At 42.4% G+C, this 72,089-nt stretch overlaps 1 long non-coding RNA gene across 1 annotated transcript; it reads left to right on the top strand.

Annotated features, from left to right (window-relative positions):
- Positions 1-9,772: 9,772 nt before the first annotated feature.
- LOC140712889 (uncharacterized) lies at positions 9,773-40,239 on the top strand. The gene is made up of 3 exons (XR_012094698.1): positions 9,773-9,881; positions 38,691-38,890; positions 40,047-40,239. It is a non-coding gene; the product is annotated as an uncharacterized lncRNA (long non-coding RNA).
- The last annotated feature ends 31,850 nt before the right edge of the window (positions 40,240-72,089 follow it).

Genomic DNA, 72,089 nt, shown 5'->3' on the forward strand with positions numbered 1-72,089 from the left:
TTCTTGCTGCTATAGAACTGAGAGTTCCAGCTATGGAACTGGCTGTTAGCTGGAGGCTTCCCTAAGCTTTCAGAGGCCACTTGCAATTCCTAGAAGCTGCTGAAAGTTCCTTGACATCGGAATCTTCCCACCATGTCTGCTTACTTCATTGAGCCAGAAAGAAGAATCTCTAGAGCAAGTCTGCTAACAAGAAGTATCTTACACAATGCAATGTCATCAGGGGAGAGATATGCCATCACCTTTGTCATATTCTATTGGTTAGAAGAAAGGTACGGGTCCCACCTACACCCAAGAGGAGAAGGTTACACAAAGATGTGAACACCAAGAGTCAGGATTACCTTAAAGAGGCTGTCCACAGCTGGAGGAGAGAAATGTGAGACAAGCATGAAAATGTAACCAGAGATAGATGAAATGATCAGTAGATAACTATAACATTACTCTAAAGATGACTTATCCTTAAGATAAAATATTGCTGGAAAAATATAAGGAATGGTTGATATACAACACTTTATAAACTAATGTTTCATGCTTAATTTGAAACAATAAATGAGACAAAGGAACTAAAAGCAAATTTGACATCTAATTCTGTGGGTTGAGTATTTAAAAATAATTTCTTTTCATTTTCATAAACAAAGAAAGATCAGCCTGAATGACAACAGCAACAGGTTGCACGGAAACTTTTGAGAGAAAAGTTATAAGCCATTGATTTGGTCCTCTTTTACAACTTTTCATGACATTATCAATTCTAAGACCACCTCACAAATCCTTTAAAGGAATTTTTCATAATAAGCGTGTCCTTGAAACCTCTGTGACAACTGGGTATTAGGACCTTAAATACTATTCACTCATTATCTTGCAGGCCAATTGAATAAGTCACTCCGCTCATGAATGGGCAGTGAAGCCTATCATTCATTCTCCACCTACCTGTTGGTACTATCAATCTCTTTATCCTTCTCTGTCCTTCTTTGTGCCCCTTAAACTTAAATTGTGCATCTAAGTCACTAGGAGAACATATTTTTTAAAAAATACAAATTCCAAGCCCACTTTTTAATAACATCTGTTGTAGTTTTCCTGGTGTGCTGCCCAGAAATCTTCATTTCCCCAAGCACTCCCTTCCCAGATGATAGTGATGCAACTGGAGAGCTGATGCTGTCTCTGAAACATTGGTCTAAGACAGCACCCTCCAACAGAAACTTCTGCAATGACAGAAAAGTTCTATATCTGTGCTGTTCAACACAGTAGCCACACTGCCATTTGTGGCTAGACTACTTAAAATGGGGCTAGTGGAGCTGAGAAACTGAATTTTTAATTAGCTCTAATTCTACTTAATCTAAATTTTAACAGCCACATAGGGCTAATGGTATTGGACAGCATAGCACTCCCATTTATAAGATTCAGGCCAGGAACTCCTAGTTCAAGAAAGTGTTGACTTTGTTTCTAGATCTTTGTGTGCTTGATTCTTCATTCTCCCCTATAATTCAGTCAGTCTGGAGGTGTATATTTGGAGGGAGATACGTAGATATAGATAGATACACTTTTTTCCTAAAAGTGGAGCTTACTGGTAATTATCATTTAGTTCCATGCTCATCAAAGGATCTCTTGCTCAATATTTACCATCCTCACAAAACTAGCCAGATCCAGCTCTTGGTTTACAATAGTCAGCAAAGGCGAGACACGGACGCCACAAAAAAAAAAAAAACTCTCCCCTCAAAGGAAAACCCAGTTTTCCTATCCTTGCTCCTTGTGCTTCCAGTAATTTGTGTGCAAGACTCTCTCACAGACTCTAGCTGCCCCGAGCTCACTGAGGTCACTGGAAATGAGTTTAGAGAAGGAGAAGACAATGGTCAGCAGGGTGAGAAGAATTGTTTACTGTGTGACCTGGAGTGAGACCCTCTCAACCAGCGGCCTCAGTCTCCCCATCTGTAAAATGGAGGTGCCTGAACTAAATGAGCTCGAGGACTCTTTCAGTTTTAAAATGCTTATTTAAAATAACAAAATTTTAGATCAGGAAGCTGAGCTTTCTAAAAAATAAATAAAAATAATAACATCATTTATCTGTACTGGGCTGACCATATTTTATATACTTGTTAAGTTAATAAAACAAGTCCCCCATTTTTGGAAAATATATACATATATATATACACACACACACTATATATATGTGCATATATATACACACAGCAGATACTAATATAGAAAGATACACACACAAAGAAAAGATTTGAAAGTGTACACACCAAAGTTTGACAAAGGTAACAACCTCTGAGTAGTACTAATCAACATCTATTAGTCTTGACAACGTAGGACTCTGTCTTTAGGTAATCAAACCTAGTCCCCCTTCTCCTTTTATGAGTCCATGTGATTTGGATGCAACTGACTATCTCCAACTCCAGTGATGGACATGTGACCTAAGCCTGGCCAATAAGAGAACAGCATCTCTCAAGCGATCCAGGTTGGGCACCTGACACAAGCCAGAGCCTTGCCCAGACCTGTGAGCCAAGAGCTTTTTCCTCTGGGAAGAGGTAAGTCTGAAGGTTCCCAGGGCCGTCTAGCAAGAGGCTGCCTAAGAACCACTCTATGCAGAAGAAGCAGAGCTGAAAGATGAAGAGAAGCAGAGGCTTATGGTCTGTTTTGAAGCTGTGGACCCAGTTGTATGTGACGGTAGATATACCCTGGACTTTTCAGCTTAGTAAATCAACAGATTCCTTTTTCATAGTGAAGCCCCATGGAGTTGCAGTCACTTGCAACCTTCATTAGTACAGAGGTTGGAATTGGCTGGGTATGATAAGAGAACCTCTACCATTTATTTCGGGGGCTTCTATTTTTGTTGAATTTATTTTTTAGATGGAGTCTCACTTCGTTGCCAGGTTGGAGTGCAGTGGCGCGATCTCGGCTCACTGCAACCTCCGCCTCCTGAGTTCAAGCGATTCTCCTGCCTCAGCTTCCTGAGTAGCTGGAATTACAGGCACACACCACCACGCCCGGCTAATTTTTGTATTTTTAGTAGAGACAGGGTTTCACCATCTTGGCCAGGATGGTTTCAATCCCTTGACCTCGTGGTCCACCTGCCTTGGCCTCCCAAAGTACTTTTTGTTGAAATTTTTTAACAATAAACATGAATTCATAATTTTAAAATGCATTGATGTTCTCAATCTTGATAATAACTTGCATGTTTCAAGCTGCTGCTGTGGACCAAACATGAAACTAAGCACTTTCCACACATTCAGTCATTTAACACTCACTCTTATCCTCCAAGATAGGTAGTTATTCATATTATGCTTATTTTATAGACAGGGAGACTAAGGTTGAAAAAGGCTAAGCAATTATTTAAGGTCACATGGCTGAAAAACAGGGGAGACTGGACTGGACCCCAAGTATGTCAGTCTTGAAAGACACCGTTTTATTGTTTCTTTATTTCTGTTTGGTGTTTAGAAGAACACCTGGCAGAAAAGAGCTCTGATAAAGATGTGTTTTGCCCACTGGAATGCAAGCTCCCATCAGGGCAAGGGCTTGACTGCCCTGTGCATTACTAAACTCCCAGCACCCACCACAGTGTTTAGCACAGAGGAGCTCCACAAACAACTGCTGAATGAGCAAACGAATTAATGAATGAGATGTGATATCTGAGACTTGACGAGGCCAAGGCATATGAAAAGCTCATGGAAACACCCGTTTCAGGCCAACATCTAAAGCATTCCTCCCACCTTCATCGGGGATGTATCTCAACAGCTCAGACATGCTTTCCAGTTGAAAACATTCATTTAATTAGCAGGCATTTTCCAAAACGGATGTGCCTTTCTCAATCGCTGTGTCTGCCGTGGACATTTGCTGAAAAGGTCCCCCCCTTCCCCCAAACATCAAAGCATGTGCTCCACAGACCTTTCTCCCCCAATTACTTCCATCGGGGAAGGAGAGCTATGCGGACGAGAAATCGGTCACAACACGCAAGATGTTCTCTCTTTGTAAAAAAGATGCTTGTGGTGTACGGTAATCTTTGGAAGAGAAAAAAAAAATCTGTGTCTTTAAAAATGTTTCTTTTGCTGCTGCTCACTGGGAACTGCCAAGAATCATTTTTCATTGAGATCTGGCTTCCCCTCCCAGAAGCAGAACCAAGAATAATCTATAAGATACTGTTTCATTGGGTTTGTTTTATTTCTTCCTGATTTTTGCAGCTACTGGGATGGGCATTCTGGCCCTTGTGCTCTGCTTTGGTTTAATCATTACAAGTCAGCTATGAATAAGAGACTATGCAACCTTTTTTCTCTTGAGTATCTGCATCCCGGAGCCTGGGACAGCATTAGCTATGGATGGAGGTGGCACTGATGTTTTGGAAAGACGATGTCCCTTATGAAAACACAATTCTCCAAATCTACTGAGCCATAGCTGGAGTTGGTTGAGTCAAACCCTCACCCTAAACCCTTCCATAGCTCTCCATTGCCATCTAGATAACGAACAGTTGGCCTGAGCATGGCATCTTGGCTTCCCCACCTCACCACCAATGCCTGTGCATGTGTTCATCTCTCTACCTGAAAGATCCTTTTTTCCCCCATTTCCTTCACCTGGTTAAATCTACTCAGTGTCAGGTCTCAGCTTAAATGTCACATCCTCCAGGAAGCCTCCTTTGCTTTGCTCCTTCTCTCCACCTTCCTCTAGAAGAATTGAATTCAGTACCTTTTTGGTGCAATTACAGTCTGCCCCTGGCCCTCAGCACTGATGGCACGGTTATAAATGCTCACTCACTGCTCCATCAGCCCTACCAGATCTGAATCCTTTACATGTCGAGTCTTAGAGTCTGGCACATAATAAGCCCTCAGTGAGTAGTTATTGCATGATCAGGATAAATATATAAACGGGAGCAGGCTAGAGAAGGAAGTGTTCAGGTAGGAAGAAGTTGAATTTTCCTCTTTAGAATGGTTAGGTTGCAGGGTCCTGAATGTTATAACGAAGGCAGTCATAGACCAGCCCTTACTCCCAACCCCAGGGTGCGCAGAAGAATCAATCTCTCCAAGTACTGTTCCAACAAGGAAATCAACTTGTTCCTACAAAGTAATTCCAGCCAAACTGGTCTGCTCGTAGTTCTCCAAGCAAGCTAACTTTGCCTCAGAGCTTTAACCAACCAATGTGGTTTCCAAGACAAGTGACTTGGAAGGAGCCTTCAAAGTCACAGAGAAGGTTGGGGTGAGGACAGAAGGCAAAAAAAAAAAACCAAATGGGAAGGCAGAAATTCTTGGACAGGAGGGCCCTCTGATCCTGGCTTAGGCCTCCAATTGTATTCCTGTGTGGCAGTTTCCAAAGAACTAGGACTGAGATGGTGGGGGGAAATGAAAGAGAGACAGAAAAATTGGAAGAGTCTTTTCCCTCCAAATTCCGAGCCGGAGAAAACTCCATTTTACCCTTGGCTGGCTTACTGTATCCCATATAGCACTTCATCAGGTAAGCAGGACTTTGTTTGTTTGTTTGTTTGTTTGAAGGGACAGGGTCTCACTCTGTCACCCAGGCTGGAGTGTGGTAGTGCAATAACAGTTCATTGCAGCCTCAACATTGTGGGGTCAATCAATCCTCCTGCCTCAGCCTCTAGTGTAACTAGATCTATAGGCATACACCACCTCGTTCAGCTAATTTTTTTTTCTTTTTTTTCTTTTTTTTTTTTTTTTTTGGTAGCGATGGTGTCTCACTATGTTGCTCAGGTTAGTCCCTGGCCTCAAGCAATTCTCCTGCCTGAATTTTCCAAAGTGCTGGGATTACAGGCATGAGCCACCACGCCTGGCCTAAGCAGGCTTTGATATCCTTCTGTTCTATGAGGCTTGTGGTGCAAAGTTCACTGCCATACAGGCATTGTTGAGCCTGATACGGTGGCTCACGCCTATAATCCCAGCACTTTGGGAGGACGAGGCGGGCGGATCACTTAAGGTCAGGTGTTTGAGACCAGCCTGGCCAACATGGTGAATCCCTGTCTCTACTACAAATACAAAAATTAGCCAGGCACGGTGGTACATGCCTGTAATTCCAGCTACTGGGGAGGCTGAGGCAGAAGAATTGCTTGAACCTAGGAGGCAGAGGTTACAATGAGCTGCGATTGTGCCACTGCACTCCAGCCTGGGTGACAGAGTGAGACTGTCTGAAACGAAAAAGAATTGTTGGCTTCTCTCAGCCTCCACCCGAATGGCATCTCCTTAGGACAGTAAGTTTTCACTTCCATTTCTCAATACCTCAAATCTCTCTCTCCCCTGGGACATTGCTCTAGGAAAGGTCAAGGGGACTTTTGGTTCAATGGATTTTCTTCATTAACAGAGAGCCCTTTCATGCCTCAAAATGTATGCTTGAAAACCATGCTTAACCGTCCTAGTTTGAGGCTCACTCTCCCAGGTGTTTAAACTCTAGCTTTATCTTTCAGGCTATGTGATCTTGGGCAAATGACCGAACCTCTCTGAGACTGTTTTCTCCCCTATAAAATGGGAGAACAGTCCTCTCTCGTGAATTTTGATGAAGACGAAATGAGATGATGATAAACACCAAGCATAGTTTCTGGTTCCAACCAAGGACCTACGATCCACAATTATTATTTCTGTATTGGGATGAATTCATTTCTTGAGTAAGGGCTTGGATTTGCCTGCCAGCTTTCCTAGCTCAGATTGTGTAATTCTACAATAGTATGTTGAATACACAAAAATAGATTTTTCTGTCTTAGATAAATTAAGAGCTGCAGAAAATGCAGAAGAGACAAAGAACTGGTTTACTTAGACTCCAGGATGCATCATGAAGAAGTTTTGTTATTTCTGTTGTTAATACATTCCTGATAGCCACTTGTTTCCTGGTTAGTTGCCTCTTTGGCTCTGATTGGCCAGGTTCCAGTACATTGAGGTTTTCACTGCACTTGGAAGCTGTGTTTTGAAGACCTTGAAGCCTCTATGAAAATGAAAACTTCCTTTTTTTCCCTTTTCTCCCCAAACTTTGGTGGCCAAATACCATCACCCTCCACCCCCCCAATTTCGAGGACTGTTCCAACTTTAGAAGCTTTGTAGCAGTGTTTCTATAACCATCCATTGTCCCAGAACTTAAAGCCTTTTGGCCTCTGAACTAATTCCCATCCTTGCCTCTCATACTGAGAAGTGGTCAAGAAAAAGTTTTGGTTCGTGCATCCCCAGTTTCAGTTCAAATAATTTGACTCTATCTTCACAATGTATGTCACTTTTGCTTTCAATCAGTATCCTCATCATTCAACATCATAGTCATCTGTCAATTGCTTTCCCATTTCTAACAATGTCATGCACAGGCACACAAATGCACACACACACACCTGCACATGATCATCTCCCTTTCTCCCACTACCACTAGCATTCCTATTGTGATGATTTATATACAGCACAACTTTTCGTGAAAAGGTTTGAGGAAAACTTTTATAATGTCTTCCATTACCACAGGGCATATGAAGGTGTTGTAATTATACCACTAACCAAAGAATTCATTTCTTTCCTGAATCCCTGAAAGAATCTGAATAATCTGAGGACGTAATAGTCTTGTTTCCTGCTCAGTGTGGCAGGGCAAAATACACCCATAACAAGATAAATGGTTCCTTTCTAGCTCTAGCGAAAGGTTCTTAAGAGCCAGCCAGCCCGGCAACCACCAAATACAGCTCCTTGACTTGATTACCTTCTTCCTTCTCTATATTTCTTGACAGTGTCTTCGACTATCCAAAAGCAGGCCCAAAGTGCCTGTCCCTACCCTAGTATGAATGTCCAAGAACAGTACAGCACCCAAATCAGGTCCAAAACTAGTAAGCAGAGGCTGGAGTGCCATCTGCTGACTATTTTTATAAGATATCTTCCTGCTTCTCAGACCACACCACTAAATGTTTCTCCCATTTCAAGGCTGCCAAAAGAATCTGATGGTATAGCTTCAGGCATAGGAACACATGAATTTTTTACTGTATTAATATCTCATTATTCCATTATTGGGAATAGGTATTTAGAAATAAGCCTTCTTTTCACTTTTTTTTTTGGTTTAAAGGCAAGATGAGAAATCTGGGAGAGACTGACTCTGTTTATAATTGCTTTTATTATTGTTGTTTTTGTTATTATTACTATTACAGTCTTACGTTAATCAATAATAATAATAAACTCTTTGAAACTTCAGTTTTACACACTCTTAATCTGGATCCCCAATCAGCATATCACAGTTTGCAAAAAGATTTATGATCCTCCGAGAGTTTACGAGACCATAACACAACAAAGGCAAAAAATAACATAAAATAAATAGAAGAAACTGAAATGAATGTGTACGCTGCCAAAGGAGCAAGAATTCAGCTCATTTAGGTATATTTCAAGATTAGGCTGATAGGTGTTTCCCATGAAAATAAGCATTTCTACTTAAGATCAAATGGACTCATTTCTTTTTTCCAGGCTATTACATTTTTGTTGTCCTTTAAAAACCAGAGGAAACACTGGGAGTTCTCCTTTTTAAATAATTTTGCCACCGCTGAGAGAGAAAATGGAAAATCCCATAGTTAGATGTCCTTCTTTAGGGTTTATTTTGTCTCTATTACTTCAGGTTTCAAATTAAGACAGTAAATTTGCCAAAATCAATAGAGAGAAGAAAGACGCCTTTCTTTAGAAGAACGGATGACATGTTTTTATCTGTAATATTCCCAGGAAGTGTGTCAATAACATGCAAAAATCAAATACTCCCTTTCCAACTGCACCATGTAGAAGTTTTCCTAGATGGCCATCTACATAAATTTTGACAAATATATGAAAAGTAATAGACATTGCATATATACACGCATGTTTTGATCTGTTACGCTCAAAAGCACCCCCCGCCCCGCCCCGAAGAAGATACATTCACTAGTCGCATGTGGATAAGCTTTCTACACTGAACAAGTCTTTGGGATTCTAATAGTTTCTTCTGTTTGTACTTTGCTCAGACTTTCAGAGGCATCTACAAATTCCAGATCTTTCTTCAAGGGGAGGACTTGGTTAATATTTCCTAGTATTTTCAGCCCCTTCGTTGATTTCCTTCCTTTCTAGTATTTTTAGTTCCTGAGATAAAACCTCATTTATAATAAAGTCAAAATCCCTGGAAAACATTTCGTCAATGAAACATCCAGCTTCGCTATTCATTATTTCATTGAATGCATGTTTTTTCCTTGAAACCTGATGGCCCAACTCTGATTATTTAAAGGCAGACACAAAACTAGAATTGTGTCTAGTTTTTTAATGTTTAATACGTAAAACTCTTCTTTAAAATATTTGTACTTTGCCAGAAAATGGCCTAGTCAAAGGCACAAATTTGCTAGGACCAAATGATTCAGTTTAGGAATAATCGTATGTCGGCACGAGACTCAATTTTGGCAGATCCTATTTAATTTATCTCTCAGCCTCTTTTTTTTTTTTTTTTTTTTTTTTAAATCATTGCAGGTTATTCATGATCCCTAGTCTAAAACGTTGAAATTTCAACATTAAAATGAAAACATTTTAAATGGAGACTAGTCAAAGAAGAAGCACTATTTCTTTATAGGGTCCTTTTATTATTTCCCCCAGAAATTTGTGGAGGTTTCTGCAATCATCATACATTCAAAATACCAGCTGCTAATTTCAACATAATTTTCTGCCCTGTTTGAAAAGGATTTTTTTGTTGTTTGGATTTAGTGGGGTTGGGATTGAGAGAGCGTGTGTGTTTGCACGCTCGCATGCAGAAAGATAGAGAAAAAGAGAGAGCACATAAGTAGTTTTGCTTTGAAGTCCCTACATAATTACTGTTAAGATCTATCAAAATGTACTGAGACGGCTCTCCTTACTGAAATCTGATGAACGAAAAGGCAAGCAACATCCAAGAAGACTGTAAAAGAATGGATCAAATTAAGAGCAAGAACAAATGCAACCAAGGTAGACTGAAAGATGTTGTGGTTTCTGTTGTTGTTTATGTGTAGGGAGGAATTAGAAATGAGAAGGAAAGACACGGGAAGAAAGGAAGGGAGAGAGAAGTTGAAGGAAGGGAAAATGGAAAAGAAAGAGGAAAACATTTATAGGGGGATGAAAAAGAGAAAAGAAAAGGAAGAAGAAAGAGAAACATTTACAGAGATGTGGGCAGGAGAGCTGTTTTATCTTTGTGTGTTTTCCGATTCAAAGCTGTATGTCCTTGGTGCCGAAATTAAACATTACATATGGAACACAGAAAGAAAAGGGGGAAAAGAGTGGGTTTCCCTTTTTCATTTCTTTTGTTGGAATACTGTTTTGGAACATCTAAAGAGAAAATGGTTGCAACGTTGCAAAATTGTTCTTCTTTCAGTAATGATCAAACTAGCAGCCGCTTTCGGCAAAAGTTCTTAATGTCACAGTGCCCCCTGGAGTATTGCCTAGAAGAGACCCTAACGTCAACCTTTAACTTCCCTTCCCCATTCTACTTGTTTTTCTTACAATAGGGGGAGGAAGGGATAGGAAACATTTTAAACAATCTCAGAAGCTTTTGAAGAGCTGCCACTGGCCAGGGGAAGAGAGGATTTCAAGAAATAACTTCCGATTTATTTCAGATAGTTAGGAGAAGGGGGAAAGGGAATAAGACCTTTCTCTTCATTTCTTTTCTCCCTCCCTTACCCCCTTAATCCTATTTTAGTTGAGGTCTGACCTTGGAAATTTCCAAAGGACTTTAATCTCCTGTACTTCAAATTGCTAAAGGGAGCTGAAAGAAAGAGTGTGTGCATGTGGGTAAAGGTGGTTTAAAACGGTTTATTTATGAATGGTTTAGGCTTTCCTGATAGTAAGAATGTTAACTAGTTCGTTAGGCACTCTCTGTACATGTAAACCTTTTTTTAAAAACAAATTTATTTCCTCCTTTTTTTCCTTCAGACAAAATGCATTCAATCATTAAACCTCAGCTGAGAAAAATGATCTTAAGCCTCCTGCCTCTGGGCAGATCTGACACACTCAAACGTTAATATTCTCAGATAGCTTGGAAATGCCATTTGGTGCTTTCTATAACTACACTGCTCTTCCCCAATCCCCCGCTGCCCTCTGCAACTTCTACCAGAGAAAACAAATTACCTTCCTCTTGAAAGGGGGAGAGGGGTGGGTAGAAAACAAGAGAATGAATTGTTTTTATAAATATTTTAGAGATATAAAAGAAATCCAGGCACTGAATACGTTATGCAGATCTCAAATTAGGGGAGGTACCAACTCATTGAAATCATTAAGTATTTCATTTTTCAGATGAAAGGCTCTCATTTTGCATTGCCATGTAGAATTCTGATGTAATTCGAAGTGTCATTTTGGAGGGGTTTTGGTGATTAAGACGTTTTCATTTCTCTCATTAAAGGGCCGATTTTCCTGATGTGGGTTATAACTTCATTCCAATCTGAAATTTCACCCACCCCTTCTCCCCGCCCAAAAAAAGGTCTATATTTACGACTGATTTTTGAAAGAATAACACATCCAGTTGTATACATATTTTTAACTGCTTTTGATTGTATTGAATTACGAAATGCAGAAACCACTTTGCTGTCATTCTCAAAAGTCCATTTTAAATCACGAGATACGTCAAGGTATAATTACTCATATTTAAAACATTCTGTAATTATAAGAAGAAAGAATAGAAAAATGGCTTTAATAAAAGGCTATTGGAAGCAATTGACTCTCAACAAATGTTGGTCTTTTATGAAGTTCATAATTTCCCAGTAAATTATTTTTAGTTACTAAACATCTTAAACGTGAAGAACCTTAAAAGAATTCCTCATCTGCTACCACACATACACGCACAGAAAAAAATAATAATAAAGTTTTCTAAAAGTGCATTTTTAAAAGACCTCAGAGACGGAAATATTTCTCAGGAAATGTCGAACACAAATGTCTATATAATAATATCTACATGAAATAATAAATCAAAATCAGTTTTTTTTTTATCTGACAAAACACAATAAACGGGTTTAGAACATTGTTTGAAGCATTTTTTAGCTCTCCAAAAAACCAGTAATAGATGATGCCCTATTGGGAAAGATAACATGTGTTTTCTTGTAGCTTGGTGGGAAAAATATTTTTTGCTCTTTGTAAAGGAAATTAGATATATATTTGGGGAAAAAAGAATATAATGTTTCACTGTGATACAGTCCAACAAAAACCCAGGAAATTCAAAGTTCAACTGATGCTTGGCTAAAAATTCACACCATTGTGCCCCTTTACTGATGGCAGATTTAGAAGCCCAGAATGTACGGGTGAACCTCTAGTTTCCTAACTTCAGCCTCGTATGTCCAAACACCAAATTGTTACTTAAATATTAGCCGGTCTTAGACGGCCTGCCATTTTTTTTCTGTTTGTTTTCCCTTGTAGATTTTATATCTTTGCTGGTCTTTACAGCACATCACCAGAAATGTATATACTGCATTTTAACCCCAATGGCTGATGCTGTCTCTGGACAAACTGAATTTCTTTTTCAATGGGAAGGGTATTGAACAAGAGAGGAGAACCACAGAATCACAGGGTGTTTGAGCTGAAAGAAACTGCGGATACAGAGAAAGTAAGAGAAAACACAGATGGAATGAAAAACTGGAGAACTGGGATAGAAGGGGACCTAGAATTGTCAAAGGATTTCTTTTGGTCTATGCCTAGAAACACATTAACTGTTAGGGAGTCAACCCTTCATGAAAGTCTCATTTCCAGAATCAAATTATAGGACCCAACACACTGTCAAATATTTAAACCTCTAGTTCCACACCATTTGTAGATTTCGAGATCATTAATTTACTACTAGATTGCTAATTACAATGAAGTAATGGCAAACTGGGCTTGTAGATTTTATGGACGCCACTTCTGTGTGAGTGATTGTTAATACTAAAAGCTTAAACTTTAACTGCATTTTAAGCATTTGGGACTGGAGCGAAAGCGGGAGCTGTGAGTAAATGCTTTCAGCAGGTACGTAGTTAGTTATTAAAATGGGCTTTGAAGCTCTCTTTTGGTGTATTTCTGCATATTTTAAGGGTCCAAGCAAAACAACAACAAAAAAACCAACTTTTTTTTAATACACTTAATTTGGATTTCATTGAATTTTCTTCATGCACTGATGTTAGGATATTTTGACAAATGTAATTCCCCGACCCCTCTGTATGAAAGAAAAGAAACTCTTTCTTGAAGAGATTTAGAAAGGGGAAGAAAAATCCTTTTTAAAAGGCTTAGGGGTAAGGAGGAGTAAAGGGAATAAGTGGTAAGGGAGGCTTTATTTTCTAAAGCTCAAATTCCAAAGAAGAAGGACATTCTACGTAAGAACTGAAACTAATTTACCTGAACCCTTTGTCACTGCCTGGCTCTTGACGATTAAATGATTCTTTTCAGTAGCCAATAAAACCAAATCAAAAGCATGTTTTGGGTGGAGGGGTGGTGCCAGGCAATTCCCCCCAAATGAAAAGCCAAACTATGCTGTGTTTGTTTTGGTTTTCCCCTAAGAGGATTTTCAGGGAAGGGGCTGGGGTTTGGGCCACCCTCCTTGGCCCCACTCCTATAGGGGAACATAGGGGACTGTTTCGCTCTCTTCCACGAAGCTAAACTGCCCATCAGTATTACCCAAAAAGGAAAGAGAAAGTGTCTGCTGTGCGGTCAGGTCTACAAACCCTGATGTTTTGTCTTTGTTTCCCTCTCAAAGGCTGTTTTAAGATCCCTGCCAACGCAAAGAGTTGGGGAACTGTTTGTCACTTTTCAGAAAACAGCTCAGACTTTCTGGGCCTTAATATCCCTACCTTTAAGGAGCACCGATATTCACTGCCTTCTGTCTTTGAAGATGCTAGAGGTGTTGTTTGCAAAGATCTGGGAATCCTTAAAAGCAAACAGCTACATAAAAACAGAGAGATTAAAAAAATATGACAGCCCACTTCATTCCATTCCTGATGCCCAGTTGGTTCGAATACGTAAGAATCCCATAACAGTGCCTGATAATGATTACTAATAATAAAAGTATCTAACACAGAGTGGGCCTTCAATATTGAATATTTAACCTTAGTAGAGGTATTAGCCTTTCAAAGTCTTCCCACTTTTAAACTGGAAAGGATTTTTTGCCCTATTTTATCAAGTCGCGGAAGACGTGAAGATAAGACAGTTCGATAATTACAGTCCCCAGACTTTCCATGCTTGAACAAGGATTTGAGACCTTATTTCAAGTCTCTTTTCCAGACAATGAAATGCACCCAATTGAGAAATGAATGAACTAAAGCTTTTCTCTGCTCTCCCGTCCAAATTAGATTGGTTACTCAATTTGACTGAGTGCTTAGAAATTAGTCAATAAGGCAACTAATTAATAATTTGACTGGGGGGGAAAAGTCAATTTCTCAGCCGCACACAGGCACAAGTCTGAGGGCTTCCTGAGGCACCTCGCCACATGATTCCAGCAATACCTTGCCACACTGAAAATCTGCAGGCTGAGTTAAAAAGGGAATCCCGGGTTCAGTTCACTTTATATTAGGCCTTTACTTCTAGTGGAATAGCATAGTAGAGGAATATGACATACAGAGAAAAAAAGCAGTGAGAGATAGTTAATACAAAATATAGTAATATATTGTATGTAATTATATTGTATATATTATATATTTATAAACTACATTGCAAAAAATAATAATAATATGGTCTTATAATCATGATGCAGCAAGTATTTCTTATGTACCAGGTATTATGCTAAGTAAGCACTCTGAATACATTATTTAATCCTGTGATCACACAATGAGGTAGGTACTATGATCCCCGTTTTACAGGTAAGGAAACTGAGGCCCAGAGAGCTGAACCGCTTATCAACCAAGAATAAACAGCCAGATTTTTGAACCCAGATTCATGGATTCCAACTCTTGCTTTCCAATTCTTCTCTACAAGCACAGGGAAAATTAACGAAGGGACTCACTACTGCCAATTTTCCTCCTGCCCAGAAGAAACCTGGCATCCTGGACTGACCCGAATTTAGTATGTGGCCATGGACAAGGCATAGTGAGCCTCAGGTTCCCATGGACAAAACCAGGAAGGTCCTCTAGCAGTGGCTCCATAAAATAGCCTTATCATTTGATGCATCTGGTTCTACCAAGAAACATGTTTTTAAAGAAAATATCACATTAATTAAATATCTGGTTGTATTCAAAAGATGGCAAAACTTGAAAAGATGCTAGGATTTTTTTCAGTGTAGAGTGAACCTTAAGAGAACATTTAGAAAGCCTTTGTGATTGAGTTGTTAAGGACAAAAACCAGCCTGGGTTTGATTCAAGCTCTATAACTTCCTGGGAAAGTGGGGCTTCACCTCACTGAGCCTCACTTTCCTCATCTGTAAGCCTGGAATGATAGTATTAACACATACATACACACCTCATAAAGTTGTTGTGCGGCTTGAGAAGATGCTTATATTGTGAACAGCAGAGTGCCCAGCACATAGCAGATGCTCAGTAAGTGGTACCTAGAATAAGGATGATGGTAATGGAGGTGATGAGGATGATGGTGATGTTGATGGCGATGATGGCATGATAACGTTGGTGACAATGGTGATGATATACAATGATTGGGGTGATAGTGGTGTTCTTAGCAAAAGGGTTGATGGTGATGGTGTTGATTTACTCAGTTTACAAATGAGACAATTGAAGCCCCAAAGTCATATGCTAATAACCAGCTGAGCGGAGACTAGAAATCTATTTCCTGGTGCTGGCGCATTGCCTTTTCCATTGCCCTATGCTAAAAATAAGTGGAGTAGGATTTAGCTGAAGGAAGCTGGGAACTACAGGTCAGAGCTGAGAACCAGCAGCTTTAGCCTTTTCTCCTCCACCCCCAGTTCATTTTACAATGCCAGAGAAATCACTTTGTCCTCACCAGACCTCACACACTGCCTTTTATGGACGATGCCACCATCTGATGCTTAACTGAGAGGTAAGGGAAGAAGGTGAGTTGAGGAAAGCTGCTTTTTAACCAATAAGTGGCTCCCAGTGATTTGAATGCAACTGATCTCACACTACATTTTGAGAAATTCTCCCTGGGGGAATTGATTTACTTTCTGGTTTCAGCCCAAGAGATAAAAATAATCCATTGAATTTGTCAATTGCATTTTCCAGATGGGGCTAAGTGGTCCCTCAAGGGGCTTGTGATGAACCCTGTGAGAAACCAGAGTTGAAGGAAAAGAGTAGAATGAGAGAGAGAAAGAAAAAAAACAACATAGATGCTACATGCCAAGCAGTAGCAGCAGAATTGACATTTCAGGTCAGCACAGATTCCCAAAGAGCACTGAGTTTTCCTAATAATGAGAGAAATTGGTTTTAGGCTTCAAACGAACCACACCATCGGGGGACAGTTGCCCCAGGAGTCCAAGGCTAACAAATAGGAAGAACAGGCAATACATTTCCCCTGAGGTATCCGTGGCAGACATTGCTAACAGATAGTGGCATTCTCCACCCAAGCCCAAAGCAGCCTCCCAGTCTCTGAATCCTAGAGCTCCAAGCAGCCATGAGCAATCAATCAGAGTGGACACAGATATTAAAACTATTTTTTACTCAGCATGTGAGTACAAGACCAGTAAGTGATTCATAAGGTCTTGTGCCAAAAAAAAAAAAAAAAACACGAAAACAGTAATAGACTAGATCAGGGGAGGGGTTATCATGTTAGGTAAAAACCACATAGGAACTCCAAGGATTTAGGCTTCCCAGGCTGGTCACATCCCAAATATCATAGGTGATAACTCATTCATTATTTACTCATCCATTCATTTGCTCATTCATTCATTCACTCCCTCACTCATTCACTTTCTCATTCCCTTGGTCATCCATTTTTAAATTCAACAAATATTTACAAATCGACAAATCCTGGATGCTGAAGTATAAAAATGAATGAGATGGATCCAACTTCTATCTACGTGGAGCTTATAGCCTGAGAATATTTTTTCTTTAAAAAAAAATAAAACTAAATTTAACAATTACACAATTGTTTTCAATTGTGATCATTGCAAAGAAAAGTAGAAGGACTAGATACTTTGAGAGCATAGATCAGGGATTTGGCTTAGTTCAGCAGGGAAAGGTGGAGGTAGAAATCAGGGCAAACTTCCCAGAGAAAGGAACATTTGAGCTGAACACTGAAGGATGAGGAGTTCATGAGGCAAAGAAGGGAATAGGGTTTTCCAAGTGGAAGGAAAGACTTCTGCAAAGGCCTGGAGGTGGTAGAAGGACAGCACATTGCTGAAAGTAAGAGAAGGTCAGAGGGATGGAAGCCCAGAGAGTGAAGGGAGGAATAATGTGAGACGATGCTACAGAGGTGAGCAGGTAGCAATGTCCCCTTTCAAACACGAGCCCAAGTGTGACTTGCATCTGCTAAAAATACTTCAGTGACTGTCCCTTGCCCTCAAAAGAAACTCCAAACATCTTACCATGCTCTGGTCCTACTCACCTCTCCAGCCTTACCCAATGCGATCCTTTCTCATGGAAGACAACCCAGACTAAACATCCAGGTTCTTGAAGAGAAGACGCTCAAAATGTAAGCCCTGTAAGAGCATAAATGAAATCTGCTGCATTTCCTGCTGCATCCTTAATGCCCAGGGTCCTTGGTACAATGCCAGGCATAGAAGATGAACTTGAGAAATACTGTAAATGTAAAGATGAGTGATTTTTTGACCCCACCCTTGGCACAGTGCCTAGCACACGGCATTGTATGTTTAAATACTAAGAGAAGAAGAACAAAGAAGGGAGGGATGGAAAGAAGGAATAAAGGGAACAAAAAAAGGAAGGGAAGGGAAGAAGGGAAGGGAAGGAGGAAGGGAAGGGAGGGAGGAAGGGAAGGGAGGGAGGAAGGGAAGGGAGGGAGGAAGGGAAGGGAGGGAGGAAGGGAGGAAGGGAGAGAGGGAGGGGAAGGGGAAGAAAACTGCCCATATAGGTATTGGGGAGAGGTATATGCCAAAAACCAAGGTTTACAAAGTTCTAATTCTCATACAAAAAGATCCAGACATCCTAAAGTATTTCAAGAACAAAGTATTACAAAAAAAAAAAAAAAAAAAAAAAAAAAAAAGCTGTGTATTCACCAGCCTGGGAATACAGGGGCCAGTAGCAAGGAGAAGGAGGCCTGACTCTCTGTGAGATGGGTGGGGCCCATTTGGATGCTTCAAGCCAAAAAGCATTTTTGTGGCCTCATAATTTCTGAATGCTCTTGGCGAGGCTAACTGACTCCAGGCTCAGTCTCCTGCAAAAACTCGTCTTTGCAATTCCTCAGTTCAACCTCATGTAAACGGGTCAAGCTATCTGTTGGGCCTCAGTTTCCCCATCTGTAAAATGAAGTAATTAGATTAGATCATTTCTAATCTAACCTTAACACTGAGTCAAGCCTCTCTTAGGTACTCTTCTCGGAGTGCCACATCAGCCCTAAAAATAATAATAATGATGATATAATCATAGTAATTATTATTAAACGAGCTACCACTTATTGAAGCACTTTTTATTTCATCTTCACAACTATCATATTAGGACACTTATGATCTCTATTTTACACATGAGGAAATTGAAGTTCAGAGAGGTTATGTACCTTGCTCAAAGTAGTGCATCCGGTGAGGAGAAAAGTTGGAATTTGATCTCAGACATGTCTGAGCCCAAACTCATGCTCCTCAAACCTCTATCCACAGCTCTAGCAGGTCCTGACAGAGCCAGTGTTTACAGAGCACAAACACGAGCACAGATCCCCTAGTGCTTGCGGGAGGCAGGGAGAAAACAGGAAGGGAAATGTTTGCAGTGATAACATCGTAATTGTTGTCTGCCCAGCCTCCCTTCTAAGGTATTTTTTTGTTGTTCTGGCAAAAGGGCCCCTCCCTCATAAAACAGGGTTTTAGAGAATGTGCTTCCCCAGCTCCGTGTGGCTCTAATGGAACCACTAATCACATAACCCCACGATGGCAACAATCACGTGTGACATGGATCACATGACCAAAGCCTGCACAATCATGGTATAGTATGCCATCTCCTGGCTGCAGTGATTGGTTCAAGTAGTGGACATGTGACCCAAGACAGGCCAATCAGAGCCCTTCCATGGTCTGAAGTGGACAGGAAGAGGTGTCCTCTTTCCTCTAAGGATGCTAAGCTGAGATGATAGATGCTTAGAGTTTCCTGTGACCTTGTCCCACTGCCACCCAAGTCACTGTGCCATGGAAAAGAAGTACCATTGGAGGGGACAATATGACCAACAGAGAAGCTGCGATAAGAGATGGACAGAACAAGCCCTCATCTCATGGATGGGCTGCTGAAACCAATTCTATACTTGTCATTTCCAGTTATTAAGCTAACAAGGGTTTGAACTTGGATTCTATCACTTGCAATCAACAGATATCCAAGAGATTTTTGACCAGCATTCCACAATTGTGACCATATCCCACCACACACACTTACATACTATCTACTACTTAGAAATTTTACACAGATCTGAAAAGGTGTATTAGGGAGAAAATAGGTGAGGGAGAAGCACTGAGAGAAAATAGATCCCAAATTGGCTCATGCGTTGATACCATATGAGCTTGAATGTCTCCAGAAATCAATGGCTACTCTTTACCAAACATGAGCTACTTTAGCTCATTTAAACCCCCAGATAATCTCATAAAATAGAATAGATATGTCCATTTTTCATGGAGAGAAAATTGTGGCATACAGGAATTAAGTTGCCAGACAACTAGTATGTGACAGAGTCTGGAGTTTTGGACCCAGATTTGTGTCACCTAAATTTTTGTTTTGTTTTGTTTCTTTTTGAGATGGAGTCTTGCTTTGTCACCAGGCTGGAGTGCAGTGGCGCAATCTTGGCTCACTGCAACCTCCACCTTGCAGGTTCAAGCAATTCTCCTGCCTCAGCCTCCCGAGTAGCTGGGACTACAGGCACGCGCCACCATGCCCAACTAATTTTTGTATTTTTATTAGAGACGGGGTTTCACCACATTGGCCAGGATTGTCTCGATCTCTTGACCTTGTGATCCGCCCACCTCGGCCTCCCCAAGTGCTGGGATTACAGGTATGAGCCACCGCGCTTTGCCAGTTCTCTTCCTTTATTAAAACTACATCAGATGGTCTCCATCTGACACGTAAGTTTGGATGCTAATACTTTGATATGTCAAGGGAGATGCCTGAGCCCAGAAGGTCTGGAATTGACCCTGAGACATCCTGATACACGATGTTTCTTTTCAGGCTTATAGGTAAAGCTTAATCCTAAAAGAAAACATCCCCAGGGCCGTGGCTGCCATGTTCAGCAGGCTGCCTTCATTTCCAGGAACCAGTGCCTCTGTGCACAGAGGGCAGACAGTTAGCAACATTCAGCCACTTGTTATTACAAAGGCGAAGATATGAAAATTAGCGTGTCTGATGGATGTGGTATAAAGCAGGACAGAGGCCTTTGAAAGCAGAGAGAATGGGGAAAATGACAGATAATATTCTCATCACTTACACTGCTTTGAACCCCCAATCTAAAAGTACTTTTCAACATACTCTCAGCATTACTTTTCATCCTGGGGGAGAAAGACAGAGTTTCTGATGACCCTGACTTTCAGATTGGTTCTAGGTTGGTTTCTGGGTCAAGAAAAACAATAAAGCAGAAATTAGGAGTCAGTTAACTATTCTGCTGCTCTCAGAGCAATCTGTGCTTAAGCTATTTATTCCAACAATGTTTCTTGAACATTTGCTATATGCCAGACACTCTTCTAGGCACAGCTGTGAATGAGATAGGCTTTCTCAAAGTCGTATTTCTGAACCACAGATCTGATCATGTCGTGCTCCTTATCTGCCTTCAGTGACTCCTCATTGCCCACAAGATAAATTCCAAAGAACTCAACATGGTAGCCAAGGCCATTCATTGTTGGGTCTCTTCAATTTAATCTCTATCTTTCACTTATTTCCCATTCTCATCCCTTCTGATCCATGCTGTAGCTGCACCAAACTTCTGTTTCCCCCAGTCCCCAGGCATTTAAGCCTGCTGTCCTTCTTCTTCGGAGTGGTCTTACTGACAGTACCATTATTGTCCTCTTGCCCACTCATTGCCTGCTTAACTCACTCATGTCACTTCTCCAGGAATCCTTTTTGATTTCCACCTTTTCCAACAGTGTAAAGCATCTATAAAGGGTATTGTTGTTTTGTCAAATTCACATATCTTTTCCTCTTCTCTAGTAATAGAAAACCCCTGCTCCTTTGCAGAATGCATTCGATGGAATTCAAGTGGAGTTCTCCTAGGCTTTCTAGGCCATGCACAGGTGACTTGAGCCTGGACTGTCCCTGAACTGACTATTACCGGGATCCCACTGATCTCTGAGTGCCACAAGAGAAGGACATAGAATGCCTGCATGCTTCACTAATCTTACCACAGCACCTGACACAGGTGGATAATCCACCTGGTGGGGTATCCACAAATATATTTTGAATAAATAAATGTTGCTTTAAAATGTGATAAGGCTAAAAGGAGCTGAGGTTTCTCCCACTAAAAATCCTTATTTTCAGTCCTCAGAGGACCAAATTTCAAGTTAGAGTGACCTGGGTTCAAATCCTAGCTTCGCCACCTAAGAACTTAGAGGTCTTGGGCAAGTGGCTTAACCTCTCCAAGGTTCAGATGAGATGACATATGCAAGATGCCTACAGCAGGTACCAGCACACAGTGAGAATCAGTAAATGTTGGCGGTCTGAGGTCTTATTTAAATTAAGGAAATAATACCCTGGATAGCAGATACCACATGGAGTGGTGGAAACTGCACTGCCCCAGGAGAATGGAGACTTTGGTGTGTGACCCAGCTCTGTGGTTTACCAGCAACACACCTTTGAGCAAGTCATTCCCCTTCCTGAGCCTCCATTCCTTATGTATAGAATGCAGATAATGACATGTGCTGAGCCTGACTTGTGGGGTTGTTATGAGGCTACAAATGAGATCATGCTCATGAGAATTTAAGAAGTACAAAATACTGAATATGTGAGCTTTTTTTTACTGTAATTACTATGATCCTTATAGCAGTCTCAATCTAAATTCTTATATTTTGTTCTTCCCAGCTACAGACATGAGCATTTCGTTTCTGGATCATTGATCTATGAGTCAGGATAGGTTTGCTGCTGTAACAAACATCCACAGTATCTAATAACCTAACACAATGGAAGCTTATGTCATGGTGCACTCTGGTGGGGGTGGGGGCAGGGGGACCTTGCTCTCTATAGACTTTCAGAGACCCAGGCCCCTCCATCTTGGCATTGTCAGCATCTGCAACACTTGGCGTCCAAGGTTTCCATGAAAAGTGGAGAGAATAACTAGAAAAGGGTTCAGCAAATTACAACCTGTGGGCTAATTCCAGTCCACCATCTCTTTATTGGTGTAAATAAAGTTTTATTGGAACATAGCCATGCTCATTCATTTACATATTGTCTATGGCTTCATTTATGCTACTGTGGCAGAGTTAAGTAGTTGTGACAGAGACCTCATGGCCCAAAAAGCCAAAAATACTTACTATTATGACAGAAAATGTTTGCTGGCTCTTAACTGGAAGACCATGCTAGGGTTTTATGGCCCAGTCTGAAAAGGAGCATACATCACTTTTGTCCACATTTTGTTGGCCAGAACTCAGGGGCATGGTCTCAGCTGCAAAGAAGGCTGGGAAATGTAGTCTTCTTGTGTGGCAAGAGGAAAATGAGGCAGAGTTTGGCAGTCTCGTGGTATTGTCTCTGCCATGATGTTATTATATTAAACAAATATATTTTGAGGCTGGGCACGGTGGCTCACACCTGTAATTCCAGCACTTTGGGAGGCCGAGGCAGGAGGATCATTTGAGGTCAGGAGTTTGAGACCAGCCTGGCCAACATGGTGAAACACCGTCTCTACTAAAAATACAAAAATTAGCAGGGCGTGGTGGCAGGTATCTGTAATCCCAGCTACTTGGGAGGCTGAGGCATGATAATCGCTTGAACCTGGAAGGCAGAGGTTGCAGTGAGCCGAGATCGTGCCACTGCACTCCAGTTTAGGCGATAGAGTGAGACTTCATCTCAAAACAAACAAACAAACAACAAATATGTTTTGAGCACCTAAAGTACAAGGCATTTGGGGGGACCTGGGGCTGAAAAGATGAATCAGACAGGAGTACATTAGCAAGGAGCTCACCTCAAGTTAAGCAGGTGGACAGATAATGAAGCAATGATGATAATAGTGACAATAACAGTCAAAAATCATCAAGCCTTTATCACACAGTGGGCACTTGCTAAGCTTAATATGCATCATCTAATTGGCACAAAAACTCTAAGTTCAGATCTATTATCTTCATTTTCAAATGAAGAAACTGAGTCACACAGTTGATGATTGAGTAAAAAAAAAAAAAAAAAAACCACCAGATTCAAACCCAGATCTGTGTGACTCCAATGCCTGAACTCTTGAGTGCTTTGCTAAATAGCTGCTCTACTTAAAATTCTCAATAGTGCTGCTGGAAAGGACATGCACAAGATACTGTGAGAAGAGCTTCTGTGACTGTCAGGGTCCCAGCAAGAAGCAGGTGGCACCTTGAAAAGAGTTTATCACAAGAAAGTTTAATGAGCAGACCCTTTGCAGAGATGTGCCAGGGTTAAGGGAACAGAGAAGGTTTGGTAATGAATCCATGGATTAGCTGTAGTTCAGAGCCATTGCCACCTGTGGGCTTAAAGGGGTGTGGGTTGGGATGGTGTCACCAGAGCCTAGTAAATGCTGGATCTCTAGAAGTGGGGCCCCTTGACAGGCAGCCATTGCATAGTAAGGAAGGGAGTGGAAAGTTGATTGAATAAATGCCTTGGCCTTCTCTCCTTCACCCTCCAGTCTCCTGCCGGTGCCCCCTATTGGCCAAACCCAACAGGAGGTGGGCACTGAGCAGTGCGGAGGATGACAAAAGGCATAATCAACATAGTCCCTAAACTAATCTTTAGAATGGCTTTCAAAGAAGTCCCAGAGAAATTGTATATGCCTTTGGAAATTGACGTATGAGCACAAATATCACAGTCACGGACCGGTTACAACATCCTCACCAATATCACTAACCTACAGGAAATTTTCCTTTATATTACAAATGAGCCATCTATTAAATCGAAGGGCAGGACAGCTAACCACTTGCAATATCTTACCCATGTGACAGCTTTCATCTTTTTGTTTTATTTTGTTTTGTAAGAGTAAACTGGAAAGCTAGGAGCAGAAGTGAAGTTGGGGACCAGCCCGTTTCCCACTTTGGGATATGCTATTTATCCTGAGAAACTGACAAACATCCAACTTCAGCCTCAGATTGAGAAACTCTTAGAGTGGCCATTCCTCCTGAATTTTCAACTCAAGTCCACCTAATTGCTGCTCACCCTCGCAGGGTCTGTTCAGTCGGGAACAGTTTCAGAATATGGCTTTTTCATCCCAGCTGCTTCCACAGTTCTAGGGCCCTTTTTCCTCTTCAGAAAAGATGACAATTGGATGTCTATTGCCCATTTGAAAAGAACCTACCTACAATGGTCTTTGACCAAGCAGGGCTGCATTCAAAACTAAATAGTCAATGAAAGAGCACATTTTCCAACCTCAACCCAGCTAGCTAAGAGTTTCCCATGATACCTCAAAGAGCATCACTTTGCCACATCCCCTACCCTTCTCCATATCTATGGGCCAGCCTGGGTTGAAACTGCTAAAATAAAAGATAAAGGAATTCTTCCACATCATTTCCACTTTGTGTGGTTTGAAATGGTCACCTTTGGCCAGGCGCGGTGGCTCACACCTGTAATCCCAACACTTTGGGAGGCTGAGGCGGGTGGATCACAAGGTCAGGAGATCGAGACCATCCTGGCCAACATGGTGAAATGCCATCTCTACTAAAAATACGAAAAAAAAAAAAATTAGCCAGGCGTGGTGGCGGGTGCCTGTAGTCCCAGCTACTCAGGAGGCTGAGGCAGGAGAATCACTTAATCCTGGGAGGCAGAGGTTGCAGTGAGCAGAGGTTGCAGTGAACCGAGATCATACCACTGCACTCCAGCCTGGGTGACAGAACAAGACTCTGTCTCAAAAAAAAAAAAAAAAAAAGCTTATCTTTGCCATATTCTTCTCATGGAATTCAATTTAATGAAGTGTTTTAATTACCTAGAAAATGAAACATTGGTGGAGTTCCCTAGGGTGAGCATGATTATTTCTGAATGGGATGACTGAAAGTAAGGTTAATTTTAGGAGAAAAGAAAAAACTGCCTGACTTCCTTTTTGTCAAATCCAATCAGTTTCTTTCACCAGCCAAAATGCAGCATTGACTGTATCAGAACACCATTCCTTGGTGCCCACCTGTGATCGGAAGTTCTGCTGATCAGGCAGAACTGCCTGGTGGGTAAGAGCATGAACTTTAGAATCAGAAAGACCAGCTATGTGACCCTGAAGAAGTTACCTGGATTCTTAGTTTTCGAACAGGTAAAATGGGGTCCATGGTTGCCCTAGTTGGTATCCTGATTGTTCTCATTGGTGTTCTCCTGAAAGCAGAGCCTTAGTCATGAACCTGTGTGCAGGTAATTTACTTGGAAGGTGATATCAAGAAGGAAGAGTGAGCAAGTGAGAAGGAAAAATGCCATTTTATGACTGTATTTTCAAGGTCATTGCCCTAGGCAACAGGGTCTTGATTTTGCAGGGACCTCGGAGAAGTGCACGAAATGCCTCCCAGGTCTATGCCCATGGAGAATGGGAGGTTAGAGTATTTATTCAGCTAGTCCCTGCACTCCTAGACAGAGCTTGGCTGCCACCTAGCAGGCTCAGTGTTAGAAATGACCTAGGACAAATGCAGAAACGCAGACAGCAAGTCCCTGAGACTGCCGCCTTAAGGTGAGTCTAAGTTCATGGGAGAACTATCCACTGCTGCTGAGGCTGAAACCAGAATTGACTGGTAATGTGTACTATGGCATCTGTGACATGTGCCTAGAATTCTAAAAAATAAATGAGATGAGCACAGCTCCGGGCAGATAGTAAGCACCCAATAAATAACAGCTGCAAGTGGTAGTGCTAAGTAACTTGGCAATTCCACAAGTACTACTACATGTTCAGGCAATCTAACAAATGGGTTTCCTCCTTTCATGTGTCAACACTGATCCACTGGGATTGGCTGCTCTATTGTGGGAAGGATTCTCACCATCTGAGCTCAGTGGGAAGAAGTATGGTGATGGACTATTGATGTCTGCCAAGAGAGTGGGGTGGAGAGCGGTGGTACATCGGTTACAAATCTTGTATGGCCAGTTTTTAGAATATGCTATTTCAGTTGGGTGTGGTGCCACTTTGGGAGGCTGAGGCAGGTGGATCACTTGAGGTCAGGAGTTCGAGACCAGCCTGGCCAACATGGTGAAACCCTGTCTCTACTAAAAATACAAAAATCAGTCGGGTGTGGTGTACGTGCCTGTAATCCCAGCTACTTGGGAGGGTGAGACAAGAGAATCAATTGAACTTGGGAGGTAGAGGTTGCAGTGAGCCGAGATCGTGCCACTGCACCCCAGCCTGGGCAACACAGCGAGACTCCATCTCAAAAAACAACAAATAAAATGAAATGAAATGAAATAGAATATGCTGTTTATCTCTGCAAGTTTTTCATGTCATACCTAGAGGGTAAGCATTTTCATCTGTAAAATAAGGACAACAACATGCTTGACCTTCCTGTTTCACAGGCAGACTTTGAAATCCTAAGTTTGAAAGTGTTTGGAAGGATATAGGCTGTACATTAATGGGAGAGCTTTTTAGTCGGCTCTCTCCTCCCCACTTCATGGTGTTCTCCTGAAAATACCTTGGGGGTAAAGTGGCTCCCTAAGCAGACAAACCTGGTTCTCTTCATCTACTTGAAGGTACTGAAGGAGACTGATTCATGGCTCACAGACTCTTATATGTGGCAACAAACCTTGCAGTTGTTTTTCTCTGCCCATCACCCTTTAACTTTTCTCATAGTAAAATGGTCCCTGAATTCCTCTGTGGATCCTCCATACAATCAGTCGATGTGGTTTGGAAAGGGTTGATGACCCTACTCTTGCTCCAGAAACAACAGTTTTATTGGCCTTTCTAAGCCAAGAGTCAGTAAACTATAGCCTATGGGTCAGTCACCTGATTTTACAAATACAGTTTTATTCAAAGACAGTGATGCCAATTCGTTTACTTATTTTCTATGACTTTTTTCATACACTAACAGCAGAGTTGTGTCGTTGCAATAGAGATCACATGGTTCACAGCCTAAAATATTATTAGGCCCTTTAAGAAAAATATGCCAATCCCTGGTCTGAGCTAATCATACTGCCCATTTCCTGGATACCATGATTGGTTCATAGATCAAATTTAACTCCAATCAGGCCAATGAAGCTCAAAGCTCTCTTTCCTTTGAACATGAGGCTGAGAGGATGTGAGGTCTGGAGCCCTTGCAGCCATTTTGCAGTTATGAGGAAGGATTTATCTCTCTTCCTTCAGGGATCAAACAGAGGAGGCAAGACCTACACAGTTGACAGACACAATGGAAACCGTAGAATAACGAACATATAAGGCTTTGGAGAGAGACTGCATAGATAAACAATGTTTAGAGGAAGCTTCCGGGAGGTAGTATGATTGAGGCTGGACCTAAGAACTAGCAGAATTTGAACATAAGGAAAAAAGGAAAAGGATGTATCAGGTTGAGAGGGAGGCACAGCATGAACAAAGACATGGGTGGGAGTGAGTAGAGAAGATCAGTGGTGTTATAAGGAGTGCCTTACTGGGGAGAACACTATTCAAATCACAGGGATTTGAAGCCACATTCAACCACTATGGAGACCCTTCTTTCAAGCTTCAGGCTAAAACGATATTCCCAGAAGCTTGAATGATAGAAATTGAAGAGATTCATAGACATAAAATGCTAGCAATAGCAATGACAATTGTGACACAGCAGCTCATCATCCCTGGTGCTTACGGGGTTTTTTTCTGAGGGTGGACTGTAGTCCCCAGCTGGAGGAGTCATTGGGCGTGCACTAAGCACCAGGCTTTGTGCTAACTTGATTCCTCAACAGTCCTCTAAGGCACCCCCTGTTCTTATGCCCATTTCACAGAGGTAGAAACCAAGGCTTGGACAAGTTCAACAGTGAGCCCACAGTCAGGTTTCCGGACCAAGTTCATGACTACCACTTCTCAGCAACATCACTGCCTTTCCCTCCCAGCCCCCTTGTTGCTGGTATGTGAAGGAAGCCATGGAAATCCCTACATTTCTAGAATGTGCTCCCTCCTCGGCACCCTTCTGTGCCTCTGTGGCTCATGTTATCATGGAGGGCTAGGTGATGACATTCTGTTTACCTGGATACAGCTCAGTCCTTGTGTGGAAATTTCCATGCTGGAGGCATTTCTCTGATAAGGTGGGAGAGGATTAAGGGGACATTCCCAGGGGGACAGATGGCACCCAAATGCCTGTTCAGGCCTCTGATGCCCTTTCCTGAACCATCATTCCCAGAATAGAACCCAGACTCATCACTATGGCCCAAGGTCATTCATCCTTGGAATCCAGACTCATGAGAACTGTGTCTTATTCCCTCCTCTACCCTCTAGGATTCCTTCCTCCTTCCCTATTCCTATTTTTTTAATAATACAGACAGGGTCTCCCTCTGTCACCTGGCTGGAATGCAGTGGGGTGATCATAGCTCACTGCAGCTTCCAACTCCTGGGCTCAAGCCATCCTCCTACTTCATCCTCCTGTGTAGCTGCAACTACAGGCATATGCCGCCATGCATGGCTAATTTTATTAGCCTGTATAAAAACTGAAGAATTGCAGGTGCTTCCTGCTGACCATGACATTTTGTATTAGCAGTGCATGGTGACACATGCCTGTAGTGGCACTTTTCATGTTTAATTCCTCACTTATCAAGCTCCATCTGCTGGAGCTATGAACCCAGCCAATGGGAGGTCATGCTATGTTGTCCAGGCCGGTCTCGAACTCCTGGGCTCAACCAATTCTCCCACACCTTGGCCTCCCAAAGTGCTGGAATTACAGGAATGAGTCATCATGCCCGGACCCCCATTCCCATTCTTGAGCCCCTGAAGAAGGCTCAGTCAGGGGCTCCCCAGGAAGAAGCATTCTCTTTTCTCAGGAGCCCAACCCAAGACGGCCACGACCTGCCTGGAGATTACTCAGATGAGACTCATGCCTTAACCTTTGCTCTGAGGTCTTGGTCAGCAGGAAGTACCTGCAATTCTGCAGCTTTTATACAGGCTTATTATCTCCTATTGGCAGAGTTCACCACTCCTACAGATGGAGCTTGATAAGTGAGGAATTAGACATGGAAAGCCCCACTCGGCTGGGGGAACAGAAGGAGGAGCTGACTGCATTTGTTCCCACCTGTCCTCTGTGCCTCTGTTTCTCAAAGCTGTATCTTCATTTTTCCACATCATATGTGATTATGAAAATTCAAATACAAAGAAACTAAAAATGTCTGCGTAATCCCTTCTCCCATTCATATCCATAGTTACCAGTTTGATGCATTCTTCCAGCCTTTTAAATACATTTTTTGATAAACTAGATTATACTACACATATTATTTTGTTAACTGCATTTTTCACTTGTGTATAAAACAGGCATGTCTCCATAGCAATATAAAAATATTGACATCATTTTTCTGAACAGTCACCCATTTATTCTACTGTTTGGACATACCATAATTTATTTACCCCATTTCCTATAACAGACGTTAAGGTTATCTTCAGTTTTTCAGTATTATAAACAACACAGCAGTGGACATCTTTGCCTATACATCTTTGCACCCCTATTCCCTGTTTTATTTCTTTGTTTTTGTTTTGAAGTCCATTCCTGGAAGCTGTGACTGCAAGGTCAAATGGGACTCACATGTTTAATTAAGACTTTCCTCTAAATCTAATTCTCAATTTGTTGTCCCACCAGCAGTATGTAAAAATGCCGGTTATTCCACATCCTTGGCCTTTAAATAAGGATGCAGCACTGAAGGTTTTATTTTTCCTTTTAAGTCTTGAAAAAAAAGTTGTACAAAAAATAGTACAGAAAGTTCCAGTATACTCTTCATCCACCTTCCTCTGGTGTTGACATTTTATATAACCATAGCCTGATTATCAAAACCAGGAAATTAACAGTGGTACAGGACTATCAATTAATCTACACAATGTATTTGGATTTTAACCAATTTTTACTAGTTTTTTTCTCTATTCCAGGATCCAATTCAGAATCCCATCTGACATTTAGTTAACATGTTTCCTTAATCCCTTCCAATACATAACAATTGCACTTTCTTTCTTTACCTTTTTATGGCATTTTAAAAGAGGACTGCCCAGTTACGTGGAAGAATGGTCCTCAATTTGGATTTGTTGACTTTTCTTATGATTGGATTGGGGTCATACATTGTGGGCAAGAACATGACAGAAACGATGTTGTGTCCTTCTCAGTGCATTGTATCCAGAAACTCAAGATGTTACAATGTCTAATTACTGGTGATGCTAACTTTGACTACTTGGTATCATTTGCCAGGTTTCTCCACCGTAAATTACTATCTATCCTTTTGTACTTAATACAGATCTTGGGGGAAGATAGTATAGTCGGGATCATGCAAATATCCTATTTCTCCTTCAACTTTGGCCCACTTGTCTCAGTATCCATCCACAGATCTTGTCAGATGCAGCATCTTTTAAAAATTGGACAAATAAAATTTTTAAAAAGTGGATAAAACATGCCAGATTAAACTAAGCAGCAGACAGTGAGTAAGTAGATTAATTTACTAGCAGACTAGGCACAAGCACAGACACTCACCCTAGAAGACATTATTTCCTTTATGGTGAGCACTGCAATGACCTACCCCAGCTGGGAGGTTACCCATTATGAGGCCAGTAACGTGGCAGTCTAGCAGGAATATGTGGGAAATCTTTCTTTTTCCTTCTTTTTTCTTTTTCCCTCTTTCTCTTTTTCTTTTTCTTAGCTGTTTCCTTTTCCTTTCACTTTCTCTCATTCTTTTCCTTTTTTTCCTTCTTTTTCATTTTCTTTTTGCCTTCCCTTCCTCCCTCCTTCTCATCCTTCCTTCTTTCCTTTTTTTCTTCTTTGTTTTATGTGTTTTTCAACATTTACTACACACCTCTTTTGTACCAAATCTATATTAAGCATCAAATAAAGCATGGTCTCAACTCACTATGCATGGTGGCTCACGCCTGTAGTCCCAGCAATTTGGGGGGCTGAAGCAGGAGGATCGCTTGAGCCCAGAAGTTTGAGACCAACTTGGGAAATATAGCAAGACCCTGTCTCTACAAAAATAAAAATTTAAAAAATAGCCAGGCATGGTGGTGCACACCTATAGTCCTAGTTACTTGGGAGGCTGAGGCAGAGGATCACTTGAGCCCAGGAGTTCAAAGTTGCAGTGAGCTACGATTGTGCCACTGCACTCCAGCCTGGGAAACAAAGCAAGACTTCGACTCTACAAAAAAGAAAATGGTCACAATATATTTTGCCAAGGATAGAAAAGGAATACTAATAGAGCATGCAATGACATGACAGCAGGAAAATTACAGCTGGGAGGGTCTGTGAGCATGGAGCACTTCCTGTTTATGATGGAACTCCAATAACTATCACCTGTACATTTTGATGGTATATCCAATCAGTGAAATAGTTTTATTATGCACCCACACTACACATATGCTTAGAATATAAATTATATATTTGTGCAAACCCACAATCCTTTATTCAAAACTCTTGGGCCCAGAGGTGCTTTGGAAATGAGAATTGTTTTGGATTTTAGGAAGAGAAGCTGGTGCATATATTGAATATTAGCTAACATCCCTATGGAGATATGGGTTAGCACTCTAAACAAACACAGAGAAAGAGACAAATATGATCAGTTACACCAAAGAGGATAAATACTCTCAATGGCCTCATATCTATTAGGATCAGGTATTGCCAAATAAGTGTATCTCAAACTTACCAAAAACACTTAAGAACTTTCAGCGGTTTATGGATTGTGGACCTGTGCTTCTATTATTGGTTAATGCCCCAAAGTATGCTACGTACTATAGGTAAGATTTATCTTTAGGAATTGTAGCTATAAACCCATATTTCAAATGGTCTTCTTGATAATTTTTAAGATTTTGGCCAGGCCTTAAACTAGGAATTAGAGACATGTCAGCTCTGCCATGTTATTTGTTTGCACTTATGTATCTTCCTGGTTTTCTTTCTTCTTTGTAAGTACCTTCTTGTTTGCAATAATACCTTTTTAATACAACTTTCAATACTCAGATATTTTACAGGCATCTTTTCTAAGTTATGATGCCATAGGTTGTTTAGCTGTGGGCACTAAACGCATATCAGCACCCATCAGCTGACATCAGCTCCAGAGGTGACAACCAGCTGAGGAAACACTTTAGAGATATGACCCTCCCTCCCCAACTCTCCTTCCCAAGCCAGGCAAGTAGGCAGAGCTTGCAAGGAGGGGGCTCAGCAGGCTCATGTTCAAATCCCGGCTCCACTGCTTGTTAGCAATGTAATCTTGGGTGACTTACTTCACCCCCTGTGCCTCAGTTTTACCATCTGTAAAATGGGGATAGCAGGAGTACCTACCTAAGAGGGTTGTTGCTAGGACTCAATGAGACCATGGCCAGAACACCTGGCAGAGAGTTAAGTGCTCAATGCACAATAGCAGACACTATTATTGTCATGCACTTTATCCAGTTGTTTCCAACTGCTTTTGAGGAATTCTCCACCCTTAGTGTCTTCTTAAGTCACGTTAAGGGCTACCCAGCAAAACCCACTTGCTTTACAGAAGAGCAAATTGAAGTTCCAAGAAGGCGAGTCATTATGGGGAGATGGCAGAAGGGGAAGGTGATACCCTGGTTTCCATGCCATTACCTTTTCCACTGAGGGATTCTGAATACCCAGCAAAATTCAATCAGAACACTTCAGAGATTCTACTCTCCATCTGCCTTAGTCAGAATTGTTTTTGTGGAAGTAACAGAAGTCCAACTCATACTGGCTTAAGCAGAAAAAGGGGAACCTATTAGCTCAATTACCTGAAAAGTCTAGGAGCAGACAAGATTCAGGCATGGCTGGATCCAGGGGCTCAAGTGAAATCATTAGATTATGATACCTCCTCCACTGCCCCTTATCTTGGAGTTCTATTTTTATTCATCCTCAAGAAAATTCTCTCTGCAGCTCTTCTAGTAGCTCTAGCCTTATGTCCTCTCGTATCCAACTCTTCTAAACAGAGAGCACTTCTTTGCCAACAGTTCCACGAGTCCTAGGATGGAATCTCAGTAGCCTGGGATGATAAGTTATGACTAGCAGGCCTCAGAGCAAAGATGTAGATAAGAAGACATGGCCCCAGTGCTGTGTTCAAGGCCTAGAACCTCAGGGCTTGTTGATGTGGCTTCTGAGTTACAGAATTACTGCCTTATGTGTAATAAATCCTGATCCCAACTGCTGATGTGGTAGATTATAAAAGACAGCAAGTCTGTTCTGCTCAACTTTGATACGGCAAACATCTCAGTCTACTGAGGCCACCAAGTGGCCACATGTGCCTCAATGAGATCCTGAGGGAGGAAATGGGATCCACCTGCAGGCTTCACCACCTCCAGGTTTACTTCTTTATCCCATTATATTGCTTATTAGCTGCTTTAGTTGTGAAACAAAAAGCAAAAGCCACTAAAGTTCAAAGGATTTACTCTTGTCCACCTTCAAACCTGAACTAGACCCTGGACTAAACCTAGGTCTGAACTCACCGGGGTTGGGTCACATGCTCTTCTCTGAACCAATCACTGAGGGATGGAGCGCTCTGATTGGTCCTGTGCTAGTCCCTGGAGTACAGAAGTGGTATCTACTTTACCTGAACCCCCGGACTTAAGACTTAGGTTTTCCTTAAAAATAAAAATAAAAGTAAAAATAACATGATAGATGCTGGAACCAAAAAAGAACATGTTCCAGTGTTCCATCTCTGCCAAAGGCATCAATTAGTTCCAGATATCTCTGTCTCCAACCCCATAACCAAGGAGTGGCTGCTGTCTCAAAAGGGACAGAGTCGCAGCCACCAAAAAAGAACAAAATCATATCCTTTGCAGCAACATGGATGCAGCTGGAGGTCATTATAAGTGAATTAATACAGAGACAGAAAACCAAATACCACATGTTCTCCCTTATGGGTGGGAGCTGAACATTGAAGCTGAACATAAAGATGGCAGCAATAGACACTGGGGACTACCGGGAGAAGGAGATGGGACAAGGGCTGAAAAACTGTTGGGTACCATGTTCCCTACCTGGGTAACGGGGTCATTCATACCTCAAACCTCAGCATCATGCAATACACCCATGAAACAAATCTGCACATGTATCCTTTGAATCTAAAATGTTGGAATTATTTTTTTAAAGAATAAATCTTTTTTGAATCTAAAATAAATGTTGAAATTATCTTTCAAAAAATAGTATTAGTTGTAGGTGTCCATTACCAGGTTGAGGTAGTTATATCTATTCCTAGTTTGATGACAGTTCTTTTTTTTTAATCATAAATGAATGTTAAATGGTAAGTTATTTTTCTGCATTGTATTGTCTTTCTCATATAAGTTTTCTTTCATTTCTTTCATGTGGTGAATGACACTGATACATGTTTTTAATATTAAGCCACCCTTGCATTATTGGGATAAACTGTCTTTGGTCACAACGTATTATTATTTGTATCTATTGGTAGGTTTGACTTGCTAATAACTGTTAAGAATTTTAGCGTCTGTGTGCACATGGAATTATAACATAGTTTTTTCTTGTCATTATTTTCTGGTATCAGAATAGTGTTGGTCTCCTGGGAAGTATTAGAGACTGTTCCCACCTTTCAAATTTCTGAAAAAATTTGTAGTACTTATTCCTTACATGTTTGACAAAGTTCACCAATGAAGCCATTTTGGATCTGGAATTTTCTGTTTGGGAGAAATTTTAATTATAAATTCAATTATAGAGGGCTCAGCCATGTTCTATATTTTTCTTAAATTCGTTTGTTAATATGTATCTTTCAATGAATTTGTTCCTTTCATCTAAGGTTGTAAACTGTCTCAACACAAAATGCTTCAGATATTTCCTTGTTATCATTTTGAAAGTAACTATAGTGATATCTCCCCTTCATTAATAATTTGTATTTTCCCCCGTTTTCATTAATTTACCTAGAGATATATTAATTTTATTGTTCATTACAGAAAATTTATTTTTCTCTATTGTTTTTCTGGTGTTTAAAAATAATTTCATTGATTTCTGCTATCTGTTATTATTTCCTTTATTCTATATACTTTGGGTTTAATTTATTCTTTTTTTAATTTAGGATGGACCTATCATCTTTCCTAACAGAAATATTTAATGCTATTAATTTCCCCATAACCATTTCTTTAGCTGTATCCCACATGTTTTGAGATACTGTGTTCTCATTTTCATTCAGTTCAAATCTTTTCTGATGTCTTTTGGGATTTCTTCTTTGATTCATGTGTTATTTGTTAGTGTGTTATTTCCAAATTTAAAGTAAATTTTAGGTATCATTTGTGATTGATTTCCATTAAACCCACTCTAACCAAAAGGGTTAGAGTAATTTTATTGTCATCAAGTCCATCACCATTACCAATGCTTGACTTGTGACAGCATTCAGCCGGGTTGTTTGGGAACAGACTTGCTAGACAGGATCCTGGCATCCAGGAGATCTGGACCGAAGCCAACCATGCCTAATCAACTCTGATCACTTGGTGATGCTCTATAGTGCTGTATCCAGATTGAAGCTCAGTGTGGAAGAGTGCAATAATTGATTAGTAATGTCTGCCCCGGGCACAGGCAAGAGGAATATGACCGTGTTTGTGGTGTATTTACTATCAACAATTATCTCAACAACACCTTCCTACTCTACATACCAAACTCCAGGTCAAGGCAATAAATATTTGAATACTCATTGTGAATCACTCTGGGATGGGGGAAGAGGAGCCATACAAAATGAAGTAGATACAAGATTTGTTCTATTCCAGAGCTTACTTTTAACTGAGAAAACCAGGCATTTAGGAAAGCATCTGGACGTAGGAATCTTGGCCTCAAACTTTCCCAATAACTCTTGCCTACTTCCTCCGTGTTTAATTGTCTCCACCTCCCAGGAACATCTCGAGCCTTGCCTTGAGCCTATCTCTGTTCTTGCCTGTGGATTGGGGGTACTCTTTATAAGGTATTCAGGACAGATAAGCCCCAAATACAGTCTCTCTTTCGATGTAATCAGAAAACTCTAAAGAACACTGACGAGGCCGGGCGCGGTGGCTCAAGCCTGTAATCCCAGCACTTTGGGAGGCCGAGACGGGTGGATCACAAGGTCAGGAGATCGAGACCATCCTGGCTAGCATGGTGAAACCCCGTCTCTACTAAAAAAATACAAAAAACTAGCCGGGCGCCGTGGTGGGCGCCTGTAGTCCCAGCTACTCGGGAGGCTGAGGCAGGAGAATGGCGTGAACCCGGGAGGCGGAGCTTGCAGTGAGCTGAGATCCGGCCACAGCACTCCGACCTGGGCGACAGAGCGAGACTCCGTCTCAAAAAAAAAAAAAAAAAAAAGAAAAAGAACACTGACGAAAAGAAAGGACATTGTGTGTCCAGAACTCAGTTCCCTCTTATGTCTGAATCTTTAGAACAGGCATATTCTCTGCCTGCTCTTGTTTTTGGAAATCCCCAGTACAGAAGCCACTCAAGGAGAGGGTCTCATGGATGAAACAAACACATGCACACATGTAGAGGAGAATCTGCTTTGACCACCCTTATACAGCCTGACCCTGTACACAAGTCACTCGGGACAGTGTTAAAATGTAGAGTCTCCAGGTCTGGGATGGGGCCGGAGGTTCTGCATCTCTAACAAGCTTCCAGGAGGTGCTGGTGTACGGACCTCACTTGGGGATCAAGGGGCTCTGTCACCAAGGATAGAATGCATGGTGCAGACTAGGTGCTGCAGGAAGACAGAGACTGGGACTTGGGAGAAGGGAGGGGGCACTGCATAGCACAAGAGGGCACAGTGAAGAAAAGGGCAGGAAGGGAAAGGAGTAGCTTTCTGAGCATCTATTTGGAAGTGCCAGCCTACAGCCTGGCACATGCCATAAAAAATAAATAAAATAGAAAGTTCCTTTCTTCCTATCCTCCTCCTTAATCCTCATGGTCTTAAGGAGTAGGTGGAATAACTGTTTCCACCTTCCCCCCACCTGACACACCTTTCACGTAGGGAAACAGACTCAGAAGGACGGGTAAAGAGTCAAGCCCAGAATGGCAGAAGCCAGCTCCTGCCTGCCTATTTCCACTCCTCAGAGTTTGCAACCTGGAACCTGAAAAGAGCCTGCAGGGGATGTGGTGATGTTTGCAAAACTGGCATAAGGGCCTTTGTCCAAACGCCTCCAGTTTCCCAAATAATGAGGCCAGTTGGAAGCTGTTAACACAGATGGGAACCAGCCAGCAGCAGGTGAACAGCCACTCAACCTATCAGCACTGCTTTAACCTATAACACGCTCCTGGCTTCTGCACCCCCATTTCAGGGGTCCTGAGCCCCAGGTGCACCTGCCAGTCAAGGAATGGTGTCCAGGCAAGAGGTGTGGGTCTCCACCACTCTGAACTGGTTTCCACGTTCTCCCATTTCCAGGAGCCCCTTGGGAGAACAGTTTCTCTGGGTTAATATATAGTGCTAATGACGGGTAGCCGGCGGGAAAGAGTAAGGTCTACTTGATCCAAGGCTTGGAATGAAGCCAGGATCTCTCTGGCTGTAGATTCTCTCTCTCCTTCCAGGTTAGTGTGCAGTGTGGGGAGATTAAGATGTATAGTCTGCAAATGAACTAACCTTTTCCAGGCCTCTTTAATGAGGCTTCCTATAATAGGGCCATTTCTCTTTCTTATGTATGTGTGCATATTCACACTCACACACACACACACACACTCCTTAACATAATCCATATGGAAAGAAAAATCTCTCTATTGCTCTATATTTTTAAGTAGACTGTATAACAGGTAAAACTTTTTTCTTCAAATGAAAATCCACGGTTCAACAACATGCATTTCCAGCGATACAAAACGTAGTTCCAGCCAGCTGGCTAGGCTCCCTCTTAAAACTCAAGGGTAAGGGCAGCAAGTAACCAAATGGACCAACAGTTCTTCTACGGCATAGCAGCAACCCAGCACAAAGCAAAGTCAAGTCCTCACGAAACATCAGTTCTGTGACTCTCTCTGGACAAAGGAACATGAGCAGCCTCAAACCCTAGATCCTTGTAGATAGGGAATATGAATTCTAAGTCATTTAGACTTTCACCTACCTAAAGGGATGTATTAGAATGTTTTCACACTGCTATAAAGAACTGCTTGAGATGGGGTAATTTACAAAGGAAAGAGGTTGAATCGACTCACGGTTCAGCACGGCTGGGGAGGCCTCGGGAAACTTACAATCATAACAGAAGGTGAAGGGGAAGCAAAGCACCTTCTTCACAAGATGGCAGAGAGCAGCGCTGAGTGAAGAGGGAAGAGCCCCTTATAAACCATCAGATCTCGTGAGAACTCATTCACTATCAAGAGAACAGCGTGGGGGAACCGCCCTGGTGATTCAACTGCCTCCACCTGGTCTCTCCCTTGATATATGGGGATTATGGTGATTATAATTCAAGATGAGATTTGGGTGGAGACCCAAAACCTAACCATGTCAGGGAGAAAATTCTAGCCTCAGATAACATTAAGCATCTTCTAACTTTAAAATGTACAGGGGGAGAAGGCAGGTTCTCAAACCGCCCCTCTAACGCTTGATTCCTCAACAGCCATCACGATCATCTATGTCAGCGCTGCGAACAGGAACCCCCTGAGGATGTCAGCTATTCCAACTTCATCCAGGATCCGAGACCCTTCTGACTTTAACCCTCCTAAAGAGCAGGGACATTCTCAGGCCTGTCTCTGAGCGTCTGAACTCAAGACATCAAGCGATGAGCAGTTGCTGAAAATTGGATTTTCTGACCACAAGGTAATAAAACTAGAAATTACTTTTTTAAAAGTATTTTGAAAAACCTCGACCACTTAGAAATTTAAAGGCACTCTCCCAAATAATTTGAGACAAAGGGGAAGTCAAACCCAACAATTACGACAAAGAAAATAACAATAATGAGAATACCGCGTACTTTTTAAATCGCAGGGTAAGCGCCCAAAGCTGCAATTAGAAGCAAAAGTTATAGTATTAAATGCTACTATTATTATATTTAAAAGAATAAATAAATGTACTGAGCATCAACTCAGGAAGTTAGAAAAGAATAACAAAGCAAAGTTAAAAGGGTTATTAACAAAGGGAAAAGGGGAAATCATAAATTTGCATTATAAAAATTCAAAACGAAGATACAAAGATCCAAGAGGTTTAATCAAGAAAAAAAATAACCAAGATACACATAATTAGGAGGAAGACAGTTGGCGAAATAACCACTAGGATGGAAAAGATTAAAAAACAGCAAAGTCTCTTGATCATGTGCAAAAATCTATGCTAAAATATTTGCTGCATCCAGAAGGTTACTATTTTAATTATAAAAATAGTTCTCCCTATTTCTAGACAAAGCGTACTTGTAATAAATTAGAAAAACAACATTTTCACAATAGAAAAATGAGCAAAAGACATGAATAGGCAATTCAGAATAGAATAAAAACATACAGGTAATTAACATTTAAGAAAATGCCCAACCACATGGTAAATCAAAGAAATGAAAGTAGAAAAGAACTGTGATGTTATTTTCCCCCCAATCAAATTAGCAAAATTTTGGTTTTGTGGTGGCTCTTGCTTTGAGTGGCTACATCCAGAAAGAATAGAGATGAGGTGAATTATTATAGATGCTCTCATACATGGGTAAGGGGAACATAAATTAGCAAACTAATTTATCCCTTCTGAAAAATTTTTTGCAAGCATCTCAGGTGAATGTCTAGCAACTTCCCTTCCAGGGAGATACTCAATAAACACTATGAGGCAGGACCTGATTTCTACAGATTTGAGGGTTCCAAGCTACCAAGAGAGTCAACTTCAGGGCAAATTATTTAACTTCTTGCAACCTCCGTTTGACCACCTGGGTAATGCGGGAGCTGAGTTTGATCTCTAAGACCTTCCCCCACACTGACATGTTTTATTCTCTTCTCAATGCCAGGGTCTTCTTTAGGATGGCAACATTTCTGCACAAGAGGGAAGGAGAAAGACTAATGGGGCGAAGTCAAGAAAAATGAACTGTGAAGTATGAGAGAAAGTTCTTTTTTCTCTGCTTCATTTTCCACAATTCTTTTTCTTACCTTTATCATCTCTTCATTGAAACATTTTCTACATCTCTTAAATAAGCGACAATGCTTTTTTACATTTAAGTGCTCTGTAAATATTCATTAAATTAATTTATGGAATGAATGAATGAATTATATCAAAAACCTATTTTCATACATCTTTTTTTTCTCATCCTCAAATCACTGGAAAATACAATTTAAAATATTGATAAACTGTTTAGGCTCTCTCAAAAAGAAACTGTGAGCCGGGGAAGGATATACATAGACTCCATTTCCTCACCCCAGATCAGGACTCACTTATCAGTACCACAAGCAGAGTAAATGCCAACCACTATGGCCAAATGATCCCAAAGCAGTTGATCATTTCGGAGGAGAGATAAAATCCAGTCCAGCCAGCTGCAGATGATTCTGCAGGGCTGGGGGTTTTGTGGCCAGTGGTGTCAGCCACATGGACTCAGCCTTGTCCACCCACTCCTTGGCCTTCATCACCACCAGGAAGCACCAGCCACTCCTTGGCTTGGTGAAACCTCAGTGGTCAGATTAGGAGGAAATACCCTGGGCAAAGCCGCATTCCAGATTGCTCTCTGTGACTGGATGGGCTAGAAACAAATCACAAAGCAGGTTAACTCAAGCTGGCTTCAGCCAAAAGGGCTGCTTGAGTGGCATTGCTCCCCAGGCCTTTACATACAACATACCTCATCTTAATCTTTCTCACTGTGCCCAGACAGGACCTCAGAACCCTTCTCAACACTATTCCTTCCAGGTCACCAATACCAGCTAAGAGTCCTCACATAACACAAAATATGTCTGTGATTCCAGCTTCAGAGAATATCTGGTTGTCCCAGCTTTGTCCCAGCTCAATAATGGGTAGTATGAGGTGACTTTTTTTGGCTCCCCCAAAATTCATATTCTGAAATTCTAACTCTCAGTGTGACATCTCAAAGTGTGACTTTATTTGAAAACAGTGTGGCTGGGTGTGGTGACTCACACCTGTAATCCCAGCGCTTTGGGAGGCCGAGGAGGGTGGATCACTTGAGGCTAGGAGTTTGAGACCAGCCTGGCCAACATGGTGAAACCCCATCTCTACTAAAAATACAAAAATTAGCCAGGCATGGTGGTGCACTTCTGTAGTCCCAGCCACTTGGGAGGCTGAGTCAGGAGAATCCCTTGAACTCGGGAAATGGAGGTTGCAGTGAGCCAAAATCGCACCACTGCACTCCAGCCTAGGCGAGAGTGAGACTCCATCTCAAAAGATACAAAAGATAAAAAGAAAAAGAAAAAGAAAACAAGGTCTTTAGAAAGATAATTAAGTTAGAATGAGATCATTAGGGTGGGCCCTAATCCAATGCAACTGGTGTCCTTACAAGAAGAGAAAATTTGGACATAGACAGGTACAGAGGAAAGGCCTTGGGAACACACAGAAAGAAGGTGGCCACCTGCAGGCCAAGGAGAGAGGCCTCAGAAGAAATCAACCCTGCCACAGTTTGATCTTGGACTTCCAGAGCAGAACTGGGAGAAGCGTCATTCCTGTTGTTTAAGCCATCTAGTCTGTAGTACCTTGTAATGACAGCTCTGGCAAACTAACACTCTGGGTGTGTTGGTAATTCATTAGATTTTAAAAAGCCAAGTTATAAAAGAGAACTTAAGATATAAGATTTGTGTAATTAAATCATATATCCAGCGTGCATGTGCATGTACATGTGCATGTGTGCCTGAAAGTGTATTCCCACAGAGGAAAATGTTTGGAATGTTATAGACCAAAATGTTCAGAGCGGGCTTTCTCTGGATTGAGGAGATTACAGGTGATTTGAGGGAGTAAGGTTGTGGTTTGTGTTCTTTCTAATCGATACTGCTTGATCAGTGACCATATATTTACTGTGATATTCAAAAATATTTAAAATGGCATGAACTTATCTAATAATAATCATAGACAGCCCATATATGATACCATGTGCCAGGCACTTACTGTTCTATCTATTCAAACTCATTTAATCCTCACCATCATCCCACAAGGTAGGGACTATATCCATTTTCCAGATGAGGAAACTGAGGTACAGACAGGTTATGTAACTTGCCCAACATTACACAAAGCTGACAAATGGCAGGCCAGGCCACCAAACTAGTTGGTTTAGTGTCATGTCCATGACCTTAACCACAAAGCTACCCTACCCCACCCCACTCTAGAAGCCTGGTGAATTCATTGGTTTACTAAGAGTTTATCTGAGCAAATTTGGTTGAGTGTGAGATTTGATACAAGCATGCATGAGCACACACAAACATACTCAGCAACATTTGGCTGTTCTTCATGGTTTATGAGAGTACTGGAGTCCTTTCCATTTGGGGTTCACAATTTAATTGGATTCAAGACCCCATACCTGACAGGGTGACACCGCTCTCATTAATATATGGAGGAAGATCTCAGACACTCCACTTTCCCGAGTTCCAGGGAGCTGACCTGTGTGCTCTTGAGCAGGGGCAGGGTAAGCAATCCATTCATATTTTATAAGTTTGTTTAATGGAGCCTTATTTTTTGGGTTATGTATTTTTAAAGACTGCGGAGCTTAGATTGATGGAGTCACTACACCGATTCTCCTCTTATAAGCCAGAGAGCTGGAGGAAGCGCAGCCCTTCTGGGGCCCAGGAGGGACAAGAAAGAGTCGCAAATGGACAGAGCTACCTAAATGCCCATCAGTAGGGAACTGGTAAAATAAATTATGTTCATCCCCATAATGGAATCCATGCAGCTGCTAAAAACAATGAACTAGGGCTATAGGTACTATCAAGGAAAGGTGTCCATGATAGATCATTAAGGAAAAAAAGGCAAGTCAAAGGTTATTAGAAATAAATAATATGATGCTATTTGGTGATAGAAAATTGTATGTGGGGTGCGTGTGTGTGTGTGTGTGTGTGTGTATGTGTTATAATAACTAAGGATTTGGAAAGTGGTTGAACAGACTAGAGTTCACATCCCCAGCTCCCTTACTAACTAGGTGAGTGACCTCAGGTTTTCTTAACCCCTCTAAGCCCCAGTAGCCTCATCTATAAAATAAGGGGACACCTAGTTCCCATCCCGTGGATAATATAGCCTGAGGACAAAAGGACAAAAATGCATAGAAAGCATTTTCATATGCTTGACACGTATTAAGCACTCAAAACATGCTCGTTCCTCTTCTTCTTGGTTCATAGAAAGGGTGCATAAGAACGTTTGCCCATCTCTCCCAGGGTTCATTCCTGGAAACTGGTGAAAGAAGACTCACTGTTCACATCATACATTTACACCATATTTAAATTTCTACAATGTGCATGTTTGACATTGTCATTAAATGTCACATTGTAAAATTCTGTAAAACGTGCACATTGTAGAATTTTAATTGTCATTAAAATACAATAAGGTGGACTTTTTTAATAAAGGAAGCTGACTGTCCCTTCAAAAGGAAACATTTGAATTCTGAAATGTCCAACAGTCTCATTTCCTGTGAGCTAGCTGGACATCGCCACAATCCTGGGGCAGGTATCCTGGGTGGGATGGAGGATAGCTGAGTGAGTCTTTCTGAATCTCTTCGGTGGGAATTGATGAGGGCATTTGCATATTCCCAAGATATATGCATTGGCAATAAAGTCTGCCCTAAATTAATCCATACCTGCCCCTATTTCAGCTCAATTCAAGCCTTTTAAACAGATGAGGCTGGGACAAGCGAGCAAATGTAAAACCATTCAAGGGCCGTGAGAAGAGCTGGACAACAGCAACAACTTCCTGAGCACTTAAAGTGTCCAGCGCTGTGCTCGATACTTCTGTGTCATCTCATTTCCTATTTTATAGAAACCCTTTAAGATAAGTAGCGACCAGTGCCCTTTTTACAAAGGAGGCAACTGAGGCTCAGAGAGTTGGTGGTACTTGCTCAAGGTCACACAACACCCAAAAAAACCAGTTTGATTCCAAGTCTACTTGGTCACAAAATCTAATCTTCCCTGGGGTGCACAGTAACAACCTGTGTATTCTGTCATAGGGAAGAGGGGATGGACTCTTACCATGGGAAATTAAAGACATAAATATTCCCTGCTATCTAAATAATTGTATGAATTATGTTATATTTGTGACGCCCCTTCTCCTTGAAATTTTCAAGATAGTCCCAGTTCAGCATTTCCTAAATTGTTTCTGGGATGCCATTTTGTTTTATATGATACTAGTTAAGTGTTCTGTAAAGAAAGGGGTTCTAAGGTCTAGTAATTCTAGGGAACTTAAGTTCTAGGAGTTTAAGTACATTTGACTTCCCAAGTAGGTGCTGTTGAGCCTAGCATTGCCCAAATTTATTTGGTCATAGAACCCTTTTCTTGGGAAGCATATCCCAGAACAGAATTTACTTAGGCAAATGCTAACCTAAATAAACATGCTTTCATTTGTCTTGCTTGCCTTTCCAAGCACACTCAAAATAGTAGAAAAGTGTATACATGTTTACATCTAAAACTGCAGGAAAAAGCTTCCAAGTCTTTCCCCAAATCATCCCTATGCCTTCAGAAATACACAATATCTTATATATGCCTGGATATAAGACTATGCCAAATATAAGACGTCCCTACATATAAGGAGAGCCCACGCAAAAGAATTTTTGACCAATATGAATTTACAAACTTCTAGGGAATAGATGAAAGAGTCAAATACTTATCATGTGAAATGTATCAATTTGATGTATTTTTTAATTACATGCAGTGTAAAATAATGTTGATGTAGAAAATCTACTTTTTCCCATTCCACATCTCAAGATCCCTTTTTTCCCTTTTATTGATATACGATAATTTACATATTTATGAGGTACATATGAGTGTTTGTTACATACAAAGAATGTGTAACAATCAGCCAGGGTAATTGGGGTATCTGTCAAACTGTGTATTTATTATTTTTATGTGCTGGTATCACTTCAACTCCTCTCTTCTAGCTACTTTGAAATAGACATATTATTGTTGCTAAGTATAGTCATCCTAGTCAACTGTCAAACATTAGAACTTAGTCCTTCTATCTAGCTGTATATTTGTACCCATAGCAGATATCTCTTCATCTCCACTATCCCCTACACCATTTCAAGTCTCTGATATGAATCATTCTATTCTCTACATCCATGAGATCAAGTTTTTTAGCTCCCACATATGAATTAGAACATGCAGTATTTGTCTTTCTGTACCTGGCCTATTTCACTTAACATAATGACCTCCAATTCCATCCATGTTCTGCAAATGACATGATTTCATTCTTTTTATTGGCTGAATAGTATTCCATTGTGTATATATTTTCTTTATCCATTCAGTTCTCTGGAGGCTTCTATCACATTTTCTTTATCCATTCATCCATTGATGGCTATGTAGGTTGATTCCACATCTTTGCTACTGTGAATAGTGCTACAATAAACATGCGACTGCAGGTATCCCTTTGATATACCGATTTCTTTGTTCTTTGGATAGACCAGTAGTGGGATCGATGGGTCATATGGTAGTTCTACTTCCAGTTTTTTGAGAAATCCCCATACTGTTTTTCAGGGAACAATTTGATTCCAATTCTTTGCCTGCATCTTTTTCTTAAGAAAGTCACTTTTTGTACTCCCTTATACAGCATTTCAGTGTATGTCATAGTTGCTTCTGCCCAAGGTGTTTGGAAACACAACCATTTTTAACCCATGCATTGTACTGTCATTGAAAATGTTATCCCAGACTGCAAGTACCAATACTCATAACATGGGTCCAGCTGGACCAGTTATGATTTTCCCCCTGTTCTTCCTCTAGGTGTCTATTTGTGATCTCTGCAACCTAACTACTTACAGAGTTGTTCATAAAGTGAGCCTTGGAAGGCTGGTTTACATGACATCAAACACTGGCAGGTCTGAGTCATAGCTCCTGAAATTAGTCTTAAGTCTTGTTCATTCTAACAGAAGAATGCTAGAAGCCTCCAGAGAACTAGCTTTGATGTTGAAGTTATTCCCAAATAGGACCTCACTGGTATAAATAAAATAATTGTGGGAGTGCCCTGTAATCTGAGAGACTTTGCAGGGACGGAAATATAAGCAACTCCTTCTCTCCTGTAGGATAATCTCCTATAGGAAGGGCCTCCTGTGCTTTCTGGACAGCTGCAGTATTTACAAAGGGAAGACTTCACTTCTGAGAGGATGACTCTCCTCCATCAGCAATGAGCAGGTTAAGCTAAGCACAAGCTTTGCACTCAAGCTTGGGAATGAATCAGACCTGATGTGGCACAGGCCTCTTTCTGCCTAGGACCAGGAAGAGTGAGGGCAAGAAAGAAAAAATTATTGATATAGGGAAACACTCAATTGCAACCTCATGAGTAAATGGGCCATTTATCCCCCAGTCCAGAGCTCCTTGAAAAGGTGACCGTCCATCAATCCCTCCTCTGAGCTGCCCCTTGATGAGCTGTTCTATCAATGGGCTAATTTAGCTGATTACAGAGGAATTTGAGAGGAATGGGCCGCCAGAGCCTGGGTCTGGGCCAGCAATGCATTAACTCGGCCAGTGACTCCATCACCCTCCACTTGGGACCGATAGGGGCGTCTTATTCCTGAAAACATGTCCCATGATGTGCTTTTGTTAAACTCAGCTCCAGCTTATCAGGTGCTAGGGTGGAAAACCTACTGCTATGGGGCATGGACTGTTCTGTCCTCTGAGTCCTTGGTGGGGGAGGATGACCTCTGGGACCAGTGCCAGGCTATTCTCAGCTCCTGGTCAGCAGCATGTAGACACCCAGCCCTCTAGGAAGGGAGTGCAGAAGAGATGGAGAGGCCTAGGCTGAACCATCATTGCTCCTTTACTCCCCTGACTTTTGACAGCATACAAGGCTTGGAAAATGCCCCACCCTTCTTCAACACCAGAGGGCTAACTCACATTCAGGTGAAATGGATAGACAATCATAATGGGAATCTCTGTATTCCCCCAAAAACAATTGCCTTCAAAAATCTCCCCTAATTTCTTCTAAAAGCTCCTGCAACTCCCATCGTTTGGATTAAAGGGCTTCCCTATTTAGATATTCCACTGAAAACACTGTATTGTTAGCAATTTATGCTTTAGTACAAATTAGTCTGTCCACTGTATCTAAGGCTCTGGGAACAGGATATAGAATGATAAGTTTCAAAGACATAAGTTGATCCACAGGAAAGGAGGGCTGAAGCGTGCTACAAATCAGAGAGCACACAGACATTCAATTCTCTGCACAGATGGAGCACAGCAGGTTCAATGGAAGCAAAGTACTCAAAGAGGAGGGAAGAGGACCCAGGTCTCATGCTTTTTGCATTCTCAGTTTTGCTGAGAGGGACCCCAAATCCAGAAAACCGTGAATCTTCCAGCTCAAGTTCCCATTTAAAGGAATAAAGGAGCAGCTTTATAGAGGTGTCTGTAAAGTGATTTGGAGTACCGTCAGTCATCTTCATTAAGAATTGGAAGCCATCCTACCCCCTTTTAGTGCATTTTCCTCCTGTAACTGTGTTGGGATACAAACAATCCCATTTGTTTATTTCTCCAACTTCAAACCCAAGCCCATTTATACTAAGAAATCTTTTGAGTGAAAGGAATCAAACTGAAACAGCTTGAGCAAAAGAGAAAATGCATTGGCTCGGGTAGCTTTTGAGTTTAAAGGCCCAGGTTTCAGGCATGGCTTGATCCAGGGGCTCAAATGATGTTATCAACAATCTGTTTCTTTTCAGCTCCCAGCTCTTCTCTCCCCTCTTTGTTGATTTTATACCCCGACAGGCTCTCCATTTGTGGTTCCCAAAACAAACAAACATAAAAAGCTAGGAGCTCCAGACTCCCATTCAGCCAGCTTAGAAACCTGATAGAGAATACCTCAGCCGAAGCCCCAGAGCTGATTCTCACTGGACCCATTTGTGTTTCACACTCATCCCTCAATCCATCACTGGGGCTCAGGAACGGATTACACAGACTGATCTGACCAAGTCTCATGTCCAGCTCTGTATCTAATGGGAGGTCAGCCCCCAACCCCAAGCCACATGACTTGAGAGTGGAAAGAGGTGGTCTTCCAGCGAAAAATCAAAGAGCTGCTTCCGGATGAAGAAGGGGGAGATTCAGCGCAGGGACACAACAGGGTCCCTTTAAGGCTCATAAATAGATGAGTGCAATAAAGTGTACTGGGTTCCCACATGGGAAATTCTAGAGTCCAGTAGGAGTGAATACAGAGGCAAGAATAATTTCAGTGATTACAATAGACCTTATCAAGACAGGTTAATCTCCCTGTAGAGTTTGAGGCCATTTCCTGACGTCCTGAAATCTATTTATCATTTTGGGTTCCCATCTCAGTTGGCCTAGCCAGGGCTTAAATGGTCTACCAAAGACTGCAGCTAATGAGAAGAGATTTGGCCCCATAGGAAGTGTGTGGGGTTGGGTTCCAGGAAAATGGGTTTCTTTCTTCATCTTAAGGAGTAACTCTACAAAAGCTGAGTGACTTCTCCAAGCCCCTTGCTCAATTCAACCCACATTTACAGAGCAACATAGAGTGGTGGCTAAGAGCTTCTTTGGGATCAAAGCTGTGTTGAGATTGGCAGCTCTACTGTGTGACATGGGGCTACTGACTTAACCTCTCTGAACTTCAGTTTTCTCATTCATAAAATGAGGTTGAAGAGCCTGTACCATATAGACTCATTCTAAGGATTAGATTAACGATATGTTCAACATTAACGGAGCACCTACTCTCTGCCAGGATCTCTGGAGCTTACCTCCCAGCAGGGGAAACAGACAATAGACATTAAGAAATAGTAAGCTATTTTGAAAGTTAAAAGTTAAGTGCCATTGGAGGGCAATAGAAATGATGGAAAGGCGGGGCACGGTGGCTCATGCCTGTAATCTCAGCACTTTGGGAGGGAGGCCAAGGCAGGCAGATCACGAGGTCAGCAGTTTGAGACCAGCCTGGCCAGCATGGTGAAACCCTCTCTCTACTAAAAATACAAAAATTAGCCAGGCATGGTGGCATGCGCCTGTAATCCCAGCTACTTGGGAGGCTGAGGTAGGAGAATCACTTGAATCCAGGAGGCAGAGGTTTCAGTGAGCCAAGGTTGTGCCACTGCACTCCAACGTGGGTGACAGGTGAGACTCCATCTCAAAAAAAAAAAAAAAGAAAAGAAAAGAAAAAGAAAAGAATGGTAGAAATAAGGAATGAAGATGGAGGAGAGGAAAGTTGCCATGTTGAATTGATTAGGGTGAGTTTCACCAAGAAGATGAATCTGGGCAGAGACATGAAGAAAGTGAGTGAGGAAGTGAGGAAGTGGGGAAGAGTGTTCCCATCAGAGAGAACAGCCAGTGCAAAGGTCCTGAGGTAGGAACGTGTTGTCGGGTACAGTCAACTGCAGCAAGGAAGTCACTGTGGCTGCAGAAGGGTGACCAAGGAGGTGGACAGGGAAGAAATAAGGATGCAGATCCTATAGGGCCTTGTGACCACTGTCAGGACATAGTCACATGTCCCGTGACTAACATGGCCCAGAGAAGACTCCAAAAGTGGAAGAATGGCAATGAAGTGATGGTGAAGGTGCAAACAGTATGATGTGCTGTCCAGCACTCCAGCAGTAACATCCAGGCTAGCACAGGCATACCCTCACCTTCCTGAGCTGTTCTGAGGATGGCAAGAGGAACACAAGCAGTTTGCACTCTGAACCCATGCTGAGAAAATTACTCTGGAAACATAGGGTGTTTCCTGCCATCACAAGTCTTTATCATGCGTCTGACACCATTATCACCAAAAGGTCACCAGGTGGCACCCATTAGCAGGGCTAACACTTCTGCTTAAGCAGCCCATTTCTTCACTTCCTCCTGATATCAGCAGAAATACCCTGAATCCAACCTATCCGCCCCATGGATAGTGTGTGTTCCGCACTCATAGCCTTTTGCTCAAACCAAGGGGGCCATTGCCCGGGTAATGTGTTGTATACTTATCCAAATTATCTGAATGTTATTGACACCAACTGACAAGGCTCCAGGCTACCAGTATTGAAATCATCAAACCTGCCACCTATCTCGTCTTGACTCTTGACTCCTGGAAGCTACCGCAAAGTGTAGCTAATTCTTCTCAGATGGCTATTGCCCCAGCTAAGTGGTACCATAATGCCATTTCTCCAAAGAGGCATTTCCCAGACTTTTCCAGCGCACAGACAGACCACAGATGAGGTTGTCGAGGCATCCTGGGAGAATGTCTTCACCTATCCCCCCTCAACTGGCTCTATGAGCCTCCTGCTTCACCTAAACTCATTTTCCAAATTCATTAAGGGGGAAGGCTCATTCTGAAATTGAAGTCTGATATTGTTGAAGTATCCCATGTCTTCCTAATTCCCATGGAAGGTCCAGATTCCTTAGAGCTCCAACAAAGCTTAAACTCTTCCTGCCTCTCCAGCATCATCTTCCCCAGCCCCCATTCACCTCCAGCCAGGCTGAGAATCAGGGGCCTCCTGTACATGCATTTCCTCATTGTACATGCTGTTCCCTCAGCCTGGCAAGCTCCCACGTGTCCTTCAACTTACCCACCTCCGCCTCCTCCACAAATCCTCTGTTTGCCCGGATCTAGCTGGGAGCCCCCGCCACAAGCACCCTGAGCATCCTATCTATAACTTCCTTGCCACTTCTGTCGCATACACTGTGTTGTGTTTGGAGGTGTCTCTCTCATCTGCTGAACATGGTGTCTCATCCCTCCTTGAGTCTCCACCTTTGAGAAAAGAGTCTACTCATAGTAGATGCCCAATAACTGTTTGTGGCCTGCATAGAAGAACCAGTGACGTGTTTGATTATATGTCATCCCCACTTTAGCCCTGAAACAAGTGTAGACATACAATTCCTACCAGGCTGTAGAAGGCTGGTTCAGCAGACCTGGGTTTGGATCCCTGATCCACCTTTTATCAGCTGTGACCTCGGGTAATTCAATCTTTTGAGTATCAACTTTCCCATCTCTGAAAGTGGTAGTATGCACCACTTCTTATGTCTGTGGTGAGGATCAAATGAGAAATTCTAGTGCGTATTCGATGAGGGTTAATCAATATTTTTTACATTCTCCACAATCAACTAAATGGTTACCATGTCCAGAGAGCTAGGGATTCCTGTCTACGGATTCCCTAATGTATCCCGAATGCCTATCACAGTGCCTGGTACATAGCAGGGGCTCAACAAACATGTGCTGATGAAATAAACAACCTTGCATTGCCAGACTGAGGGAGAAGCTCCCTGTATTCCTAGAATTTTTAGTTTCAGCTGTAGAATTCTCAAGATATCATTTCCCCATTCCCAGAGACACTGATTTGGCAGAGTTTAGGTGGAGCCCAGAGACCTGCATGTGAATGGGTTTCCCACGACCACTCGGTTCTCCATCATTTAGGAACCTTGACACCCGATGATTCAAGTCTCATTACCTCCTCCTCGTCTCAGCTCACCACTATCCCTTTCCAATTGCAGTCATCTAAAAGCCCAATCTTAGTATCAGTAATGAGCATTGTGCTGGGGCTAATATTATTTTCGCGAGGCACAGAAACCCAGCAAAGGCTTTTAAGTGAATACTTGGTAATAGAACAATCAAGTTAAAAGATCAGTGTGACACAGAGCATGAAATAGGAAAGTATCATGGCCAATTGATTTGGACCACACTTATGGGTTCGTGAAATGAATTTCATTTTCTGGACGAAATGGAAGCCCTGCTTATAAATCACTGCCGGTCTTGGAGATTAATAAAGGAAACAGGCTTGATTAAGAATTCAGAGCGTTGGTCCCATTGCAGATTTATAGACCCAGAGGTCTTGCCACTGAGATTTCAAGAGGCCCCACCTGTTAATTGTCATTTAGGAAGATTAACCCCAGGGCTTCTGGCTAAGAATTGAGGACAGGGCCTGAGCTCTGCCTGGGATGGAAGGTAGATTCTAGGAAATGCATTTCTCCATGCTTTTCCAACCCTCCCAGAAAGTTGACAACTCATGTGCCCTTTGATATAACATTGTGTAGAATTTTTCCTAGATTCTGGACAGATGGGAATTTTTATTTAAAACCCCTTCTGCATCTATCTCTACCAAAACTTGGCAGAACAGAGTTGACTCAAGATTGAAAATTTAAAACAAGACAAATGCAACAGTGCAGGGGTGGTAACGGTGTTTCATGAAATCAACTAAATGTAAAAGATCTCCATCCATTCTCTGATGCTTGCATAACCCTGCGCATGGAGACATTTGCATTTAGTGCTGAGACGTTTGGCATTTGAGAATATTTTTGAAATTCCTCATCTGTCAAAAGCTGATGTTGGCCAGGTGCAGTGGCTCACACCTCTAATCCCAGCACTTTGGGAGGCCAAGGCAGGTGGATCACTTGAGGCCAAGAGTTCGAGACCAGCCTGGCCAATATGGAGAAACCCTGTCTCTACTAAAAATACAAAAAAATCAGCAGGGCATGGTGGCACTCACCTGTAGTCCCAGCTACTTGAGAGGCTGAGGCACTAGAATCGCTTGAACCCAGGAGGTGGAGGTTGTAGTGACCCAAGATTGCGCCGCTGCTCTCTAGCCTGGGCGATAGAGTGAGACTCTGTCTAAAAAAAAAAAAAGAAAGAAAGCTGATGTTAAAGATCAAAAAGAGAGAGCACAGCTTGTGAAGCCAGTGTTAGGAGAAGGGACAGGACCACTTTAACAAGTTTGTTGGGACAGAGCCAACTCATGTATTTTGGTGAAATGTCACGGTTTGGGACTCAGTATTTGCAGAAGTGTGCTCTGCAAACCAGAATGTATGTGATTTTAGCATTCCACTCTGGAATATTATTGGCCCTGATGGTTTAAAGTCCAGCACAAGTTAGAAGTCAGAATGGTGTTAGTAAAGTCCAGAAGGGAGGTGAGGTGGGGTTCTGAGGTGTCGCCAGTGTTCAGCAACTTGATATGGATACATTCAGTTCGTGAAATTTTATCAAGCTTTACAATGAACATTTTCACTTTTCTGATCACCTATATTTCAATTAAAAAGTTAAAATTTTTGAAAGCAGCAAGAAAACAAATGGGTATATCTGGCTATTCTGCAACATACTAGCATTGCTTGAAACTGAAAACACCAATTAGGAAGCCTTGTATAGCAATTCCTTCCCTCCGTCCCTCCCTCCCTTCCTTCCTTCCTTCCTTCCTTCCTTCCTTCCTTCCTTCCTTCCTTCAACAAATCCTTTATGCCTACTCTGTTTATTCTATACGATTCTGTTTTACTTTCTTCAGAGCACTTGTCATTATCTAAAATTATCTTGTAATTTGTTTTGCTTACTGGTGTTACATCCGTCCCCCCTCACCATACAATGCAACTTCATGAGGGAAGGTACCTTGTGTTTTTCATTTACCGCTGCATCCCCAGGGCCTAGCAAGTGCCTGGCACAGAGCAAACACTCCGTGAACATTTGCTGGTTTCACAAACCAAAGAAATCAAGGCAGCATGCTAAGCCTTAGACTTTTTTCCAAGGCGTACCTCGATTGCAGTGCTTGGTTGCATGGTCATTTTAAAACTGCAAATATTACCGAACCTCTGGAATTGTGGCAAAGAACAAAACGGAAAGTCCCGTGCACTCTCCCAGAGCTCAGTAGTTTGAAAAGCAATTAAGGTAACAGGTGATAAGACTTGTAAAAGGGAAAACCTAAAGTGCTGCTGGAGATAAGGAAGAATGCACTTAGAAGTGAGACAGAGGCTGGGCGTGGTAGGTAGCTCATGCCTATAATCTCAACAGTTTGGGAGGCAGAGATGGGAAGATCGCTTGAGGCCAGAAATTGGCTACCCGCCTAGTCCACATAGCAAGACCCCATCTCTATAAAAAAAATTTTTTTTTAATTTGTTTTAAAAATAAGTGAGACAGAAAGGAGCACATGCTCAGTAAAGAGCTGGGTCACCTTGATGGCAGGAGCTAGAATAGAAACCACAGACCAGCTCCTGAGCACCCTAAAGCCCCTCTCATCAGGAAGCTTTCCTGGGTTCCCTGTATATTCACAGGACCACGTACCTCGACTAAGCCTAGGTCAGAATCTCTTAAAGGGTTATGGACTGAACTATGTCCCCTCTAAATTCATATGTTGAAGCCCTAAACCCCCAGTGTGACTGTTTAGAGATAGAGCCTTTAAGGGACTACTGTCCTTATTAGAAGAGGAAGACACTTGGCCAGGAGTAGTGGCTCACACCTGTAATCCCAGCACTTTGGGAGGTCAAGGCAGGTGGATCACTTGAGCTCAGGAGTTCAAGACCAGCCTGGGCAACAGGGCCAAACCCCATCTCTACAAATATATATGTATACACACACACGCACACACACACAATTATCCTAGTGTGGTGGTGCGTACCTGTAGTCCCAGCTACTTGGGGGGTTGAGGCAGGAAGATCTCTTGAACCCATGAGGTCGAGGCTGAAGTGGGTCAAGATTACAGCACTGCACTCCAGTATGAAGGAAAACGTAAGACTCTGTCTCAAAAAAAGGAGGAGAAGAGGGTGTGGAAGAGGAAGAGGGGAAGAAAGAAGGAAAAGGAGGAGGAGGAGGAAGATGAGGAGGAGGGGGTGGGGGGGAGGAGGAGGGAGAGGAAGGGGAGGGGGAGGAGGGGACGAGGAGGAGGGAGAGAAAGGGGGGAGGGGGGAGGAGGAGGAGGAGGAGATGACACTGGAGATCCACCTCTCTCTACGCACAAATGAAAAGCTATGTGAGGACACAGCAGCAAGAAGATGCCGTGTGAAAGTTGAGAAATGAGGCCTCACCAGGAAGTAACCCTGCTGGCACCTTCATCTTGGACTTCTGTCCTCCAGAACTGTGAGAAAATAAATTTCTGTTGGTTTGTGGTATTTTGGCATGGCAGCTCTAGCAGGCTAATACACCCAGTGTATCTGATTTTGTGACTTTTAATTACATACATTAGATGGGACTCTGCTAATGCTGTGGTACCACAAAGGCCTTCATGAGAACAGCTTTTATTTGCTCAGTAAGAATAATTCACCATCAGTATATTAGTAGATAGCCTATAAATTCTGCCAGAAATGAGAAATCAAAAGGCATTATTGGAAGCGGTTTAAATATTGCCCCTGTTACGTGGCTTACCATATCTTTCTTCTGGGTCATCCATTCATCCAACAAACATTTACTGAATGCCAACCATGTACCCAGAAAAGAGCATTGACCAAGTTCTTCTCTCATGGGGCTGTGCCTGGCCAACAGGAAGACCAAGAGAAAGTAATTCAGGCAGAGGATACAAGTGCAAACTCCTGAGACAGAAATGAGATCATATAAAAGCCCCTTTTGGCCGAAACTTAGAATTATCACTGAGTTTCAAGGGTGGAGCATACGCTCAATAACTATTTGTTGCTTGATCAAAACGTTTAATCATATTCCATGCTCGCCTTCTCCTCTGGACCTGATACAGGTATCCCAGAAGTCCCAGAGCCTTGTAGTGGGCTGGACCCACAGACATGGGTTTGGATTCTTGTCCTATCTCTTGTCAGTATCAAGGGCTATTGAGGGTCTAGTATACTTGGAAAAGGAAGCCAACATTTAATGCCGTTGGATACTATGTATTCAAACCTTGTTGTGTTATCCAGTCTTGTTATCCAAAGTGTGGTCTTCAGACCAGCAGCATCAGCATCAGCATCACCTGGAACCTTACTAAAAATGCAGAATCCAGGCCAGGTGTGGTGGCTGATGCCAGTAATCCCAGTATTTTGAGAGGCGGAGGTGGGAGGATCACTTGAGCTCAGAAGTTCAAGACCAGCCTAGGCAATATAATGAGACCCTCATCTCTCCAAAAAATTTAAAAATTAGCCAGGCACAATGACTCATGCCTGTAGTCCCAGCTACTTGGGAAGCTGAGGTGGCAAGATCACTTGAGCCTGGGAGACAGAGGCTGCAGTGAGCTATAATTGCACCACTGAACTCCAGCCTGGACGGCAGAGTAAGACCCTGTCTTTAAACAGAGAGAGAGAGAGAGAGAGAAATGCAGAATTCCCGGCCCTACCCAGACCTACAGAATTTTTTTTTTGGAGAGGAAGTCTTGTTCTCTTGCCAGGTTGGAGTGCAGTGGCACGATCTTGGCTAACTGCAACCTCTGCCTCCCAGGTTCAAGCGATTCTCCTGTCTCAGCCTCCAGAATAGCTGGGACTACAGGTGCACACCACCACGCTCAGCTAATTTTTGTATTTTTAGTAGAGACAGGGTTTCACCATGTTGGCCAGGATGGTTTTGATTTCTTGACCTCGTGATCCACCCACTTTGGCCTCCCAAAATGCTGGGATTACAGGAGTGAGCCACCACGCCCAGCCCAGAACCTGAATTTTAGCGGATTCATGCAAACATGATAGGTTGAGGCTTGCTGCTCTAGAAAACACTTTATATTCATTATTTTATTTCATCCTTGGAAGAAAGACATTAAACGTGGACTCCTGTCAAAAATATGATAATGTCATCCTCTCCCTCATCTCCGACTCATACCAACCTTTTTAAATAGCCTGTGAGACATACAATGACCATGTGGGATGCAGAGACAAGATTCAGAAGATTTGGATCTGAAAGAGCCGCTAACGCAGGAGGGCCAGGAAGGAAGGAAACTCAGAAGTCTTTGGTCTCCATTTCTTGTTAGGCTTGTCCCAGAAATCAGAGTCAAAGAGGGAGAGATTCCCTGGAGATAAACAAAGACCAACCAGGCCTCACTGAGTCATGGCTTGTGTGCTCTAAAGGGAGCAAGGGAGAGCGCTTTGGAATAAGCTCTTGTAATGTTTCAGAGAGCGGACAATTACGAGCACTGCTTACACACTGCTTCAGGGTCTCCAGGCCTTCCAGGTCAGGGGTCTGTCCTCCCTGGGGAATCAGATTGTGAATACTCGTGACTCAGTGTTATCTTTGGTGAGTAGGAAGCCCTAGGATTTGATTAGACACAGCTGGTGCAGCAAAGGGTCATTTGTCCAGAAAATTAGGGCTGTCTTGCCTGCAAAGCTGTAAGTGGGAAAAGTGCAGGGTCAGTTGAAATGGTTTCAGTATCCATGGGCCAAATTAAAAGGCACAAAGCAGAGTATAATCTATAATTCAGGAGTCCAAAAAGAGCAGGACAACTACACCAGAGAGAAAAGCACACACATGCAGGATGGGTTCCATTGCCTGAACGTCTTCGGGAAAATGATTATGATTATTTTGCACAGGAAGGAAAAATGTTTCCAAGAATCGACAAAGGAAATGCCCATAAACTGGCATGAGAGAAAGCACAGGAAGGGCCCGAGGATCTGTTTTACAGATCGTTTAAAGGTGCTGACAGCACAGTCAATTACTCGGGCAATTTTCTAACTTTAGAGTATCATCCTAAAGGTAGATTTTTCCATCCTCACCCCTCAAATTCCTCCTCTCAGAATAGTCAATTTTGCTGACCCTTCAGCAGCAGATTGAGAGAGTAAAGAGATGAACCATACAGTAGGGTGGCTCACAAAAGTTCCAAAGCTTCCCCCTTGACCACCTCCTCCCCCTCATTGGATTGGGATGAGGATCAATCAGGGAGGAAATGCATGCCCCACCTCCAAAGTCACAGGAGTGGAAAACCACACCCTGGGCAATATAGATTCACATACAGATTCCACTGAGAGTCACCTAGACCAGGAGTCAGCAACTTTTTTTTGTAAAGGGCCAGACAGTAAATATTTTAGATGTTGCAAATCATCAGGTCTTTCCATTGCAACTCTTCAACTCTGTCATTGTAGGGTAATAGTGGCCATAGATGATATATAAGTGAATGTATACAAAGAGTTTCAATAAAACTTTATTGACAAGAACAAGTAGTGGGTCAGATTTGACCCACAGGCCAGAGTTTGCCAATCACTGATCTAGGAAAATGTAGCCCTATCTTCTCATTGTGCAGATGGATAAAGCAAGACTCAGGTGAGAAATGACTTGCCGAAGGTCACACACCTCGGTAAAGACAGAGCTCTAGGCGAAAGCCTAAAATGTTGACTCTGTCTTCTAAAGCTCTCTCTACCATACCACGTGGCTCCTCTGTTTCTTCTTTCCTGCCTTCTTCCCCTTTAATACTTAATGCTGGGGGTACCGTACGCAAGCAAACAGTGCCTGTATGCACACAGCTTTCTGCCTACTGCTACACTAAGAAACCATTTTTTAAATAAGCCTAAAGACTCGCATTAAGTTTGTGTTGGTTTATAAATGTTAATATTCTAAAACCACTGCAATTAAATTATTAGAATAGTGCTGTCATGAGGCATGCACTACCCTTAATATGTTTTCTTGTTGTAAATATGTAATTATTTGTGGATTAATTATTCAAATAATTGTGTTCGTTGAAAGGAAATGTTTTTCATGTAAATAAGGCGTGGAAAAAGAAATAGTTCACTATCCCATTATTCAAAGATACCCACATTAGCAATCCGCTGTGATTTCTTCCACTTTTTCACATAGCTTTACATAGGCATGGATAGATATATGAGTATATATGTGTGTGTGTGAACATACATATGAGTGTGGTGTGTATTGGGGGCACAACAAAAATGGGATCCTTCTCTTTGTACCACTTTGCACAGGCATAACATTGCTTCTGTGGTGAAATGCCTATTCATTCCTGTCAAACAACCTACAATAAACTTTTGGAACACAGCCTGCTCTTGTCATTTGCGTAAATTTCTTTTTTTTTTTTTTTTTTTGAGATGGAGTCTCACTCTGTTGCCCAGGCTGGAGTACAGTGGTGCGATCTCGGCTCACTGCAACCTCCGCCTCCTGGGTTCAAGTGATTCTCCTGCCTCAGCGTCCTGAGTAGCTGGGACTACAACCGTGCGCCACCACGCCCAGCTAATTTTTTGTATTTTTAGTAGAGGCGGGGTTTCACCGTGTTGGTCAGGATGGTCTCGAACTCCTGACCTCGTAATCCATCTGCCTCATCCTCCCAAAGTTCTGGGATTACAGGCGTGAGCCACCGTGCCTGGCCTTTGCCTAAATTTCTTAAGAGCCTTTGGGGCCTAAGAAGAAATAGTGGTGGTGGTGGTTGGGATGAGGCAGGCATGACTTTGTTGATCCAGATATAAACATACCACCATTAGCAGAGAGCAATCCTTGCAAAGATCTAGACCCATGAGCAACCCATGATAAATCATCCATTGAAGGGAAATATTTTGGCATGGGCCTCCAGGGAGTGGACTGGGAGAATGTTAAAATTCTCCATCTCAAATTTATGAATCTGACAGGCAAGGAAAACATGAGACCCTCCGAGGTTGGGAGACTCAGGGTTGTGGCAACTGAAACTCCCTAGCTCAGCGGTTTCTTCCTCTTTGAATGGTGCCTCACGTTGTATGAACCGTGTGTGTCTTGATCCAGTTCAAACAGGACCATTTTCTGAGGCTGGCAAAGGGAAGTTCTGTGATCTGTACTGATTAATTCCATCCACCCGTTTTGAAGCCCTGAGTATACACGTGTATTCCTAAGGATTTTCTCAGTCGTGGGCAACAGAGGCCAACTCAGGATTCCATAAGCAAAGCAGGACATTCTTGTAAGATGAATGAATAGGCTCATGAACCCTGAAGAAAGGACTCAGGAAAGACAGGAAGCAAGGCATTGTGTCAAGGGACAAGGAACCTATAGTGACATTCTTCTAGGCATGATCATCTGGGTGAAATCAGCTCCAACCCATTTTCAGTCTTTGCATCACTCTACTCAAGACTTCAGTTTCCAGGACAGTCCAGCAGATCTCCCGGGGCCTCATTCTCACCCCTTTACTAAGGAAGGAACAGCACCTTGATCAACATCCCCAGCTGGAGGAGAAAGTGCTCCCAAAACAAAACTAGAGTAATGTTCCTAGGAAAAGGAGAAACGCATGCTAAGCAGGCAGAAATCACATATGTCTGCCACTGTAGGTAATATGCTAGGATAATAAGCTTAAATAGACCGAAGCTCACACTGCGCAGCTACATGGTTGGTCTTCCTCCCATAGCCTAGACTCCCCTTCTTCCTTAGAACCACCATGCCTGGGGATGTGGCGGGGACGGGAGTGGTGCAGGGGAGCTGCATTTCTCAGCTTCTGTTACAGCTAGAGGTAATCATGTAATTACATTCTAAGTTTCAGTCAAAGCAAAAGCAGCTTTGCTTTTTCTTCTGACTGGAATAAGAGTATGATGGCTTGAACCAGAGCAGCCATCTTGAGCCACGAGGTACCTTTGGATGTGGAGGCCATCCATGGCAAAGCAGCAAGCTTGATCCTGACTGCTTACTTCTGAACTTTTAAAAGGGAGAGAAATAAATATCTAGCTTACTTAAGAAAAGACAATGTGGAGCTTTGTTACAATCTAATCCTAAATAATACAGGGTCCATCTACAGCAACTGCTATTAAAGAGGAAAAGCAATGGGAGATCCGGGAAGCCAAAATCCTGAGCTGTGTGGAGACAGAGAATCAGGGAAGGCTTCATGGAGTAGGCATTCGTGGAATGGAAAAGCGACAGGAGTGAGAAATGGGTCCATTAGTCCAGTCAGTGAGGATGACTGGGGAAAGACAAAGAGTAGAAGGGTTTCATTGAATGTACGAGACCGAAACCGATCTTTCATACACAGGAAACTCATCAATTTAACATCAGAAAGGAGGCTGGGTTGGGTCTGATTCTAGATAGTTTTGAACTCTAGGAAAAAGAGTTGAAACTTTGTCCTCCTGGCCAGAGTTCAACAAATTTTGTCTGTAAAAGTTCAAATAGTAAATATTTTAGGTTTTGTGGGCCTCATATCGTCTCTGTCACAATGACTTCACTGTTGTCATCACAGTTAATACACAATATGTAAATGAATAATAGTCATCACTGCAATCCAGCAAAACTTTATTTCTAAAAACAAGCATCCAGACTATAGACCTTGTCTTGCTGACCCCTGCTATAGGCTTAGGGTCCCCAAAGTATGTCCCTTTGACCACTTGTCCCTAGAAATGGTTCAACACAAACACGGTTCTGTTAGCAAATGAGGTTGGGAAATGCTGCATTCTTTATCCATCTCCTAGAGAGTCACAGTGCATCCTTGTATGGTAAAGGCTCTGATAAGTCCTGCAGCAAGGAAACCTACTAGACCTTGTTTAATCCCTGCACTTCCCTAGCTTATTTTAAAAGACCTCTTCAGTTCCAAAGAAGAGACTTTGGCAGCCTTGTGTAAGTGATGGGACCCCACTAAACCAAAGGTTTCCAAAAGTGAGTCTGTGGAAATGTTTCCCCTGGCTCTCTGTGAAATGATCGAAGTTACATCGTCAGCCTAGTCAATTTTTCAAAATGAGAAATTTATTTTATAGCTCTAGTCTTAATTTTAAAATTATATCCCTTCTACTTTGAGGTTGAATTTTTTATCTCTTATGAAGTGATGACTTTAAAGGAAGGTAGCCATCATTCTATTAGATTTACTTATTAGGTGAAATAAAAACCTGAAAACTCTATGACAAGCCCAGATAATAGTTTTGCATTCATTTTTAATTGTGAAATATAGCATATATACAGAAAAGAGCAAAAAATGTAGCTGTACAGCTGAACTATCAAAAAATGAAAACCCGTGTAACCACAATTTAGGTCAAAAAATAAAATACTTGCCAGCACCCCAGAAGCCCCTCTGCTAGCCCTTCTCCTCATCATCCCCTCACTCATCCCCAAAGGAAAACACCACCCTGATTTCCAACGCAAAGCCCTGCCTTTAGTTTTCTATTTCAAATCGATTATAACTGATATATTCTTTCATACATGGGTTTTTTTGTCCAACATTTTTCTTTTCTTTTTTCTTTCTTTCTCTTCCTCTCTCTCTCTTGTTTTTCTTTCTCTCTCTCTCTCTCTCTCTTTCTTTCTTTTTTTTTTTTTGACACAGGATCTCACTCCATTGCCCAGGCTGGTGTGCAGTGATGTGATCTTGGCTCATTGCACCCTCTGCCTCCCAGGCACAGGTGATCCTGCCTCCTCAGACTCCTAAGTAGCTGGGCCCACAAATGCATGCCACTACATGTGGCTAATTTTTGTATTTTTTGTAGAGACAGGGTTTTTCCATGTTGCCCAGGCTGGTCTCAAACTCCTGGGCCCAAGCAATCTGCCCGCCTCAGCCTCCCAAAGTGCTGGAATTACAGGCATGAGCCACTGTACCTGGCCCCAATATATTTCTAACATTCCTCGTTGTTGTTGTAGTTCACACAGATTAGTTCATTTTTGACGATGCACAGTATTGCACTGCATGAAGGGCATTCTGGTTGCTGCCGGTTTGGAGTTACTACAAATAGTGCCACCGAGAACATTTTGTCACTTGTGCACACGTTTCTGTTGGATATATACATGCACATACACAGCTAGGTGTGGATTTGCTGGGTCATACACATGAATATCTATTTTGATTAGACTAATTGTGTGTTCAAGGACTGTCCCAATCAATGCCTGGGGAATCAGTGAACACTTCCCCCCTTTCATTCCTGAAAGTGAGCTGGTTTGGATAATAAATTATAAAGCCGCCCTGTCTTTAGTGGAGAACAGCAAACTGCTTTCCAAAGAGGTTGTGCCAATTACACTCTCACCAACACTTATGAGAGTTTGAGTCACTCCACATCCTTGCCAACACTTACTATGGACAGTCTTTTAATCCTAGAAACTCTGGTGCATGTCCTTAGTCTGATATTGTTTGTCTTTTCCATCTGAGCCATTCTGGTGGGCGTGAGTAGCATCTTATTGTGGCTTTAATGGGCATTTCTCTGACTCCTGATGGGACTGAGCACCTTTTCATCTATTTATTGACCATTCAGATATTCTCCTTTGGAAAATCCCTGTTCAGGTCTCTTGCATTTTTCTACTGAGTTGTTCTCTCATTTTCTAATGTGGGGAGATCTTAAAATATTATTTACAGAACCCCGTACCAGTCATAGTCAGTGCAGGTATTTTTCCAGCTCTGTGAATTGACTTTTCATTTTCTTAGAGTACTTTTAAAAGTTCTCACTGGTCTATGAAATTCAACTGTCTGGGGCTTTTCACTGATCTAAAAACAAGGAAGGGATGGTGCCCTAGTCCTCTGTGATTCCCTAGACCAGAGCTGTCTAACAGAACTTTTAATGAATGATGTAGCTAGTGAGCACATAGGCACATCTCAGGGAGATGGAGCAACTGAGTCTTTAATTTTATTTAATTTTAATTTAAAGGAGCCACATGTGGCCAGTGGCTACCCTATTGGACAGCACAGTTTCAGAGCACAGTACACTGTAAACAATGAATGTGTCTGAGTAGGGAAATGGCTTGATGAAAATGGCCTATTTGGAAGAGTAACCAAGAATCTGAAGAATTCAGCTGAAACTCCTGGGCACAAACACAATAGGTTCCAAACTGTTCTACATTTATTCTTTCCTACCACCCCCAAAATTCAGTTTCCACATAGCAACAGAACAATGATGTTAAAATTCAGATCCAATTATGTTTGCCCCTTGGTTAAAACCCTTCGCTGTTTTCACGTCGTCCTTCACGTAAACACCACGTTGGGTATTAGGGATGCCAGCATCTGGTTTCACCCGCTTCATCTTCCACCCTCCCCTCTCCCTGGTTCCACCTTCCCAAATGTGTCACACGCTTTCGTCCCTTGGGGATTTCGCACATGCTAGCTCTTCTTCCTGGGTTTCGTTTCTTCTTCCCTCTCTCCTACTCTCCACTCCCTCCTCACTTGACTGGCACCTTCCCCTCTATATTCATTTGCTAGGGCTGCCATGACAAGGTACCACGATGGGAGTGGATAAAACACAGTTCTGGAATATGAAAGTCCAAGATCAAGATAGCAAGCTCCTTTTGAAGGTGATTTGCTGGCAGTTTTTGGCACTCCTTGGCTTGTGGAAATACCAGCCTGATCGCTGCCTCCTGTTCTCATGTCCTTCTCCCTGTGTGTGTGTGTGTGTGTGTCTGTCTCTAAATTTCCCCTTTTTATGAAGATACCAGTCATATTACACCAGGGGCCCACCCTACTCTAACCTCATCTTAACTAATTACATCTGCAACAACACTATTTCCAAATAAGGTCACATGCTGAGGTCTAGGGGTTAGGACTTTGACATAGAAATGTTGGGGAGAAGAGGATGGAATTGAACCCACAACAACACTCTTCCAGTCTGAGATAAAATGCCACTTACACAGACAGTTTTCCCTACTTCCCAGACCAAGTGCCACCCCTGCCTCCCCCATCATTATACCTGTGCGTTGCCTTTATGGCACTTCTCAGAGCTCAAATCAACTACTTGTTTTATGTTTGTCTTCCACCACCAGATTAACTTTCTTGGGGGCAGGGACTCTATTACCTCCTCCAGGAAGTATCTGGAGGAAGTATCTCCAGGTACTGGCACACTGAGGGGCACAGAGTAGGACTTCTAACCATTTTCCTCCAATGGACCGACCAGTCACAGACGAGCCACAGAGTGCCGTGTGATGTCTACCAACTCAGATTCCAGAGGCAGACAAACTACGTTCAAATCCCAGCTCTGCAATGTCTTAGATGAACCATCTCAGTCACATCACTCACTTTGTCCATGACTCAGTTTTCTCCTCTGAAAAATACCTCCTCCATCGCGTGTCAAGTAAACGAATACACACGAAAAGTATAGATAGCAGTACCCGGTGCAGAGCAAAAACCCAATGAGGTTAGCACTTCAGACAGGGAGTGCCGAAATCAGCATCTTCCGTATCATCGCTCCCTTTCAAGACAATTCTCTCATTTCACAAAGTCACCGTTGTCAGTCTCCTTCCATCCCTGCTTTTTGTATTCTGGTGGGTTTGGCCATGCTTCTCATTGGAATACAATTTCATGTGGTTTGGGACGAGACGATGTTCCTTGAAACTTCCGCCCCGTGGTTCTCTCGAGATTTCTTGGAGATAGAAAAGTAGATTTGGCTCCATTCAGAACCTGTTTGAACATTCGTTGCACATACTTCAAAACCGAGACCCTTGGACTTCTCACCCATTTACTCTTGGCAAAAGGCAGCTTCCTGCTTCTGAGAAGTTAAGCTTTCAAGCTTAGGGGAAAAGGCTTTTTGGACAACAAACAGCCCTGTAAAAACAATATTTTGATGAGTTAAGTGTAAATGAATCAGAAACACATGGATTAAGCTTCTCTTGATGTACACATGGGTTTAATAATTATTGGGGGTGGGAGAGAAGGGAAATGGGGCTGGAAAAGCTGTGTCTTGGGTTTTATCAAATCTAAAATGTTTGAGAAGTAATTCAAGACATTCCACACACCCCCAAGTGTAGCCAAATTTTCCGATTCCACTTCCAAGGAGCCACACAGGATCTTTCTAGTAACAACTGAGTGCTCCACAGTGCCAGGTTTTCATGGCTTCTGATTGGCTGGGCATAGAGCTATGATTTATGAGACCATTCAAAGATTTATATATTGCCATTATAACAAATTCCTTCCAAACGGAACGGTACCCAAATGCAGCTTTAAAAATATCTTTCCTGTTAGAAGACTCCTTTCTATTCACAAAACTCTCCTTCTTTTCCTTTTCCCCAGCCCCTCCTCAAACCACAGATCCCCCCACGAGGTCTCAGACCAATGAAGACTGAGGGAATTAATTTTACCATGACTGAAACGTGTTTCACTTTGGATTGAGTTTTAAATGACTTGGGTCTCTATAAACTGAGGGTCACAAGGAGGTTATAGCTAAAGGGCTTATAAGTTAGGTGAAGGGTGGAAGGGGTAGAATTTTATAAATGCTTATTGCTTTCATAAAAAGAAAAGCTAAGTTGTGTTCGTGCCGAACACAGTCAAACACTTAATATATCAGGGCACACTGTTTCCTAGAGGAAATGTTCCATACTGATTTGGTGGGCTTCCGTCTTCCTCCATTTCAATGATATCATCAGTGTTGGGCATCTGGTTAGGATAAGTAACTTCTTCCACATGTCACCATCCGTGTGTCCTTCCCTAAAACAAATTTTGAGTCACTCCAAGCTCTGAGGTATTCTAAATCACTTGGCTTAACAGGCAGCAGAAAAGTGAGGTGAGAGGTAGTGGGAAGAACTTCCTGATTTTCTGATTCATTGTCCCATAGGTCTTGCTTCAAATGGCATACTCACAAGTCCCACCCAGCATGGAGTACAGAGGTTATCAGAAGAAGGAATAACAGAGTTAAGCCCCCATGAGTTTCATGGCAGGCACATGATTGCAAAATTGGAATCAGAGAGTTGACTGTTTTAGCAAACACACAAGTGGTGGCAAAAACATGAAAGCCATTGCCCAAATGACCCAAGTCATCAGTATTAGTCAGCTATGCTACAATAATGCTGCATAACAAACAATTCCAAAACTTATTATAAGGACATTCATTTATTATCATGTTCACAGATCTGTAAATTGACTATAACCAGCTGAGCTAGGATGAACTTAATGCTCTAGATTCTGACTCTGGGCTCCAGGCTATAAACTGGGTTTAGATCTGTTTCAAGTGTCTTTCACCCTCCCTGTACCAGCAGTCACCTAGATCATGTAGCGTGCTCTACATGTCACATTCTAGAGCCCAGGTCTACAATTCCTTCTCAGATACAAACATTGCTACTACACTACATTGCTTCTTGCTGTCTATACTATATTACTTAAGTACTAAAATGTCTAATGAGTACATATATTCTCACATCTAGCTCTTACCATGATGTCATCAGCTCAAGGCTGCATGACTTTTATAAAGACAGCAGCAGCTACTTGGACCTGTTCTTCACATGGTGCATCACAAGAGTACAAGAGGGTCAAGGTCAACTGCACAAGCACGTTCCAAGTCTCTGCTCATGTTGAAGTCTCTGTTTACATCACATCTACTAGCACTCCATTGGGTAAAACAAGTCCCATGGCAAGTATTAGAGTCAAGGGGCAGGAAAGTACCCCCACCCAATCATGAGGCCATGGCAGGGTTGTGGATGTGTAATATGTCTTCAAAGAACTCAAGAATTGGGATCAATTATTCAATCAATTCACCCCAAGTGTTTCTTGACCCTTCCTCTCCATCCATACTATATATCAAACCACCAATCCTACTAATTCTACCTGCTTATCATATCTAATCCATCCATCTCTCCATCCCCTTACACTACCTTTCCTAAGCCCCCAGCATCTCTCATCTGGACCACTCCCATAGCACCCTCCCTGGTGGTGTCACTTGAAGCCATTTCCCACACTGTGACCAATGTGGCCTTCCTAAAAGGCATATCTGATAGCGCCTCTGCTCTACCTTTTTATGGGCTTCCCTTCATACTCAGGATAAAGTCTAGAAGCCTTACCTTGATCCACAAGGTCTTATGTGAACCAGTCTGTCTACCTTTTTTTTCTTATTTCTTGCCTGTTCTCCCTCATTCTCTGCCTCAGTCACACTGTCTTCCCCTCCAAGCCTCCAAAACACATGTTCTCATCTGTCCTAATGACCTTCTCTCTTGATGGTATAGGAGGCTCTTCCTACCCTCTCCTTCCTGGGATAACTTCTTCCTATTTTTCATGTCCCTGCTGAAGAAATGTGTTTACAAGGAAGCCTCCCTTGATGCCATAAATCAAGATAGATCCTGAATGGTTTTTACATGTCTGAAAATGTCCATGTAGGAGTCTATTTTCGCTCTCCTTGGACCTAAGAGGGACTTTGTGACTGTCCCCATGAGTAGAATACAGCAAAAGTGACATTGCATGCCCTCTGAGGCTGGGTTAGGAAACCATGTCACTTCTGCTGGTTTCACCCTTGAAACCCAGTCTGCATGCTGTGAGGAAGCCCAGGACACATGGAGAGGCCCACGTGGAGGTAAACTGAGGCCTCCCAGCCAACGGCCCCAGCTGAGCTCCCAGCTAACAGCAAGCACCATCTTGCCAGTCATATGAATAGGCCACTTTGGAAATAGATCCCCCAGCCCTTAGTCAACACAACCAATGCCACATGGGGAAGAGACAAGCCTTCCCCACTGAGACCAGCCCAAGCTTCCGATTTGTGAGCAACATTGCTGCCATTGCTGAAGATTGCTGTCGTCTTAAGTCACAAAGTCTGGGGGCAGTTTGTGACTCAGCCTTAGCTAACAAGAACTGTGCCCCACTTTACGGCTTTTAAGTCACTGTGATATCCTGTCACTCTAACACATAAGCTATAAAGGCACAGACCATGTGTGTCCTACTTACTGCCATAGCAACCTGTCCCTGTTACATGACAGGTGCTCAGTACATATTTTTTGACCAATGACAGGGATCTGGGTTTTGGTAGGAAAAGCTAACCATCTCTGGGAATGCAGGCTCATAAGCAAACACCCCCCGCCTTCCCTTGCCACTCTGTTCCTCATCGCAGTCACAAATGACACCTCCAAACCTACTTGTATTTTAAGAGTATCTCTAAGAGTTCCAGCACAGGAAACAGTACATTCAGATTAGAATAATTTGAAAATAGTGTAGTTTTCTGTGGCTGCTGTAACAAATGACCACAAACCAAGTGTCTTAAAAACCACAGAAATTTAAACTCTCAGTCCTGGAGACCAGAAGTCTGAAATCAAGATGTCAACAGGGTCACACTGTCTCTGACAGCTCTAAGGGAAGGTCCTTCCTTGCCTCTCCAGCTTCCAAAGGTTCCAGGCATTCCTTGACTGTGACTGCATCACTCCAATCTCTGCCTCTATCTTCAGATGGCCTTTTCTCCTTTTCCTTATTTGTCTCTCCTTTATTTGTCTGTTGTAAGGACACTTGTCATAGGATTTAGGGCCCACCCAGGTATTCCAGGATGATCTTATCTCCAGATCCTTCACTACATCTGCAAGGACCCTGTGTCCACATTCATGGTTTCAGGGAGTAAGATGTGGATATGTATGTCTTTTGGTTTTTTGGTTTGTTTGTTTTGTTTGTTTGTTTGTTTGTCTGTCTTTTGTTTTGTTTAGTTGAGATAGAGTCTCGCACTGTCACCCAGGCTGGAGTGCAGTGGCACAATCTCGGCTCACTGCAACCTCCACCTCCTGGGTTCAAGCAATTCTCCTGCCTCAGCCTCCTGAGTAACTAGGATTACAGGCTCCCACCACCACACCTGGCGAATTTTTTTGTATTTGTAGTAGAGATGGGGTTTCACCATGTTGGCCAGACTGGTCTCGAACTCCTGACCTCATGATCTGCCTGCCTCGGCCTCCCAAAGTGCTGGGATTACAGGTGTGAGCCACTGCGCCTGGCCTGACATGTCTTTTTGAGACTATCATTCAACCCACTACCTAGGGCTAATTCAGGGGCTACTTTTACATGCATGGGAAAGGTTGAGGGAGCCATAGTGAGGTACCCAGTCACAGTAGAACTCTTACCATCTCTAGAGCTGAAAGGAGGAGAATTGGGGGTGGTACCAGAACCAAAGAAAGAGAGGTATGTGGCAACTCTCCAGGAGACATTGTCCCTCCAAGAAGAGGGCTTTCTGGAGAAAAGTAGTGACTTTGAGTCCAAGGACTCAAGCAGACCAAGGTAACCCAAGGAAAGAGTCAAGGGAGCAATCTCTCTTCCTCCTATCTTCCCTCCACTAGGATGCCTTTGGTCAAGCACAACCTAGAAACCAGAGGGCAAGGGAGTCTGCAGTGCCGTCTGCATGAGTCAGCTTCCTAGGCAGACAGTAAAGGAAGATGGAGAGTGGAGCTGGAGGGGCAAGCAGGAAAGATCTGGAACAAACGATGTGCTCAGAAAAGAAAGGACAAGAGGATCCCACATGGGCTTGCAGGTATAATACAGAAGCTTCCAACCAGAATGGAATAGACTCCCTGTAAGGAGTCAAGAGACCTGGACCCTTGACCCTGCTATGCCACACAGAAGCCGGAGACCTGAAGTAAGTAACTTTTCTTCTCTCAGCCTTCCTTTCCTCTTCTGCAAAAGAGGGAAATCTGACGTGCCCTACTTGCCTCAGATGGCCTGAAGTTCAAACAAGGGAACAGGTGGGAAAATGTGGGCTCTTCACAGAGGTAGATTTTTATCTCTGCTGCTTTCCAACTCCTGGAAGAGAACCTAACACATAGCAGATGCTAATATGTATTTGTCTAAATAATCATGACATTGGAACCCAATCGATCTCTTCTAGAATCCCATGGAGGGTGGATTCACAGCCCCTTCCACCCAATAATGGGGTGAACTGTATGGACTAAAACCTTCTTGAGGTTATAGCCTCTTAGAACCTGCCTTATAATCATGCTGCCCATTCAGAATTGGTCATTTTGTAAATTAAGTGGGGCCTCATGGTGGTAGCGGGGCTGCCGGTGATCGTCAGAAGCATACCATCTACCGAAAAAGGACAGAAACCCAACTCAAATAGACTTAACCAAAAAGGAGGATGTATTGGTTCACAAAACAAAAAAATCCATGCCAGATCAAGCAAGTTAGAATAAGGACCCATCAGTTCAAACACGGACCCAGTTCCTCTCTCTCCCTCTCCATTCTGTCTTTGGAAACTGTTAGATTTGAACAGAGTTTGCACACATTTGGACGTGTGTACAAGGCCCTCTGATGCTCTATAAACTTCCTTTCCATTAGCAACACAATGAATACAAGGCTTCCCCGCAGCCTGAGGAGGAAAGAGGGTCTCCTCTGGTAGCTTCCTCAGAGGGGAAAAGAAGCCTGTCAAAAATCCAAACAAATGTCTTCTTGCATTTCACAGGCCTGGATTGGTTCAATACTCACCCTGAGCCAATGCTTGTGGTCTGGGCTGAGGGCGTGGTGGAGGGAGATTTGCACATTGGCTCGCACTATTAGGTCTTGAAGCTGGGTGTTGGGGCAGTCCCACCCAAACCACATGGCTAAGAGAGAGAAACCTGTCCAGAAAAATGCTAGGTAATGCTGCTAGGAAGAACAGATTGAATGCTGGTGAACACACACAGACCACTGCCTCACATTTGAGTTACAATTTCCAAAGCTCCTTTCTCACACATTGTCTCTGTGGACCCTTACAGAAGCTCTCTAAAGGACAGAATGAAGCCTTTTTGGCTCTAATATTTTCCACCATACTTACTAAGTGCATGCACATCTCTTTCCCAACTCTGCATTCAGAGACATTGTGTTGGTAGCTTGAAGACAGCCCTGCTGGGAATAGTTACACCACCGGAACTGGCAAACAGTACCCATCAGGTAAGTTTCGTTCGGAAAGCTGATTTGCTGGCCCACTGAAGAGCTTCTGGCTCTAAGATTCTCCACGAAGTTCACCAATGGGGTCAGAGAAGGATTTGTTTACCAGCCCCAATCGTCCTCCATTCAACCCCTACAGTGGTCATTTGAGAACAAGACTAGGACATTTCATGACATTCTTTCATCGCTCCCCATGACCTTCAAATTATCTTTCCAGATTCATTCCTTACCCATCCTCTGAGCACTGGTTGTCAGTCATTTGCTCTTCACCAGGCTCGGGCTGTTTGCTCACCTCTGTGACTGTGCACATGCTGTTTCCTCTGCTTGGAACACCCTTGTTTCCATCCTCAACATGAGGGACCCTTCCTCCTCCACCAGACTCAATGCAAAGGCTGCAGGCATTCTCTTCTTCCAGGTAGCACTGGCCGATCTGTCCTCTATGGTCCCACTGCCTCTCCACCCCAGAACTGCCAAATTCTTGTGAGAACTTAATTACTCATCTACATATCTGTCACCTCCAGATGACTGCCTGGCTGGTTCACTGTTGTATTCTCTATGTCTAGCACAGAGCCCAGCCTACACTAGAGAGTTCAAAACTAATGCTCGGATCAACAATGAATAAAACAAAGAAGTATTTAGCACTTACTATACGCCAGATACTGTACTAAGCATTGAAATTTGTGAGAGGGGTCAAGACATGGTCCTTGACCTCAAAGAGCTCAGATTATGCACATAAATAAGCAAGATTAAGACCTATGCTAAAATAAGCAAGATAGAGACACAAGTTAATCATCATTGCATCCCTTCTACTTAGCACTTAATATGTGCTAAACAACTGTTTGTGGAAAGAACGATGGTTCAAAACCC

This window comes from Chlorocebus sabaeus, chromosome 11, assembly GCF_047675955.1.
Source record: "Chlorocebus sabaeus isolate Y175 chromosome 11, mChlSab1.0.hap1, whole genome shotgun sequence".
NCBI lineage: Eukaryota > Metazoa > Chordata > Mammalia > Primates > Cercopithecidae > Chlorocebus > Chlorocebus sabaeus.